This window comes from Gymnoscopelus braueri (genome assembly GCF_963280865.1).
Source record: "Gymnoscopelus braueri genome assembly, chromosome: 12".
NCBI lineage: Eukaryota > Metazoa > Chordata > Actinopteri > Myctophiformes > Myctophidae > Gymnoscopelus > Gymnoscopelus braueri.
Genome location: NC_137614.1, coordinates 54,770,815 through 54,842,903, shown reverse-complemented (window position 1 = coordinate 54,842,903; position 72,089 = coordinate 54,770,815). Strand labels below are relative to the sequence as shown.

Sequence of the window (72,089 nt, the reverse complement as noted above, 5' to 3'; positions counted from 1 at the left end):
TATTAATACTACTATAAGAACTGTAGAGACTAAACATAAAAATACATTATTAATACTACTATAAGAACTGTAGAGACTAAATGTATAAAAATACATTATTAATACTACTATAAGAACTGTAGAGACTAAACATAAAAATACATTATTAATACTACTATAAGAACTGTAGAGACTAAATATATAAAAATACATTATTAATACTACTATAAGAACTGTAGAGACTAAACATAAAAATACATTATTAATACTACTATAAGAACTGTAGAGACTAAACATAAAAATACATTATTAATACTACTATAAGAACTGTAGAGACTAAATGTATAAAAATACATTATTAATACTACTATAAGAACTGTAGAGACTAAATGTATAAAAATACATTATTAATACTACTATAAGAACTGTAGAGACTAAACATAAAAATACATTATTAATACTACTATAAGAACTGTAGAGACTAAATATATAAAAATACATTATTAATACTACTATAAGAACTGTAGAGACTAAACATAAAAATACATTATTAATACTACTATAAGAACTGTAGAGACTAAATATATAAAAATACATTATTAATACTACTATAAGAACTGTAGAGACTAAATATATAAATACAATATTAATACTACTATAAGAACTGTAGAGACTAAACATAAAAATACATTATTAATACTACTATAAGAACTGTAGAGACTAAACATAAAAATACATTATTAATACTACTATAAGAACTGTAGAGACTAAATGTATAAAAATACATTATTAATACTACTATAAGAACTGTAGAGACTAAACATAAAAATACATTATTAATACTACTATAAGAACTGTAGAGACTAAATATATAAAAATACATTATTAATACTACTATAAGAACTGTAGAGACTAAACATAAAAATACATTATTAATACTACTATAAGAACTGTAGAGACTAAATATATAAAAATACATTATTAATACTACTATAAGAACTGTAGAGACTAAATATATAAATACAATATTAATACTACTATAAGAACTGTAGAGACTAAACATAAAAATACATTATTAATACTACTATAAGAACTGTAGAGACTAAACATAAAAATACATTATTAATACTACTATAAGAACTGTAGAGACTAAATGTATAAAAATACATTATTAATACTACTATAAGAACTGTAGAGACTAAACATAAAAATACATTATTAATACTACTATAAGAACTGTAGAGACTAAATATATAAAACAGGGTTCTTGCACCATTTTGAAAGTCAAATTTAAGACTTTTTAAGACCTTTTTAAGACCTCAACAAATGTAATTTAAGACCCAAATAAATGTCGCAACAATGTCTTCCTATATTGAAATTGGCCAATGGGAGTGCAGGCCAGCGGGTGGTAAAACTTCTATTAATCCATTAAGACCGGGAACGCATCTGTGTCATTTTAAGATTTTTGGGTATTCAAAAATAGCAGATCTACAAGCTCATAGCGCGGCACCGATATAATACCTCCCCCTACAGGCTGGTATTATAATATGTTACTCTCTACCTCCCCCTACAGGCTGGTATTATAATATGTTACTCTCTACCTCCCCCTACAGGCTGCTATTATAAAATGTTACTCTCTACCTCCCCCTACAGGCTGCTATTATAATATGTTACTCTCTACCACCCCCTACAGGCTGGTATTATAATATATTACTCTCTACCTCCCCCTACAGGCTGGTATTATGATATGTTACTCTCTTCCTCTCCCTACAGGCTGGTATTATAATATATTACTCTCTACCTCCCCCTACAGGCTGGTAATATAATATGTTACTCTCTACCTCCCCCTACAGGCTGGTATTATAATAGGTTACTCTCTACCTCCCCCTACAGGCTGGTATTATAATATGTTACTCTCTACCTCCCCCTACAGGCTGCTATTATAATATGTTACTCTCTACCTCCCCCTACAGGCTGGTATTATGATATGTTACTCTCTACCTCTCCCTACAGGCTGGTATTATAATATATTACTCTCTACCTCCCCCTACAGGCTGGTAATATAATATGTTACTCTCTACCTCCCCCTACAGGCTGGTATTATAATAGGTTACTCTCTACCTCCCCCTACAGGCTGGTATTATAATGTGACTCTTTACCTCCCCCTACAGGCTGGTATTATAATGTGACTCTCTACCTCCCCCTACAGGCTGGTATTATAATGTGACTCTCTACCTCCCCCTACAGGCTGGTATCATAATATGTTACTCTCTACCTCCCCCTACAGGCTGGTATTATGATATGTTACTCTCTACCTCTCCCTACAGGCTGGTATTATAATATATTACTCTCTACCTCCCCCTACAGGCTGGTAATATAATATGTTACTCTCTACCTCCCCCTACAGGCTGGTATTATAATAGGTTACTCTCTACCTCCCCCTACAGGCTGGTATTATAATGTGACTCTTTACCTCCCCCTACAGGCTGGTATTATAATGTGACTCTCTACCTCCCCCTACAGGCTGGTATTATAATGTGACTCTCTACCTCCCCCTACAGGCTGGTATCATAATATGTTACTCTCTACCTCCCCCTACAGGCTGGTAGGGCCTGTAAAAGGCCAATCAAAAAGAAGGCCATAAAAAAAACGATGATTTTTAAGTCCACGGAAATAATGAATTAACCTGAAGGTTAAGGATGATTTAATTTTAATATAGTACAAGAATAGTGTAACTATCTGTAAAATATAACCAATTTATTTAATAAAATTATGTATTGGGTTATAGCCTATTTGTCTCAATATTTGTCACATTCAGCCCTGGACTTCACTGACTGTAGGGGTCACATTAATCACATTAGAATCACAGATTAGAGATTTTATGTATTTCCCCTATTTTCTGTATTTTTCACTATTTAAAATATGGTATTTCTTAATTTGTAATAATTATAGCTTGTAGATTGGCTTTTTTCACCATTTGAAATTGTTTTAAAATAAAAGGAACAGTTTTCCCAACCAACAGAGAGTCAGAGACAATATTTAGCCAATATATGGTTCTGTATTAGTGTATGAGTCAGTTTTAGCAGATTTCATTCTAATTGGCTACTGTAGACTGCCTATCAATTTCATGGACCTGGGTAGGGCCACCTGGCCTGGTGGAGATCTTGCGCAGCAGCACAGCAAGTGAAGGCTCAAACTGTGTGTGTGTGTGTGTGTGTGTGTGTGTGTGTGTGTGTGTGTGTGTGTGTGTGTGTGTGTGTGTGTGTGTGTGTGTGTGTGTGTGTGGCACAACAGCATCCAAGTTGATTTACTTCTGATCAGTCAAACATTTTCCTATCACTTGAAACTGTTGCCTGATGACAGCTGAGGGGGAAGCGTCCGTCGTTTCTATTCCACATTGTAACCAGTGACATCCGTTATATAGCATACATTTGTTGTTAGCACTTAGCATTCATTAGCATGCTCTGTAGCAACAAGTACTGCCAAACAGTGCTCAACTACAACTACTGCTATCTTTATCAACCAAAACGGTCTCGGGGGCTATGATTTTGCCCAATGTCCACTTAAATGAGCTTCTGAGCTTACACAGACACCTGGAGCAAATTAATTAACGAGCAGCGCTGACGCTGACGGCCGGGCAACAAGACAAGCTCGTCAACTCCAGCTGAGTGAGTGACTGAGAGAAGGAGAAGAGAGACAGGGGAGGGCGGGGCTATCAGCCTATGGAACACACACTGACTGCTGTGTGTGCGTCTCTCACCCGCTCTCAACACAATGGGAGAGATGGAGGAGCGTACTGATAATATATCTTTATGGAAAATTCAACACTAGAATACGCACAAATGTTTATGGCTTTCATTTTCCCATGAGCCTTAAAAACATAACCTTCAAATTTAATACCTACGGTCAAATTTAAGACAAATTAAGACCTTAAATTCCCGATCTTTTTTTTAAGACAATTTAAGACTTTTTAATGACCCGCGGGAACCCTGTAAAAATACATTATTAATACTACTATAAGAACTGTAGAGACTAAACATAAAAATACATTATTAATACTACTATAAGAACTGTAGAGACTAAATATATAAAAATACATTATTAATACTACTATAAGAACTGTAGAGACTAAATGTATAAAGATACATTATTAATACTACTATAAGAACTGTAGAGACTAAATATATAAAAATACATTATTAATACTACTATAAGAACTGTAGAGACTAAATATATAAAAATACATTATTAATACTACTATAAGAACTGTAGAGAGTGATTTATACATTCATAGAAATACATCAAAATACAAAGTCAGGATGGGTAATCGGTCCAGGGTTAAAGGTCAGGGATTAAAGGTTAAAGGTCACCTCTGTACTGGGTTCAAAGTCCGGATGGGTAAAGGGTCCGGGTCTCTCCAAGAACTTCTTCACATGGTTCCATCTGCCGTCCCAGTCAGTGTCTGCCATACTACACACAACACACACTCATGATACAAAATACACACTGTCTACTGCCATACTACACACATAACACACACTCATGATACAAAATACACACTGTCTACTGCCATACTACACACATAACACACACTCATGATACAAAATACACACTGTCTACTGCCATACTACACACATAACACACACTCATGATACAAAATACACACTGTCTACTGCCATACTACACACATAACACACACTCATGATACAAAATACACACTGTCTACTGCCATACTACACACATAATAAACACTCATTATACAAAATACACACTGTCTACTGCCATACTACACACATTGTAACAACTGTAAACAATGCTCCATATTCAAGTTCATTTACATAATATTTACATCATAACTGTATATTAATGCTGTACATGAACAGTATTGTACCATTAATAATATATAAATAGATATTAGCCGTATGAACAGTATTGTAACATTAATAATATATAAATAGATATTAGCCGTATGAACAGTATTGTAACATTAATAATATATAATATAGATATTAGCAGTATGAACAGTATTGTAACATTAATAATATATAAATAGATATTAGCCGTATGAACAGTATTGTAACATTAATAATATATAATATAGATATTAGCCGTATGAACAGTATTGTAACATTAATAATATATAATATAGATATTAGCAGTATGAACAGTATTGTAACATTAATAATATATAATATAGATATTAGCAGTATGAACAGTATTGTAACATTAATAATATATAATATAGATATTAGCCGTATGAACAGTATTGTAACATTAATAATATATAATATAGATATTAGCAGTATGAACAGTATTGTAACATTAATAATATATAATATAGATATTAGCTATATGAACAGTATTGTAACATTAATAATATATAATATAGATATTAGCCGTATGAACAGTATTGTAACATTAATAATATATAATATAGATATTAGCCGTATGAACAGTATTGTAATATTAATAATATATAATATAGATATTAGCCGTATGAACAGTATTGTAACATTAATAATATATAATATAGATATTAGCCGTATGAACAGTATTGTAACATTAATAATATATAAATAGATATTAGCCGTATGAACAGTATTGTAACATTAATAATATATAATATAGATATTAGCCGTATGAACAGTATTGTAACATTAATAATATATAATATAGATATTAGCCGTATGAACAGTATTGTAACATTAATAATATAGATATTAGCCGTATGAACAGTATTGTAATATTAATAATATATAATATAGATATTAGCCGTATGAACAGTATTGTAACATTAATAATATATAATATAGATATTAGCCGTATGAACAGTATTGTAACATTAATAATATATAAATAGATATTAGCCGTATGAACAGTATTGTAACATTAATAATATATAATAGATATTAGCAGTATGAACAGTATTGTAACATTAATAATATATAATATAGATATTAGTCGTATGAACAGTATTGTAATATTAATAATATATAAATAGATATTAGCCGTATGAACAGTATTGTAACATTAATAATATATAAATAGATATTAGCCGTATGAACAGTATTGTAACATTAATAATATATAAATAGATATTAGCAGTATGAACAGTATTGTAACATTAATAATATATAAATAGATATTAGCCGTATGAACAGTATTGTAACATTAATAATATATAAATAGATATTAGCCGTATGAACAGTATTGTAACATTAATAATATAAAAAATAGATATTAACAGTATGAAAAGTATTGTAACATTAATAATATATAATATAGATATTAGCCGTATGAACAGTATTGTAACATTAATAATATATAAATAGATATTAGCCGTATGAACAGTATTGTAACATTAATAATATATAAATAGATATAAGCCGTATGAACAGTATTGTAACATTAATAATATATAAATATATATTAGCCGTATGAACAGTATTGTAACATTAATAATATATAATATAGATATTAGCCGTATGAACAGTATTGTAACATTAATAATATATAAATAGATATTAGCCGTATGAACAGTATTGTAACATTAATAATATATAAATAGATATTAGCCGTATGAACAGTATTGTAACATTAATAATATATAAATAGATATTAGCCGTATGAACAGTATTGTAACATTAATAATATATAAATAGATATTAGCCGTATGAACAGTATTGTAACATTAATAATATATAAATAGATATTAGCCGTATGAACAGTATTGTAACATTAATAATATATAAATAGATATTAGCCGTATGAACAGTATTGTAACATTGATAATATATAAATAGATATTAGCCGTATGAACAGTATTGTAACATTGATAATACATATATAGATATATATTGTAACATATTGTCACTAACTTTCCAGTCAGGTCCTCTTCTATTCTCCTTCTTTTCTTCTCCCTAAAAGAGAATAAATTAAATCATGTTTAATAACAAAGTGTGTAATCAGTGTCACTGATTACAAGTTTAAAGCTAAATAAAATCTCACATGTTATGTATATAATAACAATAAATAATGTATGGTTTGTTACACTGGGTGAATTAAGGAGCCTGAGCCTCCCACATAAACAGTATGTGTATGTATAATATACATATATGAATAATAATAATACACTTTATTTGTATAGCACCTTTCATGACATGAAATGCAGCTCAAAGTGCTTTACAGAGCAAGAATACAATTACAGTTACAACCAATTTAACAATAACGCAAAAACAAAAGAAAAGCGAAAGCATCAAACAACATTAAAATAGGCAATACAGTGAGGATTTAAAAATCAACCAAAGAATCAGCTAAAAGCAAGAGTGAAGAAATAGGTCTTGAGCTGTGCTTTAAAGCTATCGACAGAGGCTGCCTGTCTTAAGTGTAATGGGAGTTTATTCCACACTGTCGGTCCGTAGAAGCAGAATGCTGCTTCACCGTATTTTTTATATGTCATTGTAGGCACCTCGAGCAGGTCAGCACTTGAAGACCTGAGGGCCCGGTTTGGAACATATCTCTCTAGGCAGTCAGAGAGGTAGGAAGGTGCCAGACCATTTAGAGCTTTATAAACTATTAAAATATTTTTTAAATCAATCCTAAAAACAACCGGGAGCCAGTAGCCTGACACTCAGCCTGAATTTTCATTTCGTTTCACTCCATTATTCAGTCTGAAAGCCCTCTCAACGCAGCCGATTTCTGAGATGGGGGCGTGGCCAAAGTTTTTTTTTCAAAGACTCTTTGGCGATTGGTTCATACTGGATTATCCCGATCCCGATTCGTCGTACAGATTTTCAACCGAGAAACACCCGCCTTCGACAGCGTCACCAGACACTGAATGCGAGGCAAACGATTCAGGGGGTGGAGCCAGGCTAGGGAGCCAGTGTAGTGAAGCTAGAACTGGAGTGATATGTTCTCTCATCCTAGTTTTAGTTAAAATTCTGGCTGCCGCATTTTGAACAAGTTGTAATCTGTCAGTTGTTTTCTTCGGCAGACCAGAGCATATATGCATGCATGCGTGCGTGCGTACAAATATATGTATGTATGTATGTATGCATGCATATATACATACATATGCACGCACACACACACACACATATACATATACATATACATATACATATACATATATATATATATATATATATATATAAAACAGTAAATCATGTATGATTTGTTACACTGGGTGAATTTAGGAGCCTGAGCCTCCCACATAAACAGTATATAATGTATGGTATCCAGTTATCCAGTTGAATAAATCACACACTGAAGCCTTTATTACTTTTATGAAATATCTGAGAGACATTAGTAGTTATTTTTTTGAAGATGCTTCAATCTGAACATTCTAATGCAAACACTCTTTAAAATGTTGTTGGTTTGAACTCTTTAATTACTCTCAATTTCATCTTAAAATAACCTACATCTACAAGTTCACAACGTGTTGATGTTGGCTATTTTCATGCGTTGTGAGCTTGTAGATCATTTTATATTCTATTTTCATGCGTTGTGAGCTTGTAGATCATTTTATAGTCTATTTTCATGCGTTGTGAGCTTGTAGATCATTTCTAGTCTATTTTCATGCGTTGTGAGCTTGTAGATCATTTTCTAGTCTATTTTCATGCGTTGTGAGCTTGTAGATCATTTTATATTCTATTTTCATACGTTGTGAGCTTGTTGATCATTTTATAGTCTATTATAATGCGTTGTGAGCTTGTAGTTAATTCATTAATTGATAGTTGATAACCTTATCAATTGATTAGCTGCGTTTTTTAGGACCAAAGGGAAAATGAGTGCAGAAACATAATTGCCTTGATGTGTATATAACATTAACGAGCATTAACAAGCCTCAGCTGGACACAGTGACCCATGCTGAATATGATGGAATATGATGAAGGGTTACTGTGATTATGGTAACTCATATTTGATATCACACACCAAACCTGTAACTAAGCCACAGTGAATTTTTTTTTCAATTCATTGAAAATAAATGTAATAGAGTAAATTCTTAACGGCAGTTAATTGATTATAGATTAATTGTTAACATCCCTAGAGCTTGTAGATCATTTTATAGTCTATTTTCATGCATTGTTGTGAGCTTGTAGATCATTTTATGGTCTATTTTCGAGCGTTGTGAGATTGTATTTTATTTTATTTTTTGATTGATTGAATATTTTATTAGGCAAAAATGTAAAACAGCAGTTACATTAAAATACTTTGTCTAAAAGGTCCGTTCATAAAAGTCCTTGCGGTCTTGTTTCCAACGAGGTCTTTGATATTCAATTCATAGACATATATAGTGGCACATATATATATAGTATAGTAGTAGACATAGTCTATGTTCATGCATTGTGAGCTTGTAGATCATTTTATGGTCTATGTTCATGCATTGTGAGCTTGTAGATCATTTTATGGTCTATGTTCATGCATTGTGAGCTTGTAGATCATTTTATGGTCTATGTTCATGCATTGTGAGCTTGTAGATCATTTTATGGTCTATGTTCATGCATTGTGAGCTTGTAGATCATTTTATGGTCTATTTTCATGCATTGTGAGCTTGTAGATCATTTTATAGTCTATTTTCATGCATTGTGAGCTTGTAGATCATTTTATAGTCTCTTTTCATGCATTGTGAGCTTGTAGATCATTTTATAGTCTATTTTCATGCATTGTGAGCTTGTAGATCATTTTATAGTCTATTTTCATGCATTGTGAGCTTGTAGATCATGTTATAGTCTATTTTCATGCATTGTGAGCTTGTAGATCATTTTATAGTCTATTTTCATGCATTGTGAGCTTGTAGATTCAGGGCTGGTTCCTGGCTAGACTTCTATAGAATCATTAGTGGAGAATGTTGTGATTGTTGACATGAAATAAAGTCATTTATTGATCTAATAATCATTTCTACTCAGGGCTCTTTCACCTCAGACATTCTTCTACATGTTACATAGTCATGTATAGATATATTAATGTATTTATAGATGTAAATAAAGATATATTCATGTTTCTACTCACGGATCCATTCTTCTAAACAACCATCATGTCCTCCATGGAAGGATGGACGCACAGTGATGACGTACGGTGATGACGCACCTCAACGCTGCGCTGTAAACCATAGATATATATAAAGGCTAGATGACTCACACGCGCTGCTGGCCAATGGAGTACGACGTTGCCACATGGCGGCCATCTTGAAACAGTCATTCATAACATTATGTCTATGGTGCATATACTTTAAAATAACGATAGCGTGCTCAATTTTCATCCGATTTTCAAACGGTTTGGTGTTTTGTAAACACCAAAGATGTAATAAAATTATAAAATTATAAAATAAAATAAAAAATAAAAAAACATGATTATAATTATAAGTATGTAGTATCATAACTACATCTTTGGTGTTTACAACACACCAAACCGTTTGAAAATCGGATGAAAATTGAGCACGCTATGGTTATTTCAAAGTATATGCACCATAGACATAATGTTATGAATGACTGTTTCAAGATGGCCGCGGTTGAGCTACGCTTGCTCCGTCCCCTTGAGCCATCTAGCCTTTATATATATCTATGCTGTAAACAACGCATCTATCCGATCTATCCAAGCCCCCAGAGTTGCTGAGAAACATTGAAGCTGCCACCCCAGTGGCCAAAGCTGGAACTGCAGGCGGGGAGAAATACATGCACGCGCAAAACATACTGAGAGATATTTTACATACATACATATGCATTTACATATAAATATGCATCTCGAGTGTATTTAATAAATATCTCGCGTTCAATCCTTTGATGCCAATACTTTTGTACTTTTAATCAAGTACATTTTGAATTATGGACTTTTACTTGTAACAGAGTATTTTCATATTGCAGTATTGGTACTTTTACTTAAGTAAAACATTTGAGTACTTTTTCCACCACTGCTCCCAGAGCCTTCTATTGATGGGTTGGTGGTGTTATGCCACATGTTGTGTCCCTAATAACCTGGCTACACTTAGTAGATTATTTCTTATGTTTCATACCAGTAACCTGTAAGCTGATTGTATGACATTCTGTATAGTAGTGTGTATATCTGTCTGTCTCTATGTATAGTAGTGTGTATATCTGTCTGTCTCTATGTATAGTAGTGTGTATATCTGTGTCTCTTATATGTATAGTAGTGTGTATATGTGTGTGTCTCTTATATGTATAGTAGTGTGTATATCTGTGTCACTTATATGTATAGTAGTGTGTATATCTGTGTCTCTTATATGTATAGTAGTGTGTATATCTGTGTCACTTATATGTATAGTAGTGTGTATATCTGTATGTCTCTTATATGTATAGTAGTGTGTATATCTGTGTCTCTTATATGTATAGTAGTGTGTATATCTGTGTCTCTTATATGTATAGTAGTGTGTATATCTGTATGTCTCTTATATGTATAGTAGTGTGTATATCTGTGTCTCTTATATGTATAGTAGTGTGTATATCTGTGTCTCTTATATGTATAGTAGTGTGTATATCTGTGTGTCTCTTATATGTATAGTAGTGTGTATATCTGTGTCTCTTATATGTATAGTAGTGTGTATATCTGTCTGTCTCTTATATGTATAGTAGTGTGTATATCTGTATGTCTCTTATATGTATAGTAGTGTGTATATCTGTCTGTCTCTTATATGTATAGTAGTGTGTATATCTGTGTGTCTCTTATATGTATAGTAGTGTGTATATATGTCTGTCTCTTATATGTATAGTAGTGTGTATATCTGTGTGTCTCTTATATGTATAGTAGTGTGTATATCTGTCTGTCTCTTATATGTATAGTAGTGTGTATATATGTGTGTCTCTTATATGTATAGTAGTGTGTATATATGTCTGTCTCTTATATGTATAGTAGTGTGTATATCTGTATGTCTCTTATATGTATAGTAGTGTGTATATCTGTGTCTCTTATATGTATAGTAGTGTGTATATCTGTGTGTCTCTTATATGTATAGTAGTGTGTATATATGTCTGTCTCTTATATGTATAGTAGTGTGTATATCTGTGTGTCTCTTATATGTATAGTAGTGTGTATATCTGTCTGTCTCTTATATGTATAGTAGTGTGTATATCTGTCTGTCTCTTATATGTATAGTAGTGTGTATATCTGTCTGTCTCTTATATGTATAGTAGTGTGTATATCTGTGTGTCTCTTATATGTATAGTAGTGTGTATATCTGTCTGTCTCTTATATGTATAGTAGTGTGTATATCTGTCTGTCTCTTATATGTATAGTAGTGTGTATATCTGTCTGTCTCTTATATGTATAGTAGTGTGTATATCTGTCTGTCTCTTATATGTATAGTAGTGTGTATATCTGTCTGTCTCTTATATGTCATCATGATGTGTGTGCATGGGGATCTCATCTTAAACAAGCTCAGTGCTTTATGAGCCTTCCAGTTTAGTAGACCTTTTATTGTGAATCTGTATTGTATTGTATTGTATTGTATTGTATTGTATTGTATTGTATTGTATAGTAGACCTTGTATTGTGAATGTGTTCTTCCATGTTCTGTTGTTCTCATGTCACTATTAAATAAAGTACACCAGAGGGCGCTATCATCCAGACCATTTCTTTAATACATTTTGCATCATAATGCCACTCAAAGCACAGAGTGTGGAGGTCATGATGAACCACAGGAGGGCGACACTGAGCCGTTGTCCTTTCTGAGTGTCTGTCTGATCCTGTCACATGACTGTGTTTACATCCGCTAGCCGGCTAGTTAGCTAGCTAGCTAGCTGGCTAGCTAGTTAGCTAGCTAGTTAGCTTCTCAAATGATTTGATATAAAAACAAGTTCTGTATTTGTTGTAAAACTTTCTTTATTTCAATGGACAGTTGTGTTAAATACTCTTCTATCCTTTAGTACAACAATGAAACACGGAACACGTAATAATAGCTTTGAATATAAAATAAAGCTAACTATAGCTAAAGCTAACACTAACTGCGCATGCTCTGTTCTATATACATGGTCGAACGACGGCGCCGCCGGAAATAGCCGAGCTGTAGGATCCTGGTAGGATCATAGAGGTATAATATAACGGGTAGGATCGGCTATTTTGTTTTATTTTGAAAAGAAAGCGGGAGCGCTTGTGTGATGTTAGTACTTTTGACTTGTAACTTGACACGAAATAAATGGTTTTATTTTGAGAACCCTCCGCCGGAAGTGGGAGGAAGAGCTTTCGCCATTGACAACATTTGACTGTGTTTACATCCGGTAGCCTGTTAGCCTGCTAGGCTAGCAGTTAGCCTGCTAGGCTAGCTGCTAGCTCCTTAAATAATGTAAAACATAAACATCCTGCATTTGTTGTAAAACTGTTCTTTATTTCAATGAATCCAACAGTTAAATAATAATAAATAACAGGCAATCGTTACAGCAAGAATAAAAACACAAGGTTATTATAAAGTTAATAACTAATAATAATAATACATTATAAAGTTAATAACTAATAATAATAATACATTATAAAGTTAATAACTAATAATAATAATAATAATACATTATAGAGTTAATAACTAATAATAATAATACATTATAAAGTTAATAACTCATAATAATAATACATTATAGAGTTAATAACTAATAATAATAATACATTATAAAGTTAATAACTAATAATAATAATACATTATAAAGTTAATAACTAATAATAATAATAATACATTATAGAGTTAATAACTAATAATAATAATAATACATTATAGAGTTAATAACTAATAATAATAATACATTATAGAGTTAATAACTAATAATAATAATACATTATAGAGTTAATAACTAATAATAATAATACATTATAAAGTTAATAACTAATAATAATAATAATACATTATAGAGTTAATAACTAATAATAATAATAATACATTATAGAGTTAATAACTAATAATAATAATACATTATAGAGTTAATAACTAATAATAATAATACATTATAGAGTTAATAACTAATAATAATAATACATTATAAAGTTAATAACTAATAATAATAATACATTATAAAGTTAATAACTAATAATAATAATACATTATAAAGTTAATAACGTTGACAATAAGCAGAGCCAATACGACACACCTAGTAGATCAACCACCAGAGGGCGCTATCATCCATTTCTTTAATACATTTTGCATCACAATGCGACTCAAAGCACAGAGTGTGGAGGTCATGATGAACCACAGGAGGGCGACACTGAGTCGTTGTCCTTTCTGAGTGTCAAAGAAGAGAAGCCAGGGAGTGGGCTTTTCGGATGAAAACAATAGCAGATCTACAAGCCCACAGCGCGTCGCATCCACAACGAGCTGTGGGCTTGTAGATCGGTTATTTTCGGCGCGCGACACCATTATACGACGGTGCATAAATGTACAGTTTGCAAGAAAATAAGATGGAAAGTAACTTTAAATGAATGTTTTAGAGAGAAATGTAAACATATATAACTCGTAGTGTGACTAGTTAGACTAAACCTTTTATAACTCTATAGACTAAACCTATTATAACTCTATGGACTAGTTAGACTAAACCTATTATAACTCTATGGACTAAAAAATAATTTATTATCATCTGCGGAACAAAAACAATGCGACGCCAACCGGAACCAACCACCGGAAACACGATTCTTTGGGTGCGTTCGAAAATACAGCACTGAGCGCACTGGCCCATACAAACCATAGATATATATCTATGATACAAACTAATAGGCGAGTGTGCTCCGGTGCGTAATTTCCGAACGCGCCCTATGTTTCCTTTTTCTAAACCGGATGTCACGCATAGAGTTATAATGTATCTAGAGAACGGACGGCCCTGCCCCCACTCTTTCTTTTCTGTGCTCACCAGCGCATGAAGCACCGGAAGTTCCTCCACTTCCCAGGCTTGGCTCCAATATCGGAGCCAACAGAGCATGCGCACTAGCCTTTCAGACAAAATAAGCATGTGCCGTAGGTTTTTAAATGTGGGGAAAGCTGCAATCCCAGATCTGACCGCCAGGCCGCGGCAGCGTCACTGTTCTACCGTGGCTCTGGGGGCGTGGTCACACGGGCCAGTGTAGAAGAAGAAGAACAGAACAGAGACGTAAATAAGAGAAGAAGAAGAACAACAGAACAGAGACATCAATAAGAGAAGAAGAAGAAGAACAGAACAGAGACGTAAATAAGAGAAGAAGAAGAAGAACAACAGAGACAGAGACAGAACCAGAACTCTTCCAGATCCAACATGGCGTCCTCCTCCTCTAGGATGGAGCTGGCTCCTCTCAGGCTATGGGATGACTTCTGTCCTGGTTCTGACCGCTTCGCCAGGCCGGACAGAGATCTGACCAAATGGAATAACAGAGTTATAAACAACCTGCTGTATTACCAGACCAACTACTTCCTAGCGGCCATCCTGGTCTTCATCATAGTGGGGTAAACTATAGATCTATTATTTATACCATATCATAACTATAGATCTATTTATATCATCATTATATCATATAATAACATTCTATTATTTATATAATATATGAACCATCCTGGTCTTCATCATAGTGGGGTAAACTATAGATCTATTATTTATAATATAATAACTATAGATCTATTTATATCATCATTATATCATATAATAACATTCTATTATTTATATTGGCCCTAAAAAGCACAGATCTACAAGCTGTCATCTCTATGCATTGATACAGATTAACTAGAGATCTGGTGCTTTTCAGCTGTGTGGGACACAGCCGTACCACGAGGTATAGATGAGGCTTACATGAGGCTGCATTCTATTCTGACACATACACACACACACACACACACACACACACACACACACACACACACACACACACACACACACACACACACACACACACACACACCATCATGACTCATGATTAAAACATGTATATGACTAACCATCTATTTAAGGTTCTTATAAGCTGTCATTATACAACCATGGAACCATAAAGCTATGGACTTTAATTCATTTTATAATATATTCATTCATCAGAAGCTCTTTATCCAGAGTGACTTAAAACAAGATAAACACATAGAATGTATATAACATAACAATATAATTTATCTTACAGTAAACAAGGTAAAAACACGTAGAATGTAGAGAGACAGTGTAGTGTCTCAGTAAACTATAGGATCATAGAATACATAGAGACAGTGTAGTGTCTCAGTAAACTATAGGATCATAGAATACATAGAGACAGTGTAGTGTCTCAGTAAACTATAGGATCATAGAATACAGAGAGACAGTGTAGTGTCTCAGTAAACTATAGGATCATAGAATACATAGAGACAGTGTAGTGTCTCAGTAAACTATAGGATCATAGAATACATAGAGACAGTGTAGTGTCTCAGTAAACTATAGGATCATAGAATACATAGAGACAGTGTAGTGTCTCAGTAAACTATAGGATCATAGACCGCCGAAGTCTGACGTCATTTACACATCCTTTGTTTGTCTACCTGGTTCGCAGTTTTCCACCCCCGTTCTGAATCCCATAGACGTATTTAATATCGCGTCAAATAAGAACTGTGTTCCAAAAATAAACAAATGACCCCGGCGTGTTGACTCTTATGGATATGAAGCATCAACTGACGGTGAGAAAACGCTAATGTTACTTCCGCCGAATTAGTTACATTTTCGCCAGAAACAGACTGTATCAAATATAAGTGACTGACTATCATAAACGATACAGAACCCCCTCCCTGACAATAACGCCGACACGCGGCGTTTATTTTTGGACCACAATTCTTATATGAGACGATTCTAAGATGACCCAATGTTATTCTCCATAGAGAAATTACTTCCGCAAACCTGGGGATGAATGAGTCACGTCAGGACTTCGGTGCTCTATAGAATACAGAGACAGTGTAGTGTCTCAGTAAACTATAGGATCATAGAATACAGAGAGACAGTGTAGTGTCTCAGTAAACTATAGGATCATAGAATACAGAGACAGTGTAGTGTCTCAGTAAACTATAGGATCATAGAATACAGAGAGACAGTGTAGTGTCTCAGTAAACTATAGGATCATAGAATACATAGAGACAGTGTAGTGTCTCAGTAAACTATAGGATCATAGAATACAGAGACAGTGTAGTGTCTCAGTAAACTATAGGATCATAGAATACAGAGACAGTGCAGTGTCTCAGTAAACTATAGGATCATAGAATACATAGAGACAGTGTAGTGTCTCAGTAAACTATAGGATCATATAATACAGAGAGACAGTGTAGTGTCTCAGTAAACTATAGGATCATAGAATACAGAGACAGTGTAGTGTCTCAATAAACTATAGGATCATAGAATACAGAGACAGTGTAGTGTCTCAGTAAACTATAGGATCATAGAATACAGAGACAGTGTAGTGTCTCAGTAAACTATAGGATCATAGAATACAGAGACAGTGTAGTGTCTCAGTAAACTATAGGATCATAGAATACAGAGAGACAGTGTAGTGTCTCAGTAAACTATAGGATCATAGAATACAGAGAGACAGTGTAGTGTCTCAGTAAACTATAGGATCATAGAATACAGAGACAGTGTAGTGTCTCAGTAAACTATAGGATCATAGAATACATAGAGACAGTGTAGTGTCTATATATTAGTGTAGGGTTATATATGACATATATATATATACAGTAATATATTATGTTGTGTTTCAGGTTCATGAACCCTCTAGGGATGTTCTTAGGAGGTACTGTAGTGACCCTGGTCTTCACGGGGTCAGGGTCAGGGTTATATATGACATATATATATATACAGTAATATATTATGTTGTTATGTTTGTATTGTTTCAGGTTCATGAACCCTCTAGGGATGTTCCTAGGAGGTACTGTAGTGACCCTGGTCTTCACGGGGTCAGTCTGGGCCGGAGAGAACCAATCCATCATCAAGACGTTTAAGAAGAAGAACCCAACGCTCTTCATGGTGGCCGTGATGGGAACCTCCTACTTCCTGTTGTCTCTGTGTGGAGGAGTTATGGTCTTCATCTTTGGTCTGTCCTTCCCCCTGCTCTGTGAGTACACACACTACACACTACACACTACACACACACACTACACACACACACACACACACACACACACACACACACACACACTACACACTACACACACACACTACACACACACACACACACACACACACACACACACACACACACACACACACACACACACACACACACACACACACACACACACACACACACACACACACACACACTACGCACACAGGTACCTGGTTCACAGAGGCACTCTATGTTATATTAGATTTTTGTTTTGAAACTGGGATTATTCCTTCAGCTTGGTATAAATCTATTGTAAGTCCAATACCAAAATCCGCTAAAAATGACCCTAGAATACCCTTAAACTATCGAGGCATTAGTCTTTTGAGCACAGTATATAAATGTATACTTCGATTCTTAATTCCAGGCTTATGAACTACCTAGAAGAAAATAACCTTTTTGGTAGAAGAACAGAATGGTTTTAGAAAGACTAGAGCCTGTATCGATCATGTATTTTCCATTACAACAATAGTTAACAACAGAATCATGCAAAACAAGTCATCCTTTGCCTGTTATATCGACTTCCAAAAGGCTTTTGACTTTGTCAACCGAGATCTACTAGCTTATCGTCTTCTGGAAGAGGGTATACACGGAAAGTTTTACTGGGCCATACAATCTTTGTGTAAAGCCCCCCAGGCATGTGTTAGAGTAAATGATTACTGTTGTTCAGGGTGGTTCCCAACGCCATCTGGTGTCAAGCAAGGGGATTGTCTCTCCCCTACACTTTTTGCTATATTCATCAACAATCTGGCCAAGGAAGTCAAACAACTAGGATTGGGTTTACACTATGATGGCAGTACCAAACTAGACATTTTGATGTATGCAGATGACATAATTGTGGTAGCAGAAAATGAAAATGATTTACAGAAAATGTTGATGTGTACAGATAATTGGTGTAAAAAGTGGAAACTGACAGTTAATCATAGTAAGACTCAGATCATGCATTTTAGACAAGCTAGAGTAAAGAGGAGTGATTTCCAGTTTTATTTAGGGGAACAAAAACTACAGTATGTTGAGAATTACAAATACTTACAAATGTCTTAACTTGGATGAACATTTACATTTTGAATACGGTACATCAGTCTTGGCCGGATCTGCAAGCAGAGCTTTGGGTGGTATTATAGCAAAAACTAGACAGCTGGGTGATCTGGGATATGCTGCCTACTCCAAATTATTTCACACTTGTGTCTGCCCTGTCATGGACTATATGGCTGGGATATGGGGGTTAAACACAAATATGAAAGGACAAATGGTCCAGAATAGGGCTATACGGTATTTCCTTGGAGTACATAAATTTGCACCTGTATTGGCAATAACAGGAGACATGGGATGGGAGGCATGTGAAATCAGATGGAAAGGCAGCATGGTAGCTTTATGGAATAGACTAATCAAAAGGCCAGAGAATAGAGTTGCCAAGAAAATCTTTAATTGGGATGTCTCGATAAAAGGTGCATGGGGCAAGTACAGTAGAGGACAGGGACGTGCTGGCCACTGGGAAATTCGGGAAAATTCCTGAAAGGCCGTGCCATTTACGGGCCGCCAGACGGCCGGTGGGCCACCCAAAAAAAAAAAAATCCCGTTATAGGATTATTAAGGTAATTTCCGGGTCGCGCGGCCCAATTATTAGTTACATTACTGTTGGGCTGGGACGTTTATCAGCAGTGGCGCAATTTACATAGGGTTGCTGGGTTAAAACGCAGCAACCCCCCCGTTGACAAAACAAAACGGTGGGCCGGTTCGGAAAATCCCAGAGCTGAATTTTGGTCCCAGCACGCCCCTGGTAGAGGATATACTTCTGAGGGCTGGGTTGCTTAACAGTTTTCAAAATAACAGCATTGCAAACATCTCTGTGGTGAAGGAGACACTTTATGGTTTGTATCAGAGCAAATGGTCACAGGATATATTGTATAAACCAAAACTTAGAACATTTGTTATGTTAAAAAGCTGTTATGTTAAAGAAAAATATGTTAGTGCTCCATTGTCCAAAAGACAAAGATCTCTATGTGCCCAACTCTGTTCTGGGATCCTGCCCCTGCACCTTGAGGAGGTATAGAGGAGTAGTACATTACACACACTACACAATACACACACACACACACACACACACACACACACACACACACACACACACACACACACACACACAGAGACACACACACACACACACACACACACACACACACACACACACACACACACTCACACTCACACTCACACTCACACTCACACACCAATGATGGATGTGATTACAGCAGCTGTTATCTTGTTGTGTTGACGTTGCCATGGATTGTTGATCTGGACACAAAGTGTTTTTAGTAGGCTGATGTCATGCTGTGTGTGTGTGTGTGTGTGTGTGTGTGTGTGTGTGTGTGTGTGTGTGTGTGTGTGTGTGTGTGTGTGTGTGTGTGTGTGTGTGTGTGTGTGTGTGTGTGTGTGTGTGTGTGTGTGTGTGTGTGTGTGTGTGTGTGTGTGCCACACCCCCAAACATAATGATATTAATGAATATTCAACAGGCAGATTTTATGAGTTTCTATCCAGTAAATCACTTTAACCTGAATAATATTTTAATCTAAACAAAGACTCTTTGTGTTCCTACTGGAACCGCTGCCGGTCATGAATGAGACAAAAACTAAAGAATATCCATGACTTTATCCATTAACCCCTTGTTATCTGGTCCACATTAACCCCTTGTTATCTGGTCTACATTAACCCCTTGTTATCTGGTCCACATTAACCCCTTGTTATCTGGTCTACATTAACCCCTTGTTATCTGGTCTACATTAACCCCTTGTTATCTGGTCCACATTAACCCCTTGTTATCTGGTCTACATTAACCCCTTGTTATCTGGTCCACATTAACCCCTTGTTATCTGGTCCACATTAACCCCTTGTTATCTGGTCCACATTAACCCCTTGTTATCTGGTCCACATTAACCCCTTGTTATCTGGTCCACATTAACCCCTTGTTATCTGGTCCACATTAACCCCTTGTTATCTGGTCTACATTAACCCCTTGTTATCTGGTCCACATTAACCCCTTGTTATCTGGTCTACAGTGGTCCTGGTCCACATTAACCCCTTGTTATCTGGTCTACATTAACCCTTTGTTATCTGGTCTACAGTGGTCCTGGTCCACATTAACCCCTTGTTATCTGGTCTACAGTGGTCCTGGTCCACATTAACCCCTTGTTATCTGGTCTACAGTGGTCCTGGTCCACATTAACCCCTTGTTATCTGGTCTACAGTGGTCCTGGTCCACATTAACCCCTTGTTATCTGGTCTACATTAACCCCTTGTTATCTGGTCTACAGTGGTCCTGGTCTACATTAACCCCTTGTTATCTGGTCTACAGTGGTCCTGGTCCACATTAACCCCTTGTTATCTGGTCCACATTAACCCCTTGTTATCTGGTCTACAGTGGTCCTGGTCCACGCCTCCCTCAGGCTGAGGAACATGAAGAACCGTCTGGAGAACAAGATGGAGGGGGCGGGGCTGAAGAGGACGCCCATGGGAGTCATCCTGGACCTCCTGGATCAACAGGAGGACAGGATCAACAAGATCCAGGACTTCATAGAAAGCAAGATGAAGGAGTGACCCCCCCCCCACCCCCCCCCCTGGGTTTCATAGAGAGCTAGTTAAAGGAGTGAAGAGAAGACCCCCCCCCCCCCCACCCCCCCTGGGTTTCATAGAGAGCTAGTTAAAGGAGTGAAGAGAAGACCCCCCCCCCCCCCCCCCCTGGGTTTCATAGAGAGCTAGTTAAAGGAGTGAAGAGAAGACCCCCCCCCCCCCCCCCCTGGGTTTCATAATGGGCCCTAAGCCAAATGTCCCTTGTGGACGATAAAGTTCACCTTGAACTCTGACCTGTCACCACGGTATGCCCCCCCCCCCAGCAGCTGACCAACGTGAAGCGATTCTAGCGAATACAAATAATAATAATGTAACATTCTAATGACTCTACAAACTACAAATATATTATATCTATATATATATATATAATATATTATATCTATATATATAATATATTATATCTCTATATATATATATAATATATTATATCTGTATATATATATATATAATATATTATATCTCTATATATATATATAATATATTATATCTCTATATATATATATAATATATTATATCTGTATATATATATATATAATATATTATATCTCTATATATATATATAATATATTATATCTCTATATATATATATAATATATTATATCTCTATATATATATATAATATATTATATCTCTATATATATATATAATATATTATATCTGTATATATATATATATATAATATATTATATCTCTATATATATATATAATATATTATATCTCTCTCTATATATATAATATATTATATCTCTATATATATATATCATATATTATATCTATATATATATATAATATATTATATCTCTCTATATATATATAATATATTATATCTCTATATATATATATAATATATTATATCTCTATATATATATATAATATATTATATCTCTATATATATATATATATAATATATTATATCTCTGGGTATGACGGCACTGCGCCTCAACATAGCACGTGGGCTTGTAGATCGGTCAACATAGCACCCACAGTGTGGGCTTGTAGATCGGTCAACATAGCACCCACAGTGTGGGCTTGTAGATCGGTTATGTTGGGCGCGCGGCACTGTCGTACGGCGAAGCATACGTCTGGCATGAGAGGATGAGGGAGAGGTCAAGGGTCATGAGAGGATGAGGGAGAGGTCAAGGGTCATGAGAGGATGAGGGAGAGGTCAAGGGGTCAATGTTTTTTCATCATCATGTTGTTGTTTGCAGATAATCTGATTAATGACTCATTTATATGGAGATACATTCAGCTTTAAGATTTATCCTTTTTCCCCTTTTTGTATGTTATGTAATATAATAATAATTATTATTATTATTGATGTTATGTAATATAATAAGTATTATTATTTATGTAATATAATTGTTATTATTATTATTTGTGTTATGTAATATTATAATAATAATAATTATTATTATTATTTATGTGATATAATGTTATGTAATGCTAAATCACCTTTATGTCAAATGTTGGTTTACATAATGTTAAGTTTTTTTTTCACACTCTGTATGAATGATACAAATAGAGGCTCTAAGAGGTTCAAAGAGTCCAAAGAAAACCTGCTAATTAAACCAAACATTAACGAGCTGCAGCTGCATTTAGTTTAGAGAGAGACAGAAGTAAATATCTATGTGCATGTTAAAGCAATTAGATATTAATATATACATGTATATATTAATATATACATGTACTACTGCAGCTTGGAAATATTATAAAATATATGTGTCAAAATAAATAAATGAATAAATAAATAGAGGAAATCAGAACTAAACATTTTGCCTCAAAACAAGTTACACATATTTATGTTCTTCTATTCCCCCGAGGTGATGAAATACAGTATTTATAGTGTATATATGTACTGCTCCCCACATGTTACTGGAAATACCAAAATATGAGCAAATAGCAATAATACTACTATTAATAACTTGGAATCATGTATATTTGGAGAGGGGTTCAGTTTGCCCCTGGAGTTTGTATATTTCTGTGACCTGACCAATGAACATAATAGAATATAATTAACATATAATATTTATGATATTAAACACTCCTAAGCCCCATTTGTAATTTGCCGTATTAATTTTGTCTTTAATCTAGAAGTGGTTCCTGAACATTCAGTAAAAACCTCTGATCACAGCTATGCAATATTTAAAATGAACGGCAAATGCTTTTTTATTATTGTTTGAATATTCATTCATCTGAGTTCATGTCTGTTTTTCTTTTACATTTTAATCTCACGTGTTTATTCTCATAATAGAGCATGCAGAGAAACACAATTATTACATTATTACGCTGACGTGTGTATTATGTGTATTACTCTCCTGCATTATAATAACTCAACATCAATGTTCCTTACTTTCTGTTACAGTAATAAATAGGATCAAATGTTTTCTCCTTGTACAGTAGAAAATATACTGATGTGCGTTTTACATTTTGTCATTTCTCATATTAAGTGCATATATGTGTCACATTAACAGGAGTGTGTGTGTGTGTGTGTGTGTGTGTGTGTGTGTGTGTGTGTGTGCATGCTGATCTCACAGAGTCAAGGATGATGCCATATTCTATGTTTTTCTGTGTTATTGAGTATTGATGGTGTAAACACATTAATTAATAACATTGAGTGTAAACACATTGATAACATTATCAATAAACACAGCTGTCTGTCCACCATGATAATAAAAGTTAACCTGCTTTAAGGAAGCAGAATTTATTGTCAATTTTTAAACACATTCCTTTGTCCACAATATTTATCATTCTACGTTATTTATGTATGTATTTATCACCTGTAAGGCACAAGAGTTGGCTGGATTTTAATGTGGGTGGAGGAAAATTGGACATGTTTTAATTGTTTAATTATATATATTTATATATATAATAATTCTGGGGGGGGGGGGGGGGAATCATTCTGGAAAAATTCCATTGACCAGATCTGTAGAGGGCACTGTGGAGCAACCAAAAATATTTTTTTCCTTCCGGTGAAATATTTTATTTTCTGTCCAAAAAGTGTATTTCACAGAGAAGGTGGGGTGTTGAGAGGCTTCCCACCTCCGAGAACAGACTTTCAACAACACAAAACAGCCTTTGTTTCGGTGAGTAGCAAAATGTTTTAGTTTCTTTTCACTGTTGGAGCCTCACAGGGCAGTGGAATTCCTTGTACAAGCGCAGAGCCCAGCGCCTGGCAGAGCGTTAGAGAGAATCACTAAGGCTCTGGACCAGGGCTAGGGCATGCTAGGCCCATTTAGAACCTCTCCCTCCGCTATGGAGCTCCGAGATGAGGTCCTATATTTCCCGGTGCCGTTTGAGCAGGACATTGTTGCACATGTTTCTTACCCCTTTCTGCACATCGTATCCAAAAAGTCAAGGTTTTCTGAAACGCTCACAGATGTTTTAAGTTCTAGCTGGCAATAAAATCTATCCAACGAGTTGAAAAAAGTATTTAATTCGCCTCTGTCCTCAGCCGGTTACATGTTTTTAAGACACTAGACCATACCAGTAGGGGGATATGAGCACCCAAAGTGCGGGCGCAACTTTACAAACAAGTAGCTTATAATAAGCAGACATGGCAACACTGCTTTTATAGCAACAGACTTTTAATCATTTAATCATTCAATACTAGATAGATATATAAATACATACTGTACCACAATACTAGATAGATACATAAATATATACCACAATAAATCGATAAATGTATATTTCACTTTTATTTTTTTCTAAACAGCCTGTATGCTTGGTTAATAGTACTGATTCTGGCCTTTTATATGATGTTAAATATACATTATTATTATTATTATATGATGGTAAATATACAAACCAAAAGAAGAAATTAAACATGTTTAAAATACACAGTATCTGGAATATGGATTTATTATTTCAGAAGAGACTCGTTTCAGGAGATTCTAACTGTTTGGGAAGAGGAACCTGTAGAGAGAGAGAAAGAGCATGTATTAAGAAGAAGAAGAAGTAACACTGATTTGTGTGCATGGGGGTCCATGGTGTGATGCATATTAAACTGGGGTCCATGGTCTGATGCATATTAAACTGGGGGTCCATGGTCTGATGCATATTAAACTGGGGGTCCATGGTCTGATGCATATTAAACTGGGGGTCCATGGTCTGATGCATATTAAACTGGGGGTCCATGGTCTGATGCATATTAAACTGGGGTCCATGGTCTGATGCATATTAAACTGGGGGTCCATGGTCTGATGCATATTAAACTGGGGGTCCATGGTGTGATGCATATTAAACTGGGGGTCCATGGTCTGATGTATATTAAACTGGGGGTCCATGGTCTGATGCATATTAAACTGGGGGTCCATGGTCTGATGCATATTAAACTGGGGGTCCATGGTCTGATGCATATTAAACTGGGGGTCCATGGTCTGATGCATATTAAACTGGGGGTCCATGGTCTGATGCATATTAAACTGGGGGTCATGGTCTGATGCATATTAAACTGGGGGTCCTTGACATTCAAAAGAATCACTGCTATGGTTGTAATAATCTTCTCTCATGGGGGTCCCTGGGATCCCTATATCTTTTCAAATAGGGGTCCGTGGGCTAATGTGTATCAGATGTGGGGTCCTTGACATGAGAAGGTTTGAGAACCAGTGTTGTTGTCTATGGGACCCCTCAGGGACCCCTCAGGCCTCAGGGACCCCTCAGGAATGATGCTACATCTCAATACACTCTGACAAACAGTAACACTGTAAACTAGAAAAAGTGCTCCTCGGAGCACAGGTCTCCGCCAGGTCAGGTAGGCTATTGTGGCCTCCTGGTGGCGCTATAATAGGCCAACGTGAAAAGGGTGCCATTTCTTCTTAGACCTTGCACGACAATCGGACACTGACTGCATTCATGATTTGAGGCATTTTGTTAAAAACATTTGTTTCGCTAAATTAGACCTGCTGGTGGTGCTATAACAGGACAGTGTGAATGTGCGTGCAAAGTTTGACCGCAATCGGACGGTGCGTTCATGATTTGCGGTTTTGTTCAAAACAAGCCACTACTCCAAACTTTAGATGTCAATCTTAGCTAATCAGTATGGAATATGAAAAATCAAACACATCCGTCGTGATCACATGACTATAGAGATCATGTGTACCGATTTGCGTGAAATTTGGATAAATTGGAAGGAGTAGTATAAAATAATGTGTTTTATATAAGTCGGCCTCCTGGTGGCGCTATAAAAGGCCGATGTGAAAAATGCAGGGCAAAGGCTTTTCCTTGACCTCTAGGGAGTGTGCATACAAAGTTTTACACAGATCGGTGCAGTTATAGGTAAAACACGATCCGCCACCATGAGGCTGATTTGAAGAATTTCAAATGGTAGTTCTTCCTCGGCCTAATGGGAATGTGTGTGCATAATTTCACGGAAATTGCATGCTGTGTTCATGATTTGAGGCATGTTGTTCAAAACGGAGCACTGTGACTCCTGCAAACTTTGGAAGACATTTTTAGCCAATCAGGATGGAATATGAGAAATCTGAAAGACCCGTTTTGTTTAATGACTATAGAGATACTGTGTACCGATTTGCGTGATTTTTGGACAAAATCTGTAGGAGTACTGTCAAAAAATATGTTTTGCACAAATCGGCCTCCTGGTGGCGCTATAAAAGGGCCATGAGAAAAATTGGGGCAGGTTCTGAATTGGCATCCAGGGAGTGTGTGTGCACAGTTTCGCTGCGATCAAGACAACGGTGCCGGAGATTAGCTGTCCACAGACGGACGGACGGACACACGGACGGACACCCGGACGGACGGACGGACGGACGGACGGACAGGGGGAAAAACATACTCTCTCGCCATGCCTTTCGGCCTGGTGGAGACAATAATACGATTATTGATTATAACAGCTGGTAAATCTTATTACAGATTTGATAATTAGTGATTGTAAAAATATATATTTAAAAACCTTCAGATTACAGAGGTAATAATATTTGACAGAAACTGGTCCTCTTCCTTACTTCCTTCACAGGTGTTACAATGACACTAATGAAGGCTCTGTTCCATTTAGTGTAGCACAGTGGTTCTAATGAAGGCTCTGTTCCATTTAGTGGAGCACAGTGGTTCTAATGAAGGCTCTGTTCCATTTAGTGTAGCACAGTGGTTCTAATGAAGGCTCTGTTCCATTTAGTGTAGCACAGTGGTTCTAATGAAGGCTCTGTTCCATTTAGTGTAGCACAGTGGTTCTAATGAAGGCTCTGTTCCATTTAGTGTAACACAGTGGTTCTAATGAAGGCTCTGTTCCATTTAGTGTAACACAGTGGTTCTAATGAAGGCTCGGTTCCATTTAGTGTAGCACAGTGGTTCTAATGAAGGCTCTGTTCTATTTAGTGTAACACAGTGGTTCTAATGAAGGCTCGGTTCCATTTAGTGTAACACAGTGGTTCTAATGAAGGCTCTGTTCCATTTAGTGTAGCACAGTGGTTCTAATGAAGGCTCTGTTCCATTTAATGTAACACAGTGGTTCTAATGAAGGCTCTGTTCCATTTAGTGTAACACAGTGGTTCTAATGAAGGCTCTGTTCCATTTAGTGTAACACAGTGGTTCTAATGAAGGCTCTGTTCCATTTAGTGTAGCACAGTGGTTCTCAAACCTTTTAATTTCAAGAACCCCCATAAATTTGAGAGTGAAATGGTTCCATTTGGTTCCATTTGTACACTCTCAGAGTTACACACCCATATGGGTCCATTTGGAACAGTATTTTCCCAATATAATTTCCCCATAGAGAAATCTTAGATCACATGATCATAAGAACTGTGTTCTAAATGTTCTGTGTGGTCATGTGACTCTGTAAGGTCATGTGACTGTCAGGTCATGTGACTGTGTGGTTTATGATATTCAGTTACATTTAATAATGTCTGTGTTTGAGAGTATATTAAAATGTTCTTACTCTTTAGATAAATTAGTACTTTTTCACAGTCAGTTGATGCTTCATATCCATATGAGTCAAATCACTGAGCTGATTAGTTTATTATTGTAACACGTGATCTAAGATCTCTATGGGGAATTTCTATTGGGAAAATATTCTGTGACCCAGGGGCATAGCGCCCTCTAGTGGCAGTGATGTCAGACTTCAGTAGTGATTGTAAAACCATACTCACAGCTTTCAGGGTTAGGGTTAGGGTTATATACTCACAGCTTTCAGGTATTACATTACATTACATACTCACAGCTTTCAGGGTTAGGGTTAGGGTTATATACTCACAGCTTTCAGGTAGGCGATGTTGCTCTGTTTGATCTGGTTGAGCAGGTTGTCTCTGGGCGTCTCGTCCACCTTGGCCGGCTCCCTGCGGCGAGGAACGGGCTTCAGGGTCTGGATGACGGCCTTCAGGTTGGGCTTCTCGTACCGCAGGAAGTCGTCTTCGCCGCCCGCCTCCCTGGCCCTGGAGGTCCTCCTCAGCTGGACGTCGGGGAGAGGTCTCCTCCTCTCCTCCTCGGGGTCGTCCATGACGAACAGAGGGTTACGTTTCTTTGGCGTCTTTTTAAGCTGCACGTCCCTCAGCGGATTGGCCGGTTCGGCTGCGTTCGGCGTCTTTGGAATGTTGTTGTTGTTTGGCGTACGTTTATGTTGTTGTTGTTGTTGTTGTTGTTGTGACTTGGAGGACGACGCGTTGTTCTCTCGTTGTTCTTGCAGATGTTCCATGTTGGGCAGAACCAGGCCGTTCTTACGCAGTATCTCGTCGGGGGGAACCAGGCCGTGCTGCTGCAGAACCTCGATAGGCGGGACGTACCCCAACATCTGCAGCAGCCCGGGAGGCAGGTTGAGGCTGTTCTCGTACATCTGCAGGGTCTCCTTCTTCTCACGCTCCTCCTGCAGTCTCTGCTCCTCCTTCCTCTGCTGCCTCTGGTTGTCCAGGTTCCTGGTCAGAAGGTTGGTCACCACCATCCTGGGCCCCGGCTGCTCAAAGTGGTACCTGGTCAAAAAAACACCCGTTTCATTATTATATGTTTTTATGTGCATGAACTAGTTCTGTTTCTAACAGCTTATCTGTAAATGACTCATTGTTTCTGTCGCTGCCGGTGACTTCCTTGGTTTGTTTCCAAATGTGCTAAAAGCACCATAACAAAGGTCAAAGGTCATGGAGGTATTGACCTGAGGACCACCATAACAAAGGTCATGGAGGTATTGACCTGAGGACCACCATAACAAAGGTCATGGAGGTATTGACCTGAGGACCACCATAACAAAGGTCATGGAGGTATTGACCTGAGGACCCAGTGGGTCCATGGAACTGAAGGTTCCATACATTGTGTATTTTGAATTTAAAGCAGGGGTCTTCAACAGGGGGTCCGGGACCACTAGGGGGTCCTCAGAGTTACTACAGGGGGTCCGCCAAATCTTTGTGTGATATGATTTCTTATTTTTTTACCTTAACCACTTGAACCCTAGCATCCCTTTTTCTGAGGAGCACTTTAGCCAAAAATAGCCGATCTACAAGCTCACAAAGCCTCGCGCTGCGAGGCTTTGTGAGCTTGTAGATTGGCTATTTTTGGCAAAGAGGTATAGAGGTGTAGAGGGAAAAAAGAGCAGACCAAGTAAACCAAAAGAAAAAAGTTTAATTCTTAAACACCATTTTATATAATATAGAGGGGGTCCCTGCTTCATCTCTGCAGGGTGTTTATGGACTACATACCCCATCTTCAGCAGGGTGTCTATGGACTACATACCCCATCTTCATCAGGGTGTTTATGGACTACATACCCCATCTTCATCAGGGTGTTTATGGACTACATATCCCATCTTCAGCAGGGTATTAATGGACTACATATCCCATCTTCAGCAGGGTATTAATTGACTACATACCCCATCTTCAGCAGGGTATTAATGGACTACATACCCCATCTTCAGCAGGGTATTAATGGACTACATACCCCATCTTCATCAGGGTGTTTATGGACTACATACCCCATCTTCAGCAGGGTGTCTATGGACTACATACCCCATCTTCAGCAGGGTGTTTATGGACTACATACCCCATCTTCAGCAGGGTGTTGTTGGCCTTCAGCAGACGTGAGATCTCCATCTCGGCGTGGTGGCCCAGCATGTGCCTCTGGTTGTGGAAGCGTAGCTCCGTGAGCGTCTCGTTGAACTGGAGGCAGCGGATGATCGCCACGATGCCTTTCCCCGTGACGAAGTTGGACTCGATGTTGAGCGTGGCGATGCTGCGGTTCTCCCGGAGCAAGTTGGCGAGGTTGAAGGCGATGTTCTCGTCCACGCCGGTGTTGGCGATGCTGAAGGTCTTCACGTGTTTGTTCTTCTTCAGGGCGTTGACGTAGTCCAGGAGCATCGCCTTGGGAATGTTCTCGATGTTGTTGAGGTTGACCTGAAATGTACAATGTAGTCATTTATCAGACGCTCTTTATCCAGAGTGACTTACAGTAAACGAGGTAAACACATACATAGAATATATATATATAAAATAATATAATATAACTTACAGTAAACAAGGTAAACACATACATAGAATATATATATATAAAATAATATAATATAACTTACAGTAAACAAGGTAAACACATACATAGAATATATATATATAAAATAATATAATATAACTTACAGTAAACAAGGTAAACACATACATAGAATGTAGAGAGACAGTGTAGTGTCTCAGTTAACTAGGATCACAGGTAAACAATGAACCTGGAATCTGTCTAAACAATATACTATCAACATAATAATCTGTACATTTGAAACTATAGGATACCAGGTAAACAATGACCCTAGCATCCGGCTAAATCAGTGGTTCTCAAAGTGGTGTCCAAAGACTCTTGGGTTCCTTGAGGGGGTTTTAAATGGACCCTTTCAGGGTCTGTAGCTCTGACAGTGTACTGACAGAGTTAAGGGAGGTTTCTTGAAATGTAAATATTTGAGAACCACTGATAACCTGCTATCGAAATGACATTTTTAAAAGTTGCATCTATAATTATAATTATTATTATTATTGACCTCGGTCACGATGGGGTTGTTCTTGCGGATCTTGTCCAGCGTCGTGTCCAGATTGGTCTCGTTTCCAGACGGTCTAGAGGACAGTTTGATGGCTCCTCCCCCTCCCATCATTCCCGGGAGCGACAGCGTTGGGAGTTTCAGTTTGTTGATCTTCTTCACTTCCACTCTCTGCGGGGGGTTTTCTTTGTTGGTTTCGTCCGGAGACAAAGGGAGAACTTCTCTGGAGGACTGGATGTCTTCTTCTTTGTCTTGAATTTGTGGCGAACTTTGGCACAAATTGTTTGTTGCTGTCTGTTTGTTGCTGTCTGTGTTGTTGTTATTCTGAGCTTTTTCACGTTCGCTTTTTTCTGCAGCCGGTTTGACCTCTTTCTCTTCTTCCTCCTCGGCCTCCGGCACTTCCTCTTCCTCTTCTTCCTCCACTTCCTCAATGATTTCCTCGACCACTTCCTGTCCTCCACCCCTGTCAGCCTCCTCTTCCTCCACCACTTCATCTATCACTTCATAGACGTATTCCACTTCCTCAGCCTTTTCCTCTTCCTCTTTCCTCGCCGCTTCCAATTTCCTCTCTGCTTCCTTTCTCCTCTCTGCTTCCTTTCTCCTCTCTGCTTCCTTTCTCCTCTCTTCTTCCTCTTTCCTCTCTTCTTCCTCTTTCCTCTCCTCTTCCTCTTTCCTCTCCTCTTCCTCTTTCCTCTCTGCTTCCTCTTTAAGAGTTTTCTGATGAAGACAAAGAAACAGAATAGAATTTCATCCAGTGTTAATTTCATCGACTAAAACTACGATGAGAAATGTTGGTCGACTACCTTTTATCAGCGATGAAACCTAAATAAAAACGAAATGATAAACATATGATGACAAAAACTATGACTAAATACATTGACAATGTTGGCAACAAATATAAACTAATGTCAGTGAGGGACTAGAGGAAAAGAGATCCAGTAGAACTAAAACTAGTGGAGAAGAGATCCAGTAGAACTAAGACTAGTGGAGAAGAGATCCAGTAGAACTAACACTAGAGGAGAAGAGATCCAGTAGAACTAAGTCTAGTGGAGAAGAGATCCAGTAGAACTAAGACTAGAGGAGAAGAGATCCAGTAGAACTAAGACTAGTGGAGAAGAGATCCAGTAGAACTAAGACTAGTGGAGAAGAGATCCAGTAGAACTAATACTAGTGGAGAAGAGATCCAGTAGAACTAAGACTAGTGGAGAAGAGATCCAGTAGAACTAATACTAGTGGAGAAGAGATCCAGGTGACTAAATATGACTGAGAGACTAAATGGAATCGTATTAAAAAGCCTGACTAAAAATACATCAGTATTTCCTGTCAAAATTAACACAGATTTCAACTATTGTGGTGTTTAATAATGTAATAATACAATATCTGTGGATTATGTAAGAAATCAAGTATCACAATATTGTTTGAACAAAGACCTCAATATTAATATTGTGACAATAATATCGTATTGATGATCAATCTTATTTTGCCTTTTTCCAAACTTTCAGTAAGCGCAAATAGCAAATCTATTGTGAGCTTGTAGATCGGCTATTTGCTACAGTGGAGCCAGTAGGAGGTGCACCACCTATGTAGAAGCACTGTGGTGTCACAGCTTAGCTAACAACACTGTAGAGCTCCAGACCCTCATGTTAGATATAGAGTGTATAGAGCTATAGACCCTGATGTTAGATATAGAGTGTATAGAGCTATAGACCCTGATGTTAGATATAGAGTGTGGTGAGTTGGTGTTGGCTAGACCAGACTTTGGCATCACATCATCCTCTGTGTCCTTGAACTGCTGTAACCCTGTAGTTTTTATTGCATTTCAAATAAATCAAATCAAATCGAGATACTCTGTATGTACATGTATGAGAGACAGGTGTTACCAATGATACTAATGAAGGCTCTGTTCTTTTCTGGTTGTTACAATGATACTAATGAAGGCTCTGTTCCATTCTGGTTGTTACAATGATACTAATGAAGGCTCTGTTCCATTCTGGTTGTTACAATGATACTAATGAAGGCTGTGTTCCATTCTGGTTGTTTCAATGATACTAATGAAGGCTCTGTTCCATTCTGGTTGTTTCAATGATACTAATGAAGGCTCTGTTCCATTCTGGTTGTTACATTGATACTAATGAAGGCTCTGTTCCATTCTGGTTGTTACAATGATACTAATGAAGGCTCTGTTCCATTCTGGTTGTTACATTGATACTAATGAAGGCTCTGTTCCATTCTGGTTGTTACAATGATACTAATGAAGGCTCTGTTCCATTCTGGTTGTTATATTGATACTAATGAAGGCTCTGTTCCATTCTGGTTGTTACAATGATACTAATGAAGGCTCTGTTCCATTCTGGTTGTTATATTGATACTAATGAAGGCTCTGTTCCATTCTGGTTGTTACAATGATACTAATGAAGGCTCTGTTCCATTCTGGTTGTTATATTGATACTAATGAAGGCTCTGTTCCATTCTGGTTGTTATATTGTTACTAATGAAGGCTCTGTTCCATTCTGGTTGTTACAATGATACTAATGAAGGCTCTGTTCCATTCTGGTTGTTATAATGATACTAATGAAGGCTCTGTTCCATTCTGGTTGTTACAATGATACTAATGAAGGCTCTGTTCCATTCTGGTTGTTACAATGATACTAATGAAGGTTCTGTTCCATTCTGGTTGTTACAATGATACTAATGAAGGCTCTGTTCCATTCTGGTTGTTATATTGATACTAATGAAGGCTCTGTTCCATTCTGGTTGTTACAATGATACTAATGAAGGCTCTGTTCCATTCTGGTTGTTATATTGATACTAATGAAGGCTCTGTTCCATTCTGGTTGTTACAATGATACTAATGAAGGCTCTGTTCCATTCTGGTTGTTATATTGATACTAATGAAGGCTCTGTTCCATTCTGGTTGTTATATTGATACTAATGAAGGCTCTGTTCCATTCTGGTTGTTACAATGCTACTAATGAAGGCTCTGTTCCATTCTGGTTGTTATAATGATACTAATGAAGGCTCTGTTCCATTCTGGTTGTTACAATGACACTAATGAAGGGTCCATTATGGCTGCTGGTCATAGAGCCTGTTACAGTGATTTTCTCTCATCCGTAGATTGTTTTATTATATATATATTGTTATAAATATTGTGAAGGACAAACGTCTTATGTTGGAATTTAAACCCTAAATACGTTGTTGACCGTCTGTACTTGGTCACCTCCTTTCCCCCCTCTACACCAAATATCTTCAGCAAAAATAGCAGATCTACAAGCTCACAAAGCATCACAGCACATGGCATTGTGATGCTTTAATGAATAGTTTGAGGCCTCCTGTCTCACCTCACTACAGCTTGTAGATCTACTGTAATGTTTCTATAGTCTCACTACAGCTTGTAGATCTACTGTAATGTTTCTATAGTCTCACTACAGCTTGTAGATCTACTGTCATGTTTCTATAGTCTCACTACAGCTTGTAGATCTACTGTAATGTTTATTTAGTCTCCCTACAGCTTGTAGATCTACTGTAATGTTTCTATAGTGTCACTACAGCTTGTAGATCTACTGTAATGTTTATTTAGTCTCACTACAGCTTGTAGATCTACTGTAATGTTTCTATAGTCTCACTACAGCTTGTAGATCTACTGTAATGTTTCTATAGTCTCACTAGAGCTTGTAGATCTACTGTAATGTTTTTATAGTCTCACTACAGCTTGTAGATCTACTGTAATGTTTCTATAGTCTCACTACAGCTTGTAGATCTACTGTAATGTTTCTATAGTGTCACTACAGCTTGTAGATCTACTGTAATGTTTCTATAGTCTCACTACAGCTTGTAGATCTACTGTCATGTTTCTATAGTCTCACTACAGCTTGTAGATCTACTGTAATGTTTCTTTAGTCTCACTACAGCTTGTAGATCTACTGTAATGTTTCTTTAGTCTCACTACAGCTTGTAGATCTACTGTAATGTTTCTATAGTCTCACTACAGCTTGTAGATCTACTGTAATGTTTCTATAGTCTCACTACAGCTTGTAGATCTACTGTCATGTTTCTATAGTCTCACTACAGCTTGAGTAACTCTCTCTACTCAGTAATGGGCTTGTAGATCTAACAGTCTTACTGGGCAGAAGAGTAGAGTATGAACCTCTAACATTATATTATATTACATTATATTACATTATATTATAGTAATATATTACCTGACTAGGCAGCAGAGTAGCAGGAACTCTCTCCTCCTCTAACATACGTGTAGATTCCTTCTCCCAGTACAGATATATTACATTATATTACATTATATTATAGTAATATATTACCTGACTAGGCAGCAGAGTAGCAGGTACTCTCTCTTCCTCTAACATACGTGTAGATTCCTTCTCCCAGTACAGATATATTACATTATATTACATTATATTATAGTAATATATTACCTGACTAGGCAGCAGAGTAGCAGGAACTCTCTCTTCCTCTAACATACGTGTAGATTCCTTCTCCCAGTACAGATATATTACATTATATTACATTATATTATAGTAATATATTACCTGACTAGGCAGCAGAGTAGCAGGAACTCTCTCTTCCTCTAACATACGTGTAGATTCCTTCTCCCAGTACAGATATATTACATTATATTACATTATATTATAGTAATATATTACCTGACTAGGCAGCAGAGTAGCAGGTACTCTCTCTTCCTCTAACATACGTGTAGATTCCTTCTCCCAGTACAGATATATTACATTATATTACATTATATTATAGTAATATATTACCTGACTAGGCAGCAGAGTAGCAGGAACTCTCTCCTCCTCTAACATACGTGTAGATTCCTTCTCCCAGTACAGATAGTCCACCAGAGAGCGGTGGTCGAAGGTTCCGGTTGGAGGTTTCTCTGTCTGGTCCTTCTGTCTCTGGCCCACCGGGACCCTCTCGTCTGGAGCGATGATGATGTCCATCTCACTCTGGAGCTCCTTCAGCTCCTCAGGAGACAACATGGCCAGGAGCTCATCTTCATCCATCTCTCCTTCCTCCATGTCCTCTTCTACCTCTCTGTCCTTAGACATGGTGCTTTAGATCACACGTCTTCCTGCTATTAAAGATACAACTCTAAACGTCTTCCTGCTATTAAAGATACAACTCTAAACGTCTTCCTGCTATTAAAGATACAACTCTAAACGTCTTCCTGCTATTAAAGATACAACTCTAAACGTCTTCCTGCTATTAAAGATACAACTCTAAACGTCTTCCTGCTATTAAAGATCAAACTAAACTTCTTGCTTCTATTGAAGATAAATCTTTAAAGTCCTTACTTATTAGAGAAGAAAACTCAAAAGTTGACACAGTGAAGACAGAGTGTTGAGACGTTGTCTCTTCAGCCTGTTGTTGGAGAGTCTAAAATTAAACGTGGAGAGACATGGAAGATATTTGAGGAAGCATGTGTCAGCTGTTCTGGGTGTTTCTACAGGGGGGAGCGGGGGGGGGGGGTAGAGGGGGGGTCTGCATGGGGGGGTTTGGGGGGACTGACACTAACACCTGTTGGTAGATCTGGACTCACAGGGCCAGAGGAACAGGACTGGTTGGTTGATAATAATAATAATAATAATAATAATAACAATAATAAGGGTGTTCACGGCAGGTAGTGCTCAATGTTAAATGCTATGGCCCGTGAACAGACTAGGCTCGGTGTACACGTAGTCGTTCACTTCCCATAGTTGCTATGGGAAGTGAACACTTGCGACTACCTTTCGTGAACACTTCTATGCCGACTATATTTTCTCAATGGGGGGCAGTGGAGAGCCATAGTCAGCCTAATATTAGAACTATGGGCTGTGTACATTGTGTACACCTCCCATACTATGCTATGGTAAATGGCGTTTACCATCATGTGACCTCCCGGGACGCTGTTTCTCGCCAATTCCCGCCTAGTACAGCCTAGTCCAGCCTATTACAGCCTAGTCCAGCCTAGTCCAGCCTATTAAAGCCTAGTCCAGCCTAGTCCAGCCTATTAAAGCCTAGTCCAGCCTAGTCCCACCTATTATAGCCTAGTCCAGCCTATTACAGCCTAGTCCAGCCTAGTCCAACCTATTCAAGCCTAGTCCAGCTTAGTCCCGCCTATTAAAGCCTAGTCCAGCCTATTACAGCTTAGTCCAGCCTATTACAGCCTAGTCCAGCCTATTACAGCCTAGTACAACCAGTAGAGCCTAGTAGAGCCTAGTTTAACCTAGTCTTAACTAGTCCAGTCTGTTCCATGCTAGTAGAGCCTATATCGCCCTCCCCTAGTCTGTTCCATCAAAAGGCTGGACTATTGCTTAGTCTCTAATAGGCTGTTTTAAGCTCTAGTAGGCTTTTCTAGGCTTTACTGGGCTCTATTAGGCTATAGAAGCCAGTACTTTACTTTGGCCTACAAAGGCTCATGCAAAACAATTGCTCATGAACACACAAGCTATGGCCCGTGTACTCAGTGGTTAGTCCCTATGGTCTGAGTATCTACAGGGCTGACAAGGGACTAGTAAAGCCTAATAGAGAGTATTAGAGTCTGGTACAGCCTAGTAAAATCTAGTCTAGCCTAGTCCAGCCTGTTCCATGCTAGTATAGCCTATACCACCCTCCCCTACTCTGTTCTCCCAACAGGCTGGACTATACTAGTCTTGGGTGCACTAGGCTGTACTGTACTGTACTGTACTAGACTCTACTGGTCTCTAATAGGCTGTTTTAAGCTCTAGTAGGCTTTGCTAGGCTTTACTGGGCTCTATTAGGCTATAGAAGCCAGTACTTTACTGTGGACTACAAAGGCTCATGCGAAACTATTGCTCGTGAACACACAAGCTATGGCCCGTGTACGCAGTGTTTAGTCCCTATGGTCTGAGTATCTAGAGGGCTGACAAGGGACTAGTAAAGCCTAATAGAGAGTATTAGAGTCTGGTACAGCCTAGTACACTCTAGTCTAGCCTAGTCCAGCCTGTTCCATGCTAGTATAGCCTATACCAACCTCCACTACTCTGTTCTCCCAACAGGCTGGACTATACTAGTCTTGGGTGCACTAGGCTGTACTGTACTGTACTGTACTGTACTAGACTCTACTGGTCTCTAATAGGCTGTTTTAAGCTCTAGTAGGCTTTGCTAGGCTTTACTGGGCTCTATTAGGCTATAGAAGCCAGTACTTTACTGTGGCCTACAAAGGCTCATGCGAAACTATTGCTCGTGAACACACAAGCTATGGCCCGTGTACGCAGTGTTTAGTCCCTATGGTCTGAGTATCTAGAGGGCTGACAAGGGACTAGTAAAGCCTAATAGAGAGTATTAGAGTCTGGTACAGCCTAGTACACTCTAGTCTAGCCTAGTCCAGCCTGTTCCATGCTAGTATAGCCTATACCAACCTCCACTACTCTGTTCTCCCAACAGGCTGGACTATACTAGTCTTGGGTGCACTAGGCTGTACTGTACTGTACTGTACTGTACTGTACTAGACTCTACTGGTCTCTAATAGGCTGTTTTAAGCTCTAGTAGGCTTTGCTAGGCTTTACTGGGCTCTATTAGGCTATAGAAGCCAGTACTTTACTGTGGCCTACAAAGGCTCATGCGAAACTATTGCTCGTGAACACACAAGCTATGGCCCGTGTACGCAGTGTTTAGTCCCTATGGTCTGAGTATCTACAGGGCTGACAAGGGACTAGTAAAGCCTAATAGAGAGTATTAGAGTCTGGTACAGCCTAGTACACTCTAGTCTAGCCTAGTCCAGCCTGTTCCATGCTAGTATAGCCTATACCAACCTCCACTACTCTGTTCTCCCAACAGGCTGGACTATACTAGTCTTGGGTGCACTAGGCTGTACTGTACTGTACTGTACTGTACTGTACTGTACTAGACTCTACTGGTCTCTAATAGGCTGTTTTAAGCTCTAGTAGGCTTTGCTAGGCTTTACTGGGCTCTATTAGGCTATAGAAGCCAGTACTTTACTGTGGCCTACAAAGGCTCATGCGAAACTATTGCTCGTGAACACACAAGCTATGGCCCGTATATGCAGTGTTTACTCCCTATGGTCTGAGTATCTAGAGGGCTGACAAGGGACTAGTAAAGCCTAATAGAGAGTATTAGAGTCTGGTACAGCCTAGTACACTCTAGTCTAGCCTAGTCCAGCCTGTTCCATGCTAGTATAGCCTATACCAACCTCCACTACTCTGTTCTCCCAACAGGCTGGACTATACTAGTCTTGGGTGCACTAGGCTGTACTGTACTGTACTGTACTGTACTGTACTGTACTAGACTCTACTGGTCTCTAATAGGCTGTTTTAAGCTCTAGTAGGCTTTGCTAGGCTTTACTGGGCTCTATTAGGCTATAGAAGCCAGTACTTTACTGTGGCCTACAAAGGCTCATGCGAAACTATTGCTCGTGAACACACAAGCTATGGCCCGTGTACGCAGTGTTTAGTCCCTATGGTCTGAGTATCTAGAGGGCTGACAAGGGACTAGTAAAGCCTAATAGAGAGTATTAGAGTCTGGTACAGCCTAGTACACTCTAGTCTAGCCTAGTCCAGCCTGTTCCATGCTAGTATAGCCTATACCAACCTCCACTACTCTGTTCTCCCAACAGGCTGGACTATACTAGTCTTGGGTGCACTAGGCTGTACTGTACTGTACTGTACTGTACTGTACTGTACTGTACTGTACTGTACTGTACTGTACTGTACTGTACTGTACTGTACTGTACTGTACTGTACTAGACTCTACTGGTCTCTAATAGGCTGTTTTAAGCTGTAGTAGGCTTTGCTAGGCTTTACTGGGCTCTATTAGGCTATAGAAGCCAGCACTTTACTTTGGCCTACAAAGGCTCATGCAAAACTATTGCTCGTGAACACACAAGCTATGGCCCGTGTACACAGTGGTTAGTCCCTATGGTCTGAGTATCTACAGGGCTGACAAGGGACTAGTACAGCCTAATAGAGAGTATTAGAGTCTGGTACAGCCTAGTACAACCTAGTATAGCCTAGTCCAGCCTGTTCCATGCTAGTCTAGACTTAGTATAGTGCTTAAAGAGTGACTTTGAGAGCTGTTTTACCGTACAATGTAAGTCAATGAGGAGCAAATTTAGAATTATCAATTTCTAATCAATGGAGCAATTATTTTGTATTTCTTGTCCACCTTTGGAGTTACATCATGGCAAGGTAACTATCCCAAACCTCTACCAAAGTGGTCTTGCCCTTTAAGCAGGTAGGTATTGTCAATAGTCAGAGGGAAGTGGCAGTGTGAGGCAGTGTAGTGTGTAATGTTACTTGGGGGGATATGAATTTGTGGCTGCTGCTCACCCTCCTGGTAGGAAAAACTTCATTAAAGTTGGGTTCGGGTTAGTTGGCTCGCCATCATGATCCTTTTTCTTATCAAGAAAAGTAACCTGGCCAATTCAATCAGATTCATGCAGGCACAGCCAGCATGTTGTGCCAGCAGTCAGTTTGGGTGGAAATCTCAGAGTAGTGTGCACCTCACTCTGCTACTGCAGACTGTCTCTGCTTCATGCAATTATTGGCAATTGCAAGCACTGGTGTGACTGATTGATTGAGTGAGTGAGTGAGACTGAGTGTGTGTGTGACTGTGTGTGTGACTCTGTCAGTGACACACAGACAGCAGTGACACAAACCTTTTGAAAACCTTTTGAAACCTGGGTTACATCAGCCCTGTAGATACTCAGACCATTTGGATTAACCACTGTGTAAACGGGCAATAGTTTGTGTGTGCACGACCAATAGTTTCGCATGAACATTTGTAGGCCAAAGTAAAGTACTGCCTTCTATAGCTTAATAGAGCCCAGTACAGCCTAGCAAAGCCTACTAGAGCTGAAAGCAGACTATTAGAGCCCAGCAGAGACTAGTACAGTAAAGCCTAGTACACCCAGGTCTAGCCTAGTCCAGCCTGTTGGGAGAACAGAATAGGGGAGGGGGTACCAGGCTATGCTAGGACTGATAAGGCTGGACTAGGATAGACTAGATTGTACTAGGCTGTACCAGACTCTAATGCTCTCTATTAGGCTGTACTAGTCCCTTGTCAGCCCTGTAGATACTCAGACCATAGGGACTAACCACTGTGTACAGGGGCCATAGCTTGTGTGTTCACGAGCAATAGTTTTGCATGAACCTTTGTAGGCCAAAGTAAAGTACTGCCTTCTATAGCCTAATAGAGCCCAGTAAAGCCTAGCAAAGCCTATTAGAGCTTAAAACAGCCTATTAGAGACCAGTAGAGTCTAGTACAGTACAGTACAGTACAGTACAGTACAGCCTAGTACGATCTAGTCTAGCCTAGTCCAGCCTGTTCCATGCTAGTATAGCCTATACCACCCTCCCCTAGTCTGTTCTCCAAACAGGCTGGACTATACTAGTCTTGGGTGCACTAGGCTGTACTGTACTGTACTAGACTCTACTGGTCTCTAATAGGCTGTTTTAAGCTCTAGTAGGCTTTGCTAGGCTTTACTGGGCTCTATTAGGCTATAGAAGCCAGTACTTTACTTTGGCCTACAAAGGCTCATGCAAAACTATTGCTCGTGAACACACAAGCTATGGCCCGTGTACACAATGGTTAGTCCCTATGGTCTGAGTATCTACAGGGCTGACAAGGGACTAGTAAAGCCTAATAGAGAGTATTAGAGTCTGGTACAGCCTAGTACAATCTAGTCTAGCCTAGTCCAGCCTGTTCCATGCTAGTATAGCCTATACCACTCTCCCCTAGTCTTTTCTCCCAACAGGCTGGACTATACTAGTCTTGGGTACACTAGGCTGTACTGTACTGTACTATACTAGACTCTACTGGTCTCTAATAGGCTGTTTTAAGCTCTAGTAGGCTTTGCTAGGCTTTACTGGGCTCTATTAGGCTATAGAAGGCAGTACTTTTCTTTGGCCTACAAAGGCTCATGCAAAACTATTGCTCGTGAACACACAAGCTATGGCCCGTGTACACAGTGGTTAGTCCCTATGGTTTGAGTATCTAGAGGGCTGACAAGGGACTAGTAAAGCCTAATAGAGAGTATTAGAGTCTGGTACAGCCTAGTACAACCTAGTCTAGCCTAGTCCAGCCTGTTCCATGCTAGTCTAGACTTAGTATAGTGCTTAAAGAGTGACTTTGAGAGCTGTTTTACCGTACAATGTAAGTCAATGAGGAGCAAATTTAGAATTATCAATTTCTAATCAATGGAGCAATTATTTTTGATTTCTTGTCCACCTTTGGAGTTACATCATGGCAAGGTAACTACACAACCCAAACCTCTACCAAAGTGGTCTTGCCCTTTAAGCAGGTAGGTATTGTCAATAGTCAGAGGGAAGTGGCAGTGTGAGGCAGTGTAGTGTGTAATGTTACTTGGGGGGATATGAATGTGTGGCTGCTGCTCACCCTCCTGGTAGGAAAAACTTCATTAAAGTTGGGTTCGGGTTAGTTGGCTCGCCATCATGATCCTTTTTCTTATCAAGAAAAGTAACCTGGCCAATTCAATCAGATTCATGCAGGCACAGCCAGCATGTTGTGCGAGCAGTCAGTTTGGGTGGAAATCTCAGAGTAGTGTGCACCTCACTCTGCTACTGCAGACTGTCTCTGCTTCATGCAATTATTGGCAATTGCAAGCACTGGTGTGACTGATTGATTGAGTGAGTGAGACTGAGTGTGTGTGTGACTGTGTTTGTGACTCTGTCAGTGACACACAGACAGCAGTGACACAAACCTTTCGAAAACCTTTTGAAACCTGGGTTACATCAGCCCTGTAGATACTCAGACCATTTGGATTAACCACTGTGTAAACAGGCAATAGTTTGTGTGTGCACGACCAATAGTTTCGCATGAACATTTGTAGGCCAAAGTAAAGTACTGCCTTCTATAGCCTAATAGAGCCCAGTACAGCCTAGCAAAGCCTACTAGAGCTGAAAGCAGACTATTAGAGCCCAGCAGAGACTAGTACAGTAAAGCCTAGTACACCCAGGTCTAGCCTACTCCAGCCTGTTGGGGGAACAGAATAGGGGAGGGGGTACCAGGCTATGCTAGGACTGATAAGGCTGGACTAGGATAGACTAGATTGTACTAGGCTGTACCAGACTCTAATACTCTCTATTAGGCTGTACTAGTCCCTTGTCAGCCCTCTAGATACTCAGACCATAGGGACTAACCACTGTGTACACGGGCCATAGCTTGTGTGTTCACGAGCAATAGTTTTGCATGAACCTTTGTAGGCCAAAGTAAAGTACTGGCTTCTATAGCCTAATAGAGCCCAGTAAAGCCTAGCAAAGCCTACTAGAGCTTAAAACAGCCTATTAGAGACCAGTAGAGTCTAGTACAGTACAGTATAGTACAGCCTAGTGCACCCAAGACTAGTATAGTCCAGCCTGTTGGGAGAACAGAGTAGTGGAGGTTGGTATAGGCTATACTAGCATGGAACAGGCTGGACTAGGCTAGACTAGAGTGTACTAGGCTGTACCAGACTCTAATACTCTCTATTAGGCTTTACTAGTCCCTTGTCAGCCCTTTAGATACTCAGACCATAGGGACTAACCACTGTGTACACGGGCCATAGCTTGTGTGTTCACGAGCAATAGTTTTGCAAGAGCCTTTGTAGGCCAAAGTAAAGTACTGGCTTCTATAGCCTAATAGAGCCCAGTAAAGCCTAGCAAAGCCTACTAGAGCTTAAAACAGCCTATTAGAGACCAGTAGAGTCTAGTACAGTACAGTATAGTACAGCCTAGTGCACCCAAGACTAGTATAGTCCAGCCTGTTGGGAGAACAGAGTAGTGGAGGTTGGTATAGGCTATACTAGCATGGAACAGGCTGGACTAGGCTAGACTAGAGTGTACTAGGCTGTACCAGACTCTAATACTCTCTATTAGGCTTTACTAGTCCCTTGTCAGCCCTTTAGATACTCAGACCATAGGGACTAAACACTGTGTACACGGGCCATAGCTTGTGTGTTCACGAGCAATAGTTTTGCAAGAGCCTTTGTAGGCCAAAGTAAAGTACTGGCTTCTATAGCCTAATAGAGCCCAGTAAAGCCTAGCAAAGCCTATTAGAGCTTAAAACAGCCTATTAGAGACCAGTAGAGTCTAGTACAGTACAGTACAGTACAGCCTAGTGCACCCAAGACTAGTATAGTCCAGCCTGTTGGGAGAACAGAGTAGGGGAGGTTGGTATAGGCATGGAACAGGCTGGACTAGGCTAGACTAGAGTGTACTAGGCTGTACCAGACTCTAATACTCTCTATTAGGCTTTACTAGTCCCTTGTCAGCCCTTTAGATACTCAGACCATAGGGACTAACCACTGTGTACACGGGCCATAGCTTGTGTGTTCACGAGCAATAGTTTTGCAAGAGCCTTTGTAGGCCAAAGTAAAGTACTGCCTTCTATAGCCTAATAGAGCCCAGTAAAGCCTAGCAAAGCCTACTAGAGCTTAAAACAGCCTATTAGAGACCAGTAGAGTCTAGTACAGTACAGTATAGTACAGCCTAGTGCACCCAAGACTAGTATAGTCCAGCCTGTTGGGAGAACAGAGTAGTGGAGGTTGGTATAGGCTATACTAGCATGGAACAGGCTGGACTAGGCTAGACTAGAGTGTACTAGGCTGTACCAGACTCTAATACTCTCTATTAGGCTTTACTAGTCCCTTGTCAGCCCTTTAGATACTCAGACCATAGGGACTAAACACTGTGTACACGGGCCATAGCTTGTGTGTTCACGAGCAATAGTTTTGCAAGAGCCTTTGTAGGCCAAAGTAAAGTACTGGCTTCTATAGCCTAATAGAGCCCAGTAAAGCCTAGAAAAGCCTACTAGAGCTTAAAATAGCCTATTAGAGACCAGTAGCGTCTAGTACAGTACAGTACAGTACAGCCTAGTGCACCCAAGACTAGTATAGTCCAGCCTGTTGGGAGAACAGAGTAGTGGAGGTTGGTATAGGCTATACTAGCATGGAACAGGCTGGACTAGGCTAGACTAGAGTGTACTAGGCTGTACCAGACTCTAATACTCTCTATTAGGCTTTACTAGTCCCTTGTCAGCCCTTTAGATACTCAGACCATAGGGACTAAACACTGTGTGCACGGGCCATAGCTTGTGTGTTCACGAGCAATAGTTTTGCAAGAGCCTTTGTAGGCCAAAGTAAAGTACTGGCTTCTATAGCCTAATAGAGCCCAGTAAAGCCTAGCAAAGCCTACTAGAGCTTAAAACAGCCTATTAGAGACCAGTAGAGTCTAGTACAGTACAGTATAGTACAGCCTAGTGCACCCAAGACTAGTATAGTCCAGCCTGTTGGGAGAACAGAGTAGTGGAGGTTGGTATAGGCTATACTAGCATGGAACAGGCTGGACTAGGCTAGACTAGAGTGTACTAGGCTGTACCAGACTCTAATACTCTCTATTAGGCTTTACTAGTCCCTTGTCAGCCCTTTAGATACTCAGACCATAGGGACTAAACACTGTGTACACGGGCCATAGCTTGTGTGTTCACGAGCAATAGTTTTGCAAGAGCCTTTGTAGGCCAAAGTAAAGTACTGGCTTCTATAGCCTAATAGAGCCCAGTAAAGCCTAGCAAAGCCTACTAGAGCTTAAAACAGCCTATTAGAGACCAGTAGAGTCTAGTACAGTACAGTACAGTACAGTACAGTACAGCCTAGTGCACCCAAGACTAGTATAGTCCAGCCTGTTGGGAGAACAGAGTAGTGGAGGTTGGTATAGGCTATCCTAGCATTGAACAGGCTGGACTAGGCTAGACTAGAGTGTACTAGGCTGTACCAGACTCTAATACTCTCTATTAGGCTTTACTAGTCCCTTGTCAGCCCTTTAGATACTCAGACCATAGGGACTAACCACTGTGTACACGGGCCATAGCTTGTGTGTTCACGAGCAATAGTTTTGCAAGAGCCTTTGTAGGCCAAAGTAAAGTACTGCCTTCTATAGCCTAATAGAGCCCAGTAAAGCCTAGCAAAGCCTACTAGAGCTTAAAACAGCCTATTAGAGACCAGTAGAGTCTAGTACAGTACAGTATAGTACAGCCTAGTGCACCCAAGACTAGTATAGTCCAGCCTGTTGGGAGAACAGAGTAGTGGAGGTTGGTATAGGCTATACTAGCATGGAACAGGCTGGACTAGGCTAGACTAGAGTGTACTAGGCTGTACCAGACTCTAATACTCTCTATTAGGCTTTACTAGTCCCTTGTCAGCCCTTTAGATACTCAGACCATAGGGACTAAACACTGTGTACACGGGCCATAGCTTGTGTGTTCACGAGCAATAGTTTTGCAAGAGCCTTTGTAGGCCAAAGTAAAGTACTGGCTTCTATAGCCTAATAGAGCCCAGTAAAGCCTAGCAAAGCCTACTAGAGCTTAAAATAGCCTATTAGAGACCAGTAGAGTCTAGTACAGTACAGTACAGTACAGCCTAGTGCACCCAAGACTAGTATAGTCCAGCCTGTTGGGAGAACAGAGTAGTGGAGGTTGGTATAGGCTATACTAGCATGGAACAGGCTGGACTAGGCTAGACTAGAGTGTACTAGGCTGTACCAGACTCTAATACTCTCTATTAGGCTTTACTAGTCCCTTGTCAGCCCTTTAGATACTCAGACCATAGGGACTAAACACTGTGTGCACGGGCCATAGCTTGTGTGTTCACGAGCAATAGTTTTGCAAGAGCCTTTGTAGGCCAAAGTAAAGTACTGGCTTCTATAGCCTAATAGAGCCCAGTAAAGCCTAGCAAAGCCTACTAGAGCCTAAAACAGCCTATTAGAGACCAGTAGAGTCTAGTACAGTACAGTACAGTACAGCCTAGTGCACCCAAGACTAGTATAGTCCAGCCTGTTGGGAGAACAGAGTAGTGGAGGTTGGTATAGGCTATACTAGCATGGAACAGGCTGGACTAGGCTAGACTAGAGTGTACTAGGCTGTACCAGACTCTAATACTCTCTATTAGGCTTTACTAGTCCCTTGTCAGCCCTTTAGATACTCAGACCATAGGGACTAAACACTGTGTACACGGGCCATAGCTTGTGTGTTCACGAGCAATAGTTTTGCAAGAGCCTTTGTAGGCCAAAGTAAAGTACTGGCTTCTATAGCCTAATAGAGCCCAGTAAAGCCTAGCAAAGCCTACTAGAGCTTAAAACAGCCTATTAGAGACCAGTAGAGTCTAGTACAGTACAGTACAGTACAGTACAGTACAGCCTAGTGCACCCAAGACTAGTATAGTCCAGCCTGTTGGGAGAACAGAGTAGTGGAGGTTGGTATAGGCTATCCTAGCATGGAACAGGCTGGACTAGGCTAGACTAGAGTGTACTAGGCTGTACCAGACTCTAATACTCTCTATTAGGCTTTACTAGTCCCTTGTCAGCCCTTTAGATACTCAGACCATAGGGACTAAACACTGTGTACACGGGCCATAGCTTGTGTGTTCACGAGCAATAGTTTTGCAAGAGCCTTTGTAGGCCAAAGTAAAGTACTGGCTTCTATAGCCTAATAGAGCCCAGTAAAGCCTAGCAAAGCCTATTAGAGCTTAAAACAGCCTATTAGAGACCAGTAGAGTCTAGTACAGTACAGTACAGTACAGTACAGCCTAGTGCACCCAAGACTAGTATAGTCCAGCCTGTTGGGAGAACAGAGTAGGGGAGGTTGGTATAGGCTATACTAGCATGGAACAGGCTGGACTAGGCTACACTAGAGTGTACTAGGCTGTACCAGACTCTAATACTCTCTATTAGGCTTTACTAGTCCCTTGTCAGCCCTTTAGATACTCAGACCATAGGGACTAAACACTGTGTACACGGGCCATAGCTTGTGTGTTCACGAGCAATAGTTTTGCAAGAGCCTTTGTAGGCCAAAGTAAAGTACTGGCTTCTATAGCCTAATAGAGCCCAGTAAAGCCTAGCAAAGCCTATTAGAGCTTAAAACAGCCTATTAGAGACCAGTAGAGTCTAGTACAGTACAGTACAGTCTAGTGCACCCAAGACTAGTATAGTCCAGCCTGTTGGGAGAACAGAGTAGGGGAGGTTGGTATAGGCTATACTAGCATGGAACAGGCTGGACTAGGCTAGACTAGAGTGTACTAGGCTGTACCAGACTCTAATACTCTCTATTAGGCTTTACTAGTCCCTTGTCAGCCCTTTAGATACTCAGACCATAGGGACTAAACACTGTGTACACGGGCCATAGCTTGTGTGTTCACGAGCAATAGTTTTGCAAGAGCCTTTGTAGGCCAAAGTAAAGTACTGGCTTCTATAGCCTAATAGAGCCCAGTAAAGCCTAGCAAAGCCTACTAGAGCTTAAAACAGCCTATTAGAGACCAGTAGAGTCTAGTACAGTACAGTACAGTACAGCCTAGTGCACCCAAGACTAGTATAGTCCAGCCTGTTGGGAGAACAGAGTAGGGGAGGTTGGTATAGGCTATACTAACATGGAACAGGCTGGACTAGGCTAGACTAGAGTGTACTAGGCTGTACCAGACTCTAATACTCTCTATTAGGCTTTACTAGTCCCTTGTCAGCCCTTTAGATACTCAGACCATAGGGACTAAACACTGTGTACACGGGCCATAGCTTGTGTGTTCACGAGCAATAGTTTTGCAAGAGCCTTTGTAGGCCAAAGTAAAGTACTGGCTTCTATAGCCTAATAGAGCCCAGTAAAGCCTAGCAAAGCCTACTAGAGCTTAAAACAGCCTATTAGAGACCAGTAGAGTCTAGTACAATACAGTACAGTACAGCCTAGTGCACCCAAGACTAGTATAGTCCAGCCTGTTGGGAGAACAGAGTAGTGGAGGTTGGTATAGGCTATACTAACATGGAACAGGCTGGACTAGGCTAGACTAGAGTGTACTAGGCTGTACCAGACTCTAATACTCTCTATTAGGCTTTACTAGTCCCTTGTCAGCCCTTTAGATACTCAGACCATAGGGACTAAACACTGTGTACACGGGCCATAGCTTGTGTGTTCACGAGCAATAGTTTTGCAAGAGCCTTTGTAGGCCAAAGTAAAGTACTGGCTTCTATAGCCTAATAGAGCCCAGTAAAGCCTAGCAAAGCCTACTAGAGCTTAAAACAGCCTATTAGAGACCAGTAGAGTCTAGTACAGTACAGTACAGTACAGCCTAGTGCACCCAAGACTAGTATAGTCCAGCCTGTTGGGAGAACAGAGTAGTGGAGGTTGGTATAGGCTATACTAGCATGGAACAGGCTGGACTAGGCTAGACTAGAGTATACTAGGCTGTACCAGACTCTAATACTCTCTATTAGGCTTTACTAGTCCCTTGTCAGCCCTTTAGATACTCAGACCATAGGGACTAAACACTGTGTACACGGGCCATAGCTTGTGTGTTCACGAGCAATAGTTTTGCAAGAGCCTTTGTAGGCCAAAGTAAAGTACTGGCTTCTATAGCCTAATAGAGCCCAGTAAAGCCTAGCAAAGCCTACTAGAGCTTAAAACAGCCTATTAGAGACCAGTAGAGTCTAGTACAGTACAGTACAGCCTAGTGCACCCAAGACTAGTATAGTCCAGCCTGTTGGGAGAACAGAGTAGTGGAGGTTGGTATAGGCTATACTAGCATGGAACAGGCTGGACTAGGCTAGACTAGAGTGTACTAGGCTGTACCAGACTCTAATACTCTCTATTAGGCTTTACTAGTCCCTTGTCAGCCCTTTAGATACTCAGACCATAGGGACTAAACACTGTGTACACGGGCCATAGCTTGTATGTTCACGAGCAATAGTTTTGCAAGAGCCTTTGTAGGCCAAAGTAAAGTACTGGCTTCTATAGCCTAATAGAGCCCAGTAAAGCCTAGCAAAGCCTACTAGAGCTTAAAACAGCCTATTAGAGACCAGTAGAGTCTAGTACAGTACAGTACAGTACAGCCTAGTGCACCCAAGACTAGTATAGTCCAGCCTGTTGGGAGAACAGAGTAGGGGAGGTTGGTATAGGCTATACTAGCATGGAACAGGCTGGACTAGGCTAGACTAGAGTGTACTAGGCTGTACCAGACTCTAATACTCTCTATTAGGCTTTACTAGTCCCTTGTCAGCCCTTTAGATACTCAGACCATAGGGACTAAACACTGTGTACACGGGCCATAGCTTGTGTGTTCACGAGCAATAGTTTTGCAAGAGCCTTTGTAGGCCAAAGTAAAGTACTGGCTTCTATAGCCTAATAGAGCCCAGTAAAGCCTAGCAAAGCCTACTAGAGCTTAAAACAGCCTATTAGAGACCAGTAGAGTCTAGTACAGTACAGTACAGTACAGCCTAGTGCACCCAAGACTAGTATAGTCCAGCCTGTTGGGAGAACAGAGTAGGGGAGGTTGGTATAGGCTATACTAGCATGGAACAGGCTGGACTAGGCTAGACTAGAGTGTACTAGGCTGTACCAGACTCTAATACTCTCTATTAGGCTTTACTAGTCCCTTGTCAGCCCTTTAGATACTCAGACCATAGGGACTAACCACTGTGTACACGGGCCATAGCTTGTGTGTTCACGAGCAATAGTTTTGCAAGAGCCTTTGTAGGCCAAAGTAAAGTACTGCCTTCTATAGCCTAATAGAGCCCAGTAAAGCCTAGCAAAGCCTACTAGAGCTTAAAACAGCCTATTAGAGACCAGTAGAGTCTAGTACAGTACAGTACAGCCTAGTGCACCCAAGACTAGTATAGTCCAGCCTGTTGGGAGAACAGAGTAGTGGAGGTTGGTATAGGCTATACTAGCATGGAACAGGCTGGACTAGGCTAGACTAGAGTGTACTAGGCTGTACCAGACTCTAATACTCTCTATTAGGCTTTACTAGTCCCTTGTCAGCCCTTTAGATACTCAGACCATAGGGACTAAACACTGTGTACACGGGCCATAGCTTGTGTGTTCACGAGCAATAGTTTTGCAAGAGCCTTTGTAGGCCAAAGTAAAGTACTGGCTTCTATAGCCTAATAGAGCCCAGTAAAGCCTAGCAAAGCCTACTAGAGCTTAAAACAGCCTATTAGAGACCAGTAGAGTCTAGTACAGTACAGTACAGTACAGTACAGCCTAGTGCACCCAAGACTAGTATAGTCCAGCCTGTTGGGAGAACAGAGTAGTGGAGGTTGGTATAGGCTATCCTAGCATGGAACAGGCTGGACTAGGCTAGACTAGAGTGTACTAGGCTGTACCAGACTCTAATACTCTCTATTAGGCTTTACTAGTCCCTTGTCAGCCCTTTAGATACTCAGACCATAGGGACTAAACACTGTGTACACGGGCCATAGCTTGTGTGTTCACGAGCAATAGTTTTGCAAGAGCCTTTGTAGGCCAAAGTAAAGTACTGGCTTCTATAGCCTAATAGAGCCCAGTAAAGCCTAGCAAAGCCTATTAGAGCTTAAAACAGCCTATTAGAGACCAGTAGAGTCTAGTACAGTACAGTACAGTACAGTACAGCCTAGTGCACCCAAGACTAGTATAGTCCAGCCTGTTGGGAGAACAGAGTAGGGGAGGTTGGTATAGGCTATACTAGCATGGAACAGGCTGGACTAGGCTACACTAGAGTGTACTAGGCTGTACCAGACTCTAATACTCTCTATTAGGCTTTACTAGTCCCTTGTCAGCCCTTTAGATACTCAGACCATAGGGACTAAACACTGTGTACACGGGCCATAGCTTGTGTGTTCACGAGCAATAGTTTTGCGAGAGCCTTTGTAGGCCAAAGTAAAGTACTGGCTTCTATAGCCTAATAGAGCCCAGTAAAGCCTAGCAAAGCCTACTAGAGCTTAAAACAGCCTATTAGAGACCAGTAGAGTCTAGTACAGTACAGTACAGTACAGCCTAGTGCACCCAAGACTAGTATAGTCCAGCCTGTTGGGAGAACAGAGTAGTGGAGGTTGGTATAGGCTATACTAGCATGGAACAGGCTGGACTAGGCTAGACTAGAGTGTACTAGGCTGTACCAGACTCTAATACTCTCTATTAGGCTTTACTAGTCCCTTGTCAGCCCTTTAGATACTCAGACCATAGGGACTAAACACTGTGTACACGGGCCATAGCTTGTGTGTTCACGAGCAATAGTTTTGCAAGAGCCTTTGTAGGCCAAAGTAAAGTACTGGCTTCTATAGCCTAATAGAGCCCAGTAAAGCCTAGCAAAGCCTACTAGAGCTTAAAACAGCCTATTAGAGACCAGTAGAGTCTAGTACAGTACAGTACAGTACAGCCTAGTGCACCCAAGACTAGTATAGTCCAGCCTGTTGGGAGAACAGAGTAGGGGAGGTTGGTATAGGCTATACTAGCATGGAACAGGCTGGACTAGGCTAGACTAGAGTGTACTAGGCTGTACCAGACTCTAATACTCTCTATTGGGCTTTACTAGTCCCTTGTCAGCCCTTTAGATACTCAGACCATAGGGACTAACCACTGTGTACACGGGCCATAGCTTGTGTGTTCACGAGCAATAGTTTTGCAAGAGCCTTTGTAGGCCAAAGTAAAGTACTGCCTTCTATAGCCTAATAGAGCCCAGTAAAGCCTAGCAAAGCCTACTAGAGCTTAAAACAGCCTATTAGAGACCAGTAGAGTCTAGTACAGTACAGTATAGTACAGCCTAGTGCACCCAAGACTAGTATAGTCCAGCCTGTTGGGAGAACAGAGTAGTGGAGGTTGGTATAGGCTATACTAGCATGGAACAGGCTGGACTAGGCTAGACTAGAGTGTACTAGGCTGTACCAGACTCTAATACTCTCTATTAGGCTTTACTAGTCCCTTGTCAGCCCTTTAGATACTCAGACCATAGGGACTAAACACTGTGTACACGGGCCATAGCTTGTGTGTTCACGAGCAATAGTTTTGCAAGAGCCTTTGTAGGCCAAAGTAAAGTACTGGCTTCTATAGCCTAATAGAGCCCAGTAAAGCCTAGCAAAGCCTATTAGAGCTTAAAACAGCCTATTAGAGACCAGTAGAGTCTAGTACAGTACAGTACAGTACAGTACAGCCTAGTGCACCCAAGACTAGTATAGTCCAGCCTGTTGGGAGAACAGAGTAGGGGAGGTTGGTATAGGCATGGAACAGGCTGGACTAGGCTAGACTAGAGTGTACTAGGCTGTACCAGACTCTAATACTCTCTATTAGGCTTTACTAGTCCCTTGTCAGCCCTTTAGATACTCAGACCATAGGGACTAACCACTGTGTACACGGGCCATAGCTTGTGTGTTCACGAGCAATAGTTTTGCAAGAGCCTTTGTAGGCCAAAGTAAAGTACTGCCTTCTATAGCCTAATAGAGCCCAGTAAAGCCTAGCAAAGCCTACTAGAGCTTAAAACAGCCTATTAGAGACCAGTAGAGTCTAGTACAGTACAGTATAGTACAGCCTAGTGCACCCAAGACTAGTATAGTCCAGCCTGTTGGGAGAACAGAGTAGTGGAGGTTGGTATAGGCTATACTAGCATGGAACAGGCTGGACTAGGCTAGACTAGAGTGTACTAGGCTGTACCAGACTCTAATACTCTCTATTAGGCTTTACTAGTCCCTTGTCAGCCCTTTAAATACTCAGACCATAGGGACTAAACACTGTGTACACGGGCCATAGCTTGTGTGTTCACGAGCAATAGTTTTGCAAGAGCCTTTGTAGGCCAAAGTAAAGTACTGGCTTCTATAGCCTAATAGAGCCCAGTAAAGCCTAGCAAAGCCTACTAGAGCTTAAAATAGCCTATTAGAGACCAGTAGAGTCTAGTACAGTACAGTACAGTACAGCCTAGTGCACCCAAGACTAGTATAGTCCAGCCTGTTGGGAGAACAGAGTAGTGGAGGTTGGTATAGGCTATACTAGCATGGAACAGGCTGGACTAGGCTAGACTAGAGTGTACTAGGCTGTACCAGACTCTAATACTCTCTATTAGGCTTTACTAGTCCCTTGTCAGCCCTTTAGATACTCAGACCATAGGGACTAAACACTGTGTGCACGGGCCATAGCTTGTGTGTTCACGAGCAATAGTTTTGCAAGAGCCTTTGTAGGCCAAAGTAAAGTACTGGCTTCTATAGCCTAATAGAGCCCAGTAAAGCCTAGCAAAGCCTACTAGAGCTTAAAACAGCCTATTAGAGACCAGTAGAGTCTAGTACAGTACAGTATAGTACAGCCTAGTGCACCCAAGACTAGTATAGTCCAGCCTGTTGGGAGAACAGAGTAGTGGAGGTTGGTATAGGCTATACTAGCATGGAACAGGCTGGACTAGGCTAGACTAGAGTGTACTAGGCTGTACCAGACTCTAATACTCTCTATTAGGCTTTACTAGTCCCTTGTCAGCCCTTTAGATACTCAGACCATAGGGACTAAACACTGTGTACACGGGCCATAGCTTGTGTGTTCACGAGCAATAGTTTTGCAAGAGCCTTTGTAGGCCAAAGTAAAGTACTGGCTTCTATAGCCTAATAGAGCCCAGTAAAGCCTAGCAAAGCCTACTAGAGCTTAAAACAGCCTATTAGAGACCAGTAGAGTCTAGTACAGTACAGTACAGTACAGTACAGTACAGTACAGCCTAGTGCACCCAAGACTAGTATAGTCCAGCCTGTTGGGAGAACAGAGTAGTGGAGGTTGGTATAGGCTATCCTAGCATGGAACAGGCTGGACTAGGCTAGACTAGAGTGTACTAGGCTGTACCAGACTCTAATACTCTCTATTAGGCTTTACTAGTCCCTTGTCAGCCCTTTAGATACTCAGACCATAGGGACTAAACACTGTGTACACGGGCCATAGCTTGTGTGTTCACGAGCAATAGTTTTGCAAGAGCCTTTGTAGGCCAAAGTAAAGTACTGGCTTCTATAGCCTAATAGAGCCCAGTAAAGCCTAGCAAAGCCTATTAGAGCTTAAAACAGCCTATTAGAGACCAGTAGAGTCTAGTACAGTACAGTACAGTACAGTACAGCCTAGTGCACCCAAGACTAGTATAGTCCAGCCTGTTGGGAGAACAGAGTAGGGGAGGTTGGTATAGGCTATACTAGCATGGAACAGGCTGGACTAGGCTACACTAGAGTGTACTAGGCTGTACCAGACTCTAATACTCTCTATTAGGCTTTACTAGTCCCTTGTCAGCCCTTTAGATACTCAGACCATAGGGACTAAACACTGTGTACACGGGCCATAGCTTGTGTGTTCACGAGCAATAGTTTTGCAAGAGCCTTTGTAGGCCAAAGTAAAGTACTGGCTTCTATAGCCTAATAGAGCCCAGTAAAGCCTAGCAAAGCCTACTAGAGCTTAAAACAGCCTATTAGAGACCAGTAGAGTCTAGTACAGTACAGTACAGTACAGTACAGCCTAGTGCACCCAAGACTAGTATAGTCCAGCCTGTTGGGAGAACAGAGTAGTGGAGGTTGGTATAGGCTATCCTAGCATGGAACAGGCTGGACTAGGCTAGACTAGAGTGTACTAGGCTGTACCAGACTCTAATACTCTCTATTAGGCTTTACTAGTCCCTTGTCAGCCCTTTAGATACTCAGACCATAGGGACTAAACACTGTGTACACGGGCCATAGCTTGTGTGTTCACGAGCAATAGTTTTGCAAGAGCCTTTGTAGGCCAAAGTAAAGTACTGGCTTCTATAGCCTAATAGAGCCCAGTAAAGCCTAGCAAAGCCTATTAGAGCTTAAAACAGCCTATTAGAGACCAGTAGAGTCTAGTACAGTACAGTACAGTACAGTACAGCCTAGTGCACCCAAGACTAGTATAGTCCAGCCTGTTGGGAGAACAGAGTAGGGGAGGTTGGTATAGGCTATACTAGCATGGAACAGGCTGGACTAGGCTACACTAGAGTGTACTAGGCTGTACCAGACTCTAATACTCTCTATTAGGCTTTACTAGTCCCTTGTCAGCCCTTTAGATACTCAGACCATAGGGACTAAACACTGTGTACACGGGCCATAGCTTGTGTGTTCACGAGCAATAGTTTTGCAAGAGCCTTTGTAGGCCAAAGTAAAGTACTGGCTTCTATAGCCTAATAGAGCCCAGTAAAGCCTAGCAAAGCCTATTAGAGCTTAAAACAGCCTATTAGAGACCAGTAGAGTCTAGTACAGTACAGTACAGTACAGCCTAGTGCACCCAAGACTAGTATAGTCCAGCCTGTTGGGAGAACAGAGTATGGGAGGTTGGTATAGGCTATACTAGCATGGAACAGGCTGGACTAGGCTAGACTAGAGTGTACTAGGCTGTACCAGACTCTAATACTCTCTATTAGGCTTTACTAGTCCCTTGTCAGCCCTTTAGATACTCAGACCATAGGGACTAAACACTGTGTACACGGGCCATAGCTTGTGTGTTCACGAGCAATAGTTTTGCAAGAGCCTTTGTAAGAGCCTTTGTAGAGTCTAGTACAGTACAGTACAGTACAGTACAGCCTAGTGCACCCAAGACTAGTATAGTCCAGCCTGTTGGGAGAACAGAGTAGTGGAGGTTGGTATAGGCTATACCAGCATGGAACAGGCTGGACTAGGCTAGACTAGAGTGTACTAGGCTCTACCAGACTCTAATACTCTCTATTAGGCTTTACTAGTCCCTTGTCAGCCCTTTAGATACTCAGACCATAGGGACTAAACACTGTGTACACGGGCCATAGCTTGTGTGTTCACGAGCAATAGTTTTGCAAGAGCCTTTGTAGGCCAAAGTAAAGTCCTGGCTTCTATAGCCTAATAGAGCCCAGTAAAGCCTAGCAAAGCCTACTAGAGCTTAAAACAGCCTATTAGAGACCAGTAGAGTCTAGTACAGTACAGTACAGTACAGTACAGTACAGTACAGTACAGTACAGTACAGTACAGTACAGTACAGTACAGTACAGTACAGTACAGCCTAGTGCACCCAAGACTAGTATAGTCCAGCCTGTTGGGAGAACAGAGTAGTGGAGGTTGGTATAGGCTATACTAGCATGGAACAGGCTGGACTAGGCTAGACTAGAGTGTACTAGGCTGTACCAGACTCTAATACTCTCTATTAGGCTTTACTAGTCCCTTGTCAGCCCTTTAGATACTCAGACCATAGGGACTAAACACTGCGTACACGGGCCATAGCTTGTGTGTTCACGAGCAATAGTTTTGCAAGAGCCTTTGTAGGTCAAAGTAAAGTACTGGCTTCTATAGCCTAATAGAGCCCAGTAAAGCCTAGCAAAGCCTACTAGAGCTTAAAACAGCCTATTAGAGACCAGTAGAGTCTAGTACAGTACAGTACAGTACAGCCTAGTGCACCCAAGACTAGTATAGTCCAGCCTGTTGGGAGAACAGAGTAGTGGAGGTTGGTATAGGCTATACTAGCATGGAACAGGCTGGACTAGGCTAGACTAGAGTGTACTAGGCTGTACCAGACTCTAATACTCTCTATTAGGCTTTACTAGTCCCTTGTCAGCCCTTTAGATACTCAGACCATAGGGACTAAACACTGTGTACACGGGCCATAGCTTGTGTGTTCACGAGCAATAGTTTTGCAAGAGCCTTTGTAGGCCAAAGTAAAGTACTGGCTTCTATAGCCTAATAGAGCCCAGTAAAGCCTAGCAAAGCCTACTAGAGCTTAAAACAGCCTATTAGAGACCAGTAGAGTCTAGTACAGTACAGTACAGTACAGCCTAGTGCACCCAAGACTAATATAGTCCAGCCTGTTGGGAGAACAGAGTAGTGGAGGTTGGTATAGGCTATACTAGCATGGAACAGGCTGGACTAGGCTAGACTAGAGTGTACTAGGCTGTACCAGACTCTAATACTCTCTATTAGGCTTTACTAGTCCCTTGTCAGCCCTTTAGATACTCAGACCATAGGGACTAAACACTGTGTACATGGGCCATAGCTTGTGTGTTCACGAGCAATAGTTTTGCAAGAGCCTTTGTAGGCCAAAGTAAAGTACTGGCTTCTATAGCCTAATAGAGCCCAGTAAAGCCTAGCAAAGCCTACTAGAGCTTAAAACAGCCTATTAGAGACCAGTAGAGTCTAGTACAGTACAGTACAGTACAGCCTAGTGCACCCAAGACTAGTATAGTCCAGCCTGTTGGGAGAACAGAGTAGTGGAGGTTGGTATAGGCTATACTAGCATGGAACAGGCTGGACTAGGCTAGACTAGAGTGTACTAGGCTGTACCAGACTCTAATATTCTCTATTAGGCTTTACTAGTCCCTTGTCAGCCCTTTAGATACTCAGACCATAGGGACTAAACACTGTGTTCACGGGCCATAGCTTGTGTGTTCACGAGCAATAGTTTTGCAAGAGCCTTTGTAGGCCAAAGTAAAGTACTGGCTTCTATAGCCTAATAGAGCCCAGTAAAGCCTAGCAAAGCCTACTAGAGCTTAAAACAGCCTATTAGAGACCAGTAGAGTCTAGTACAGTACAGTACAGTACAGCCTAGTGCACCCAAGACTAGTATAGTCCAGCCTGTTGGGAGAACAGAGTAGTGGAGGTTGGTATAGGCTATACTAGCATGGAACAGGCTGGACTAGGCTAGACTAGAGTGTACTAGGCTGTACCAGACTCTAATACTCTCTATTAGGCTTTACTAGTCCCTTGTCAGCCCTTTAGATACTCAGACCATAGGGACTAAACACTGTGTACATGGGCCATAGCTTGTGTGTTCACGAGCAATAGTTTTGCAAGAGCCTTTGTAGGCCAAAGTAAAGTACTGGCTTCTATAGCCTAATAGAGCCCAGTAAAGCCTAGCAAAGCCTACTAGAGCTTAAAACAGCCTATTAGAGACCAGTAGAGTCTAGTACAGTACAGTACAGTACAGCCTAGTGCACCCAAGACTAGTATAGTCCAGCCTGTTGGGAGAACAGAGTAGTGGAGGTTGGTATAGGCTATACTAGCATGGAACAGGCTGGACTAGGCTAGACTAGAGTGTACTAGGCTGTACCAGACTCTAATATTCTCTATTAGGCTTTACTAGTCCCTTGTCAGCCCTTTAGATACTCAGACCATAGGGACTAAACACTGTGTTCACGGGCCATAGCTTGTGTGTTCACGAGCAATAGTTTTGCAAGAGCCTTTGTAGGCCAAAGTAAAGTACTGGCTTCTATAGCCTAATAGAGCCCAGTAAAGCCTAGCAAAGCCTACTAGAGCTTAAAACAGCCTATTAGAGACCAGTAGAGTCTAGTACAGTACAGTACAGTACAGCCTAGTGCACCCAAGACTAGTATAGTCCAGCCTGTTGGGAGAACAGAGTAGTGGAGGTTGGTATAGGCTATACTAGCATGGAACAGGCTGGACTAGGCTAGACTAGAGTGTACTAGGCTGTACCAGACTCTAATACTCTCTATTAGGCTTTACTAGTCCCTTGTCAGCCCTTTAGATACTCAGACCATAGGGACTAAACACTGTGTACACGGGCCATAGCTTGTGTGTTCACGAGCAATAGTTTTGCAAGAGCCTTTGTAGGCCAAAGTAAAGTACTGGCTTCTATAGCCTAATAGAGCCCAGTAAAGCCTAGCAAAGCCTACTAGAGCTTAAAACAGCCTATTAGAGACCAGTAGAGTCTAGTACAGTACAGTACAGCCTAGTGCACCCAAGACTAGTATAGTCCAGCCTGTTGGGAGAACAGAGTAGTGGAGGTTGGTATAGGCTATACTAGCATGGAACATGCTGGACTAGGCTAGACTAGAGTGTACTAGGCTGTACCAGACTCTAATACTGTCTATTAGGCTTTACTAGTCCCTTGTCAGCCCTTTAGATACTCAGACCATAGGGACTAAACACTGTGTACACGGGCCATAGCTTGTGTGTTCACGAGCAATAGTTTTGCAAGAGCCTTTGTAGGCCAAAGTAAAGTACTGGCTTCTATAGCCTAATAGAGCCCAGTAAAGCCTAGCAAAGCCTACTAGAGCTTAAAACAGCCTATTAGAGACCAGTAGAGTCTAGTACAGTACAGTACAGTACAGCCTAGTGCACCCAAGACTAGTATAGTCCAGCCTGTTGGGAGAACAGAGTAGTGGAGGTTGGTATAGGCTATACTAGCATGGAACAGGCTGGACTAGGCTAGACTAGAGTGTACTAGGCTGTACCAGACTCTAATACTCTCTATTAGGCTTTACTAGTCCCTTGTCAGCCCTTTAGATACTCAGACCATAGGGACTAAACACTGTGTACACGGGCCATAGCTTGTGTGTTCACGAGCAATAGTTTTGCAAGAGCCTTTGTAGGCCAAAGTAAAGTACTGGCTTCTATAGCCTAATAGAGCCCAGTAAAGCCTAGCAAAGCCTACTAGAGCTTAAAACAGCCTATTAGAGACCAGTAGAGTCTAGTACAGTACAGTACAGCCTAGTGCACCCAAGACTAGTATAGTCCAGCCTGTTGGGAGAACAGAGTAGTGGAGGTTGGTATAGGCTATACTAGCATGGAACAGGCTGGACTAGGCTAGACTAGAGTGTACTAGGCTGTACCAGACTCTAATACTGTCTATTAGGCTTTACTAGTCCCTTGTCAGCCCTTTAGATACTCAGACCATAGGGACTAAACACTGTGTACACGGGCCATAGCTTGTGTGTTCACGAGCAATAGTTTTGCAAGAGCCTTTGTAGGCCAAAGTAAAGTACTGGCTTCTATAGCCTAATAGAGCCCAGTAAAGCCTAGCAAAGCCTACTAGAGCTTAAAACAGCCTATTAGAGACCAGTAGAGTCTAGTACAGTACAGTACAGTACAGCCTAGTGCACCCAAGACTAGTATAGTCCAGCCTGTTGGGAGAACAGAGTAGGGGAGGTTGGTATAGGCTATACTAGCATGGAACAGGCTGGACTAGGCTAGACTAGAGTGTACTAGGCTGTACCAGACTCTAATACTCTCTATTAGGCTTTACTAGTCCCTTGTCAGCCCTTTAGATACTCAGACCATAGGGACTAAACACTGTGTACACGGGCCATAGCTTGTGTGTTCACGAGCAATAGTTTTGCAAGAGCCTTTGTAGGCCAAAGTAAAGTACTGGCTTCTATAGCCTAATAGAGCCCAGTAAAGCCTAGCAAAGCCTACTAGAGCTTAAAACAGCCTATTAGAGACCAGTAGAGTCTAGTACAGTACAGTAGAGTACAGCCTAGTGCACCCAAGACTAGTATAGTCCAGCCTGTTGGGAGAACAGAGTAGGGGAGGTTGGTATAGGCTATACTAGCATGGAACAGGCTGGACTAGGCTAGACTAGAGTGTACTAGGCTGTACCAGACTCTAATACTCTCTATTAGGCTTTACTAGTCCCTTGTCAGCCCTTTAGATACTCAGACCATAGGGACTAACCACTGTGTACACGGGCCATAGCTTGTGTGTTCACGAGCAATAGTTTTGCAAGAGCCTTTGTAGGCCAAAGTAAAGTACTGCCTTCTATAGCCTAATAGAGCCCAGTAAAGCCTAGCAAAGCCTACTAGAGCTTAAAACAGCCTATTAGAGACCAGTAGAGTCTAGTACAGTACAGTACAGTACAGCCTAGTGCACCCAAGACTAGTATAGTCCAGCCTGTTGGGAGAACAGAGTAGTGGAGGTTGGTATAGGCTATACTAGCATGGAACAGGCTGGACTAGGCTAGACTAGAGTGTACTAGGCTGTACCAGACTCTAATACTCTCTATTAGGCTTTACTAGTCCCTTGTCAGCCCTTTAGATACTCAGACCATAGGGACTAAACACTGTGTACATGGGCCATAGCTTGTGTGTTCACGAGCAATAGTTTTGCAAGAGCCTTTGTAGGCCAAAGTAAAGTACTGGCTTCTATAGCCTAATAGAGCCCAGTAAAGCCTAGCAAAGCCTACTAGAGCTTAAAACAGCCTATTAGAGACCAGTAGAGTCTAGTACAGTACAGTACAGTACAGCCTAGTGCACCCAAGACTAGTATAGTCCAGCCTGTTGGGAGAACAGAGTAGTGGAGGTTGGTATAGGCTATACTAGCATGGAACAGGCTGGACTAGGCTAGACTAGAGTGTACTAGGCTGTACCAGACTCTAATACTCTCTATTAGGCTTTACTAGTCCCTTGTCAGCCCTTTAGATACTCAGACCATAGGGACTAAACACTGTGTACACGGGCCATAGCTTGTGTGTTCACGAGCAATAGTTTTGCAAGAGCCTTTGTAGGCCAAAGTAAAGTACTGGCTTCTATAGCCTAATAGAGCCCAGTAAAGCCTAGCAAAGCCTACTAGAGCTTAAAACAGCCTATTAGAGACCAGTAGAGTCTAGTACAGTACAGTACAGTACAGCCTAGTGCACCCAAGACTAGTATAGTCCAGCCTGTTGGGAGAACAGAGTAGTGGAGGTTGGTATAGGCTATACTAGCATGGAACAGGCTGGACTAGGCTAGACTAGAGTGTACTAGGCTGTACCAGACTCTAATACTCTCTATTAGGCTTTACTAGTCCCTTGTCAGCCCTTTAGATACTCAGACCATAGGGACTAAACACTGTGTACACGGGCCATAGCTTGTGTGTTCACGAGCAATAGTTTTGCAAGAGCCTTTGTAGGCCAAAGTAAAGTACTGGCTTCTATAGCCTAATAGAGCCCAGTAAAGCCTAGCAAAGCCTACTAGAGCTTAAAACAGCCTATTAGAGACCAGTAGAGTCTAGTACAGTACAGTACAGTACAGTACAGCCTAGTGCACCCAAGACTAGTATAGTCCAGCCTGTTGGGAGAACAGAGTAGTGGAGGTTGGTATAGGCTATACTAGCATGGAACAGGCTGGACTAGGCTAGACTAGAGTGTACTAGGCTGTACCAGACTCTAATACTCTCTATTAGGCTTTACTAGTCCCTTGTCAGCCCTTTAGATACTCAGACCATAGGGACTAAACACTGTGTACACGGGCCATAGCTTGTGTGTTCACGAGCAATAGTTTTGCAAGAGCCTTTGTAGGCCAAAGTAAAGTACTGGCTTCTATAGCCTAATAGAGCCCAGTAAAGCCTAGCAAAGCCTACTAGAGCTTAAAACAGCCTATTAGAGACCAGTAGAGTCTAGTACAGTACAGTACAGTACAGTACAGCCTAGTGCACCCAAGACTAGTATAGTCCAGCCTGTTGGGAGAACAGAGTAGTGGAGGTTGGTATAGGCTATCCTAGCATGGAACAGGCTGGACTAGGCTAGACTAGAGTGTACTAGGCTGTACCAGACTCTAATACTCTCTATTAGGCTTTACTAGTCCCTTGTCAGCCCTTTAGATACTCAGACCATAGGGACTAAACACTGTGTACACGGGCCATAGCTTGTGTGTTCACGAGCAATAGTTTTGCAAGAGCCTTTGTAGGCCAAAGTAAAGTACTGGCTTCTATAGCCTAATAGAGCCCAGTAAAGCCTAGCAAAGCCTATTAGAGCTTAAAACAGCCTATTAGAGACCAGTAGAGTCTAGTACAGTACAGTACAGTACAGTACAGCCTAGTGCACCCAAGACTAGTATAGTCCAGCCTGTTGGGAGAACAGAGTAGTGGAGGTTGGTATAGGCAATACTAGCATGGAACAGGCTGGACTAGGCTAGACTAGAGTGTACTAGGCTGTACCAGACTCTAATACTCTCTATTAGGCTTTACTAGTCCCTTGTCAGCCCTTTAGATACTCAGACCATAGGGACTAAACACTGTGTACACGGGCCATAGCTTGTGTGTTCACGAGCAATAGTTTTGCAAGAGCCTTTGTAGGCCAAAGTAAAGTACTGGCTTCTATAGCCTAATAGAGCCCAGTAAAGCCTAGCAAAGCCTACTAGAGCTTAAAACAGCCTATTAGAGACCAGTAGAGTCTAGTACAGTACAGTACAGTACAGCCTAGTGCACCCAAGACTAGTATAGTCCAGCCTGTTGGGAGAACAGAGTAGTGGAGGTTGGTATAGGCTATCCTAGCATGGAACAGGCTGGACTAGGCTAGACTAGAGTGTACTAGGCTGTACCAGACTCTAATACTCTCTATTAGGCTTTACTAGTCCCTTGTCAGCCCTTTAGATACTCAGACCATAGGGACTAAACACTGTGTACACGGGCCATAGCTTGTGTGTTCACGAGCAATAGTTTTGCAAGAGCCTTTGTAGGCCAAAGTAAAGTACTGGCTTCTATAGCCTAATAGAGCCCAGTAAAGCCTAGCAAAGCCTATTAGAGCTTAAAACAGCCTATTAGAGACCAGTAGAGTCTAGTACAGTACAGTACAGTACAGTACAGCCTAGTGCACCCAAGACTAGTATAGTCCAGCCTGTTGGGAGAACAGAGTAGTGGAGGTTGGTATAGGCAATACTAGCATGGAACAGGCTGGACTAGGCTAGACTAGAGTGTACTAGGCTGTACCAGACTCTAATACTCTCTATTAGGCTTTACTAGTCCCTTGTCAGCCCTTTAGATACTCAGACCATAGGGACTAAACACTGTGTACACGGGCCATAGCTTGTGTGTTCACGAGCAATAGTTTTGCAAGAGCCTTTGTAGGCCAAAGTAAAGTACTGGCTTCTATAGCCTAATAGAGCCCAGTAAAGCCTAGCAAAGCCTACTAGAGCTTAAAACAGCCTATTAGAGACCAGTAGAGTCTAGTACAGTACAGTACAGTACAGTACAGTACAGTACAGTACAGCCTAGTGCACCCAAGACTAGTATAGTCCAGCCTGTTGGGAGAACAGAGTAGTGGAGGTTGGTATAGGCAATACTAGCATGGAACAGGCTGGACTAGGCTAGACTAGAGTGTACTAGGCTGTACCAGACTCTAATACTCTCTATTAGGCTTTACTAGTCCCTTGTCAGCCCTTTAGATACTCAGACCATAGGGACTAAACACTGTGTACACGGGCCATAGCTTGTGTGTTCACGAGCAATAGTTTTGCAAGAGCCTTTGTAGGCCAAAGTAAAGTACTGGCTTCTATAGCCTAATAGAGCCCAGTAAAGCCTAGCAAAGCCTACTAGAGCTTAAAACAGCCTATTAGAGACCAGTAGAGTCTAGTACAGTACAGTACAGTACAGTACAGTACAGCCTAGTGCACCCAAGACTAGTATAGTCCAGCCTGTTGGGAGAACAGAGTAGTGGAGGTTGGTATAGGCTATACTAGCATGGAACAGGCTGGACTAGGCTAGACTAGAGTGTACTAGGCTGTACCAGACTCTAATACTCTCTATTAGGCTTTACTAGTCCCTTGTCAGCCCTTTAGATACTCAGACCATAGGGACTAAACACTGCGTACACGGGCCATAGCTTGTGTGTTCACGAGCAATAGTTTTGCAAGAGCCTTTGTAGGCCAAAGTAAAGTACTGGCTTCTATAGCCTAATAGAGCCCAGTAAAGCCTAGCAAAGCCTACTAGAGCTTAAAACAGCCTATTAGAGACCAGTAGAGTCTAGTACAGTACAGTACAGTACAGTACAGCCTAGTGCACCCAAGACTAGTATAGTCCAGCCTGTTGGGAGAACAGAGTAGTGGAGGTTGGTATAGGCTATACCAGCATGGAACAGGCTGGACTAGGCTAGACTAGAGTGTACTAGGCTCTACCAGACTCTAATACTCTCTATTAGGCTTTACTAGTCCCTTGTCAGCCCTTTAGATACTCAGACCATAGGGACTAAACACTGTGTACACGGGCCATAGCTTGTGTGTTCACGAGCAATAGTTTTGCAAGAGCCTTTGTAGGCCAAAGTAAAGTCCTGGCTTCTATAGCCTAATAGAGCCCAGTAAAGCCTAGCAAAGCCTACTAGAGCTTAAAACAGCCTATTAGAGACCAGTAGAGTCTAGTACAGTACAGTACAGTACAGTACAGTACAGTACAGTACAGTACAGTACAGTACAGTACAGTACAGTACAGTACAGTACAGTACAGTACAGCCTAGTGCACCCAAGACTAGTATAGTCCAGCCTGTTGGGAGAACAGAGTAGTGGAGGTTGGTATAGGCTATACTAGCATGGAACAGGCTGGACTAGGCTAGACTAGAGTGTACTAGGCTGTACCAGACTCTAATACTCTCTATTAGGCTTTACTAGTCCCTTGTCAGCCCTTTAGATACTCAGACCATAGGGACTAAACACTGCGTACACGGGCCATAGCTTGTGTGTTCACGAGCAATAGTTTTGCAAGAGCCTTTGTAGGTCAAAGTAAAGTACTGGCTTCTATAGCCTAATAGAGCCCAGTAAAGCCTAGCAAAGCCTACTAGAGCTTAAAACAGCCTATTAGAGACCAGTAGAGTCTAGTACAGTACAGTACAGTACAGCCTAGTGCACCCAAGACTAGTATAGTCCAGCCTGTTGGGAGAACAGAGTAGTGGAGGTTGGTATAGGCTATACTAGCATGGAACAGGCTGGACTAGGCTAGACTAGAGTGTACTAGGCTGTACCAGACTCTAATACTCTCTATTAGGCTTTACTAGTCCCTTGTCAGCCCTTTAGATACTCAGACCATAGGGACTAAACACTGTGTACACGGGCCATAGCTTGTGTGTTCACGAGCAATAGTTTTGCAAGAGCCTTTGTAGGCCAAAGTAAAGTACTGGCTTCTATAGCCTAATAGAGCCCAGTAAAGCCTAGCAAAGCCTACTAGAGCTTAAAACAGCCTATTAGAGACCAGTAGAGTCTAGTACAGTACAGTACAGTACAGCCTAGTGCACCCAAGACTAATATAGTCCAGCCTGTTGGGAGAACAGAGTAGTGGAGGTTGGTATAGGCTATACTAGCATGGAACAGGCTGGACTAGGCTAGACTACAGTGTACTAGGCTGTACCAGACTCTAATACTCTCTATTAGGCTTTACTAGTCCCTTGTCAGCCCTTTAGATACTCAGACCATAGGGACTAAACACTGTGTACACGGGCCATAGCTTGTGTGTTCACAAGCAATAGTTTTGCAAGAGCCTTTGTAGGCCAAAGTAAAGTACTGGCTTCTATAGCCTAATAGAGCCCAGTAAAGCCTAGCAAAGCCTACTAGAGCTTAAAACAGCCTATTAGAGACCAGTAGAGTCTAGTACAGTACAGTACAGTACAGCCTAGTGCACCCAAGACTAGTATAGTCCAGCCTGTTGGGAGAACAGAGTAGTGGAGGTTGGTATAGGCTATACTAGCATGGAACAGGCTGGACTAGGCTAGACTAGAGTGTACTAGGCTGTACCAGACTCTAATACTCTCTATTAGGCTTTACTAGTCCCTTGTCAGCCCTTTAGATACTCAGACCATAGGGACTAAACACTGTGTACATGGGCCATAGCTTGTGTGTTCACGAGCAATAGTTTTGCAAGAGCCTTTGTAGGCCAAAGTAAAGTACTGGCTTCTATAGCCTAATAGAGCCCAGTAAAGCCTAGCAAAGCCTACTAGAGCTTAAAACAGCCTATTAGAGACCAGTAGAGTCTAGTACAGTACAGTACAGTACAGCCTAGTGCACCCAAGACTAGTATAGTCCAGCCTGTTGGGAGAACAGAGTAGTGGAGGTTGGTATAGGCTATACTAGCATGGAACAGGCTGGACTAGGCTAGACTAGAGTGTACTAGGCTGTACCAGACTCTAATACTCTCTATTAGGCTTTACTAGTCCCTTGTCAGCCCTTTAGATACTCAGACCATAGGGACTAAACACTGCGTACACGGGCCATAGCTTGTGTGTTCACGAGCAATAGTTTTGCAAGAGCCTTTGTAGGTCAAAGTAAAGTACTGGCTTCTATAGCCTAATAGAGCCCAGTAAAGCCTAGCAAAGCCTACTAGAGCTTAAAACAGCCTATTAGAGACCAGTAGAGTCTAGTACAGTACAGTACAGTACAGCCTAGTGCACCCAAGACTAGTATAGTCCAGCCTGTTGGGAGAACAGAGTAGTGGAGGTTGGTATAGGCTATACTAGCATGGAACAGGCTGGACTAGGCTAGACTAGAGTGTACTAGGCTGTACCAGACTCTAATACTCTCTATTAGGCTTTACTAGTCCCTTGTCAGCCCTTTAGATACTCAGACCATAGGGACTAAACACTGTGTACACGGGCCATAGCTTGTGTGTTCACGAGCAATAGTTTTGCAAGAGCCTTTGTAGGCCAAAGTAAAGTACTGGCTTCTATAGCCTAATAGAGCCCAGTAAAGCCTAGCAAAGCCTACTAGAGCTTAAAACAGCCTATTAGAGACCAGTAGAGTCTAGTACAGTACAGTACAGTACAGCCTAGTGCACCCAAGACTAATATAGTCCAGCCTGTTGGGAGAACAGAGTAGTGGAGGTTGGTATAGGCTATACTAGCATGGAACAGGCTGGACTAGGCTAGACTACAGTGTACTAGGCTGTACCAGACTCTAATACTCTCTATTAGGCTTTACTAGTCCCTTGTCAGCCCTTTAGATACTCAGACCATAGGGACTAAACACTGTGTACACGGGCCATAGCTTGTGTGTTCACAAGCAATAGTTTTGCAAGAGCCTTTGTAGGCCAAAGTAAAGTACTGGCTTCTATAGCCTAATAGAGCCCAGTAAAGCCTAGCAAAGCCTACTAGAGCTTAAAACAGCCTATTAGAGACCAGTAGAGTCTAGTACAGTACAGTACAGTACAGCCTAGTGCACCCAAGACTAGTATAGTCCAGCCTGTTGGGAGAACAGAGTAGTGGAGGTTGGTATAGGCTATACTAGCATGGAACAGGCTGGACTAGGCTAGACTAGAGTGTACTAGGCTGTACCAGACTCTAATACTCTCTATTAGGCTTTACTAGTCCCTTGTCAGCCCTTTAGATACTCAGACCATAGGGACTAAACACTGTGTACATGGGCCATAGCTTGTGTGTTCACGAGCAATAGTTTTGCAAGAGCCTTTGTAGGCCAAAGTAAAGTACTGGCTTCTATAGCCTAATAGAGCCCAGTAAAGCCTAGCAAAGCCTACTAGAGCTTAAAACAGCCTATTAGAGACCAGTAGAGTCTAGTACAGTACAGTACAGTACAGCCTAGTGCACCCAAGACTAGTATAGTCCAGCCTGTTGGGAGAACAGAGTAGTGGAGGTTGGTATAGGCTATACTAGCATGGAACAGGCTGGACTAGGCTAGACTAGAGTGTACTAGGCTGTACCAGACTCTAATATTCTCTATTAGGCTTTACTAGTCCCTTGTCAGCCCTTTAGATACTCAGACCATAGGGACTAAACACTGTGTTCACGGGCCATAGCTTGTGTGTTCACGAGCAATAGTTTTGCAAGAGCCTTTGTAGGCCAAAGTAAAGTACTGGCTTCTATAGCCTAATAGAGCCCAGTAAAGCCTAGCAAAGCCTACTAGAGCTTAAAACAGCCTATTAGAGACCAGTAGAGTCTAGTACAGTACAGTACAGTACAGCCTAGTGCACCCAAGACTAGTATAGTCCAGCCTGTTGGGAGAACAGAGTAGTGGAGGTTGGTATAGGCTATACTAGCATGGAACAGGCTGGACTAGGCTAGACTAGAGTGTACTAGGCTGTACCAGACTCTAATACTCTCTATTAGGCTTTACTAGTCCCTTGTCAGCCCTTTAGATACTCAGACCATAGGGACTAAACACTGTGTACATGGGCCATAGCTTGTGTGTTCACGAGCAATAGTTTTGCAAGAGCCTTTGTAGGCCAAAGTAAAGTACTGGCTTCTATAGCCTAATAGAGCCCAGTAAAGCCTAGCAAAGCCTACTAGAGCTTAAAACAGCCTATTAGAGACCAGTAGAGTCTAGTACAGTACAGTACAGTACAGCCTAGTGCACCCAAGACTAGTATAGTCCAGCCTGTTGGGAGAACAGAGTAGTGGAGGTTGGTATAGGCTAAACTAGCATGGAACAGGCTGGACTAGGCTAGACTAGAGTGTACTAGGCTGTACCAGACTCTAATATTCTCTATTAGGCTTTACTAGTCCCTTGTCAGCCCTTTAGATACTCAGACCATAGGGACTAAACACTGTGTTCACGGGCCATAGCTTGTGTGTTCACGAGCAATAGTTTTGCAAGAGCCTTTGTAGGCCAAAGTAAAGTACTGGCTTCTATAGCCTAATAGAGCCCAGTAAAGCCTAGCAAAGCCTACTAGAGCTTAAAACAGCCTATTAGAGACCAGTAGAGTCTAGTACAGTACAGTACAGTACAGCCTAGTGCACCCAAGACTAGTATAGTCCAGCCTGTTGGGAGAACAGAGTAGTGGAGGTTGGTATAGGCTATACTAGCATGGAACAGGCTGGACTAGGCTAGACTAGAGTGTACTAGGCTGTACCAGACTCTAATACTCTCTATTAGGCTTTACTAGTCCCTTGTCAGCCCTTTAGATACTCAGACCATAGGGACTAAACACTGTGTACACGGGCCATAGCTTGTGTGTTCACGAGCAATAGTTTTGCAAGAGCCTTTGTAGGCCAAAGTAAAGTACTGGCTTCTATAGCCTAATAGAGCCCAGTAAAGCCTAGCAAAGCCTACTAGAGCTTAAAACAGCCTATTAGAGACCAGTAGAGTCTAGTACAGTACAGTACAGCCTAGTGCACCCAAGACTAGTATAGTCCAGCCTGTTGGGAGAACAGAGTAGTGGAGGTTGGTATAGGCTATACTAGCATGGAACAGGCTGGACTAGGCTAGACTAGAGTGTACTAGGCTGTACCAGACTCTAATACTGTCTATTAGGCTTTACTAGTCCCTTGTCAGCCCTTTAGATACTCAGACCATAGGGACTAAACACTGTGTACACGGGCCATAGCTTGTGTGTTCACGAGCAATAGTTTTGCAAGAGCCTTTGTAGGCCAAAGTAAAGTACTGGCTTCTATAGCCTAATAGAGCCCAGTAAAGCCTAGCAAAGCCTACTAGAGCTTAAAACAGCCTATTAGAGACCAGTAGAGTCTAGTACAGTACAGTACAGTACAGCCTAGTGCACCCAAGACTAGTATAGTCCAGCCTGTTGGGAGAACAGAGTAGGGGAGGTTGGTATAGGCTATACTAGCATGGAACAGGCTGGACTAGGCTAGACTAGAGTGTACTAGGCTGTACCAGACTCTAATACTCTCTATTAGGCTTTACTAGTCCCTTGTCAGCCCTTTAGATACTCAGACCATAGGGACTAAACACTGTGTACACGGGCCATAGCTTGTGTGTTCACGAGCAATAGTTTTGCAAGAGCCTTTGTAGGCCAAAGTAAAGTACTGGCTTCTATAGCCTAATAGAGCCCAGTAAAGCCTAGCAAAGCCTACTAGAGCTTAAAACAGCCTATTAGAGACCAGTAGAGTCTAGTACAGTACAGTAGAGTACAGCCTAGTGCACCCAAGACTAGTATAGTCCAGCCTGTTGGGAGAACAGAGTAGGGGAGGTTGGTATAGGCTATACTAGCATGGAACAGGCTGGACTAGGCTAGACTAGAGTGTACTAGGCTGTACCAGACTCTAATACTCTCTATTAGGCTTTACTAGTCCCTTGTCAGCCCTTTAGATACTCAGACCATAGGGACTAACCACTGTGTACACGGGCCATAGCTTGTGTGTTCACGAGCAATAGTTTTGCAAGAGCCTTTGTAGGCCAAAGTAAAGTACTGCCTTCTATAGCCTAATAGAGCCCAGTAAAGCCTAGCAAAGCCTACTAGAGCTTAAAACAGCCTATTAGAGACCAGTAGAGTCTAATACAGTACAGTACAGTACAGCCTAGTGCACCCAAGACTAGTATAGTCCAGCCTGTTGGGAGAACAGAGTAGTGGAGGTTGGTATAGGCT

General features: G+C 41.0%; 3 protein-coding genes across 7 annotated transcripts in view; 1 reads left to right on the top strand and 2 right to left on the bottom strand.

Annotated features, from left to right (window-relative positions):
• Nucleotides 1-10,038, bottom strand: part of LOC308096679 (NEDD8-activating enzyme E1 catalytic subunit) — a 74,992-nt gene extending 64,954 nt beyond the window's left edge. For 2 of the 3 annotated variants that reach the window (XM_080444091.1, XM_080444090.1), the window contains exons 1-3: nt 9,991-10,038; nt 6,858-6,899; nt 4,350-4,449 (exon numbers count right to left, since the gene is read on the bottom strand). In XM_080444091.1, the coding sequence (XP_080300217.1) occupies nt 4,350-4,449; nt 6,858-6,899; nt 9,991-9,998 (150 nt within the window). In that variant the 5' untranslated portion in view covers nt 9,999-10,038. Of the gene's footprint in view, nt 1-4,349; nt 4,450-6,857; nt 6,900-9,883; nt 9,925-9,990 lie in introns of those variants that run through there. The other variant, XM_080444092.1, reaches the window with a different exon arrangement.
• A 5,002-nt stretch (nt 10,039-15,040) lies between these two features.
• On the top strand, nt 15,041-21,754 carry LOC308096843 (PRA1 family protein 3-like). 2 transcript variants are annotated; one of them, XM_080444313.1, is made up of 4 exons: nt 15,041-15,381; nt 17,632-17,663; nt 17,799-17,984; nt 21,454-21,754. In XM_080444313.1, the coding sequence occupies exons 1-4, from the start codon at nt 15,194-15,196 to the stop codon at nt 21,627-21,629; spliced, it is 582 nt and encodes a 193-aa protein (XP_080300439.1). In that variant the 5' UTR covers nt 15,041-15,193; the 3' UTR covers nt 21,630-21,754. The 2 variants fall into 2 exon arrangements, with proteins under 2 accessions (XP_080300439.1, XP_080300438.1); XM_080444312.1 differs by lacking the exon at nt 17,632-17,663 and having other exon boundaries at nt 17,767-17,984.
• A 3,577-nt stretch (nt 21,755-25,331) lies between these two features.
• On the bottom strand, nt 25,332-36,868 carry lmod3 (leiomodin 3 (fetal)). 2 transcript variants are annotated; one of them, XM_080444548.1, is made up of 5 exons: nt 36,381-36,868; nt 31,615-32,328; nt 30,639-30,988; nt 28,870-29,578; nt 25,332-25,577 (listed from the first exon to the last, which is right to left on the bottom strand). In XM_080444548.1, the coding sequence occupies exons 1-5, from the start codon at nt 36,669-36,671 to the stop codon at nt 25,530-25,532; spliced, it is 2,112 nt and encodes a 703-aa protein (XP_080300674.1). In that variant the 5' UTR covers nt 36,672-36,868; the 3' UTR covers nt 25,332-25,529. The 2 variants fall into 2 exon arrangements, with proteins under 2 accessions (XP_080300674.1, XP_080300675.1); XM_080444549.1 differs by lacking the exon at nt 36,381-36,868 and adding an exon at nt 35,811-35,873.
• Between the last annotated feature and the right edge of the window lie 35,221 nt (nt 36,869-72,089).

Coding starts and splice junctions, on each gene's coding strand:
- LOC308096843 (XM_080444312.1), top strand. CDS start 15,194: ATGGCGTCCTCCTCCTCTAGGATGGAGCTGGCTCCTCTCAGGCTATGG. Junction 15,382..17,766: donor CTGGTCTTCATCATAGTGGG/GTAAACTATAGA, acceptor GTATTGTTTCAG/GTTCATGAACCCTCTAGGGA. Junction 17,985..21,453: donor TCTGTCCTTCCCCCTGCTCT/GTGAGTACACAC, acceptor TCTGGTCTACAG/TGGTCCTGGTCCACGCCTCC.
- lmod3 (XM_080444548.1), bottom strand. CDS start 36,671: ATGTCTAAGGACAGAGAGGTAGAAGAGGACATGGAGGAAGGAGAGATG. Junction 29,579..30,638: donor AACACCCTGCTGAAGATGGG/GTATGTAGTCCA, acceptor TTTTTTGACCAG/GTACCACTTTGAGCAGCCGG. Junction 25,578..28,869: donor ACATCGCCTACCTGAAAGCT/GTGAGTATATAA, acceptor CTCTCTCTACAG/GTTCCTCTTCCCAAACAGTT.